At 39.4% G+C, this 66,790-nt stretch overlaps 2 pseudogenes; one reads left to right on the forward strand and one right to left on the reverse strand.

Annotated features, from left to right (window-relative positions):
- Window positions 1–10,984: 10,984 nt before the first annotated feature.
- On the forward strand, window positions 10,985–12,061 carry LOC120881649 (annotated as a pseudogene).
- A 22,378-nt stretch (window positions 12,062–34,439) lies between these two features.
- Window positions 34,440–58,888, reverse strand: LOC120881650 (annotated as a pseudogene).
- Between the last annotated feature and the right edge of the window lie 7,902 nt (window positions 58,889–66,790).

A 66,790-nucleotide genomic window follows, 5' to 3' on the forward strand; every position in this document is an offset into this window, starting at 1 on the left:
ATTTGGGAGTGAGGCAGAGCTCTAGCTCCAGAAACATCTCTCAGGCTAGAGGTCACACTCTTAGCTGCCTGGCTCAGGGGCCAGCGACCTGAAAGTGAGTCTTTGTTATGGTTTTATCTCTGATTTATGTGGAGAGAAGTGCTGCTGAATGACTATGAGATTTTTGAGGACACAGATCAGGAATTGCAGGATGTGGTTAGATTGCAATTACAATAGGCTTCTTCCTTTAATAGCACTAGCTCTTAATGGACTAGAGGAGGCTCTCTGGTAGATTTTGTCTCAACCCCTTAGATATTCTTTTCTGTGGAATATGTGGAAATGAACTGGAAGGATTGGCCCTAGTAGCTTGAGGGAAAAAGTCACTTTTTCCTCGCTGACCAACCCTCCATGACCTTTTTTGCTATACTGGTGTGGTGACACTCAGAAGGGACTTCTTGGTTGTTGTTCGTCCCTTTGTGACTCAGCATTTCTACTGTGGTTTGGGTTTCCCTGGTGGCTCAGCTGGTAAAAAAATCCACCTGCAATGTGGTAGACCTGGGTTCGATCCCTGGGTTGGGAAGATCCCCTGGAGAAGGGAAAGGCTACCCACTCCAGTGTTCTGGCCTAGAGAATTCCATGGACTGTATAGCCCATGGAGTCACAAATGGTTGAACACAACTGGGTAACTTTCACTTTCACTTTCAGGACTATACTCAGGAAAGTGCACAGGCACATGTAAGAGGGATGCTTCCCTGAGTAATCCTAGCTTGGGAAACATTCTGGGAAAGCTTCTGTGCTCCACCCCAAGTAATATCAGAGGAAAAGGGCAAATCAAAGAAAGGTCTTGTTGGCATGGAACTAAATCAATTTGAGATGCCATCAGGTCTACTCCTGGTGCATCTTCACCCCACCTCAGTGGTAGAACCAGGAGGGATGAGTAAGGCACCTGCATCAGTAAGGGACAGACTAAGCCCAACAAGGGAAGGAAAGCTTTGGTGGAAAGTCTGTCTACACTCCCATCTAGAGCAGGGAGGGATGACTCTGATGGAAAGAAGCCATGGCTGTGGATACTGCTTTTTTCTCTCTTACAGATAGGAGTTAACAGTTCCAGAACCACTCCTTTAAAATGTATTTTAAAAAACTGGGACATATTTGATATCCTAAATTTTAAAAAGACAAGCCTGATCTTCTGTGATACTGAATGGCCACGGTATCCTTTGGAAGACAGGGAACACTGGCTTGTTGAAGAGTCTCAATTATAATACTATTTTACAATTAGACAAGTTTTGTAGAAATAAGAGAAATGGGTAGAAGTGATATATGTCTTGCTCTTTATCTCTCTGCCAGGCATGCCAGACCTGTGTCCTAAGGATACAGATTTGGCTGTAAAGCTTTCAGCTCCCTCCTGTCCTCTTACTCTGCCTCTGCCATACAAGATGGAGAAGACGATGAGACAGAGGATGAGAAAGAGGATGAGGATGAGAAAAAGCAGGTTTCTCTAATTTATTCCCAGGGGCGTATATGAAAGGTAGCTAGAAGAGCTGAGGAATAGACACAAAACTTACCACCTCTTCAGGAGGCCCCCACTGGGAAAATTAACCAATCCATAAAAATCCATAAGCCCTTTTCTTACTCAGTGGTAAGAAAGAGAGATCTAGGAGGCTATTTAGAGGACAAAAAAGTACATAGAAACCTTTACAGGGCTAATTTTATGAGCTTACTTGAAGAGATGTAATACATGTCTTGGGACAGATGCTGACCCCTGACTCAAAAACTCGAGTTTTGGGGGAAGCTACTACTTTTGGAGATGAATGGCTTGAACATGAGACAAGAAGAGAGAGGGAACACGGAATAGCCCTTTCCTCCCTACTGTGGGCCAAACAGTTCCCAAAACACAGCCACTTTGCTGGATGTATTCTTGGACTCAAGTAAGCACATGCTGAGACCTAAGACTATGCTAAGTTGGCTGACATAGAACAGGGAGAGAAGGAAACTCCTGGCAAATTCTTAGATAGACTACAGGAGGCTCTCCGCAAGTTTATTGACATTGATCTCAAAATTACAAAGGGAGAAATGACCTTATAAGATAGATTTCTCACTCATTCAGCTCCAGATATCCACCATAAGTTACAAAAACAGCCATTTGGACCAAATAAGTCTTTAGAAAAACTGTTGCAGCTGGCTCAGATGGTATATTATGATAGAGAATATGAGGAGGAAAATAGGAGGAGAAAAAGAACTAGGAAAAAGACTGAAGCCCCAACAAAGGGTGTTAGATCCACTCTGAAACAGCCTGAGAAAAATTTCCAGAGGGACCCAGATGAAAATGAATGGACTTGTTATTAGTGTGAAAAGGAGAGGCATCTCAAGCAGAATTGCCCTCAGGCATCTAAGCTGCTCCTGGCTTCATGTCTGGTCTACAAAGGACCATACTGGAGAAGAGACTGTCTTCCAAGGTGTAGGCCCCAGGGGTCAGACTCTAGACAATTGGAACTGAAGGTGCCCAGGGATCCCCACACAATCTCCCATCCTAATAACACCTGAGGAACCTTGGATGTTAATAACTGTGGGGGAGTGAATCAGTCAGTTTTCTTTTGGACCCTGGGGCAACTTTCTCTGTGCTCACTAAAGCTCCTGGCCTGTTTTCTCCTTATCCACAACCATAATGGGACTGTCAGGACAAGCCAAACGCTATTATTTCAATCATTCTTTAAGATGCAACTGGGACTCTGTGCTATTTCGCATGAGTTTCTGATCATTCCAGAGTCTCCCTTACCTCTTCTGGAGAGGGATATACTGAACAAGGTCCATGCCTCTGTTTCCATGAATATGGAGCCTGTTTTTTCTCCCACATTAATTGAACAAAATGTAAATCCTAAAGTGTGGGCCGATGGAAAAACTGTGGGTCAAGCACAAAATGCCGTTCCTGTCATTATCAAACTCAAAGACCCTCATCTATTTCCACATCAAAAGCAGTACCCACTAAAACCCAAGTTTAAGGAATGGTTAAAACCCATTATTGAAAATTTAAAGGAACAGGGGCTATTAATTCCCTGTAATAGCCCATGCAACACTCCTATTTTGGGTGTTAAAAAAGTCAAATGATAAATGGAAACTTGTTCAAAACATACAAATAATAAGTGCCTAATCCTTATACTTTATTGTCTGAAATTCCTAAATGAGCCAAACATGACTTTAAGACAATTGAGAGAATTGTTGGACATTACAGGCTACTGCTACATTTGGATTCTGGGTTATGGGGAACTTGCCCACCCTTTATATAAACTTATAACTGAGACACAGAAGGCCCAAACTGACAAGCTAGTTTGGTCCCCAGAGACTTAAAAGGCTTTTAAGACTCTTCAAACTGCTCTCTTGCAGGCTCCTGCTTTGAGTTTGCCCACAGGATCAGAGTTTAGTTTGTTTGTTACTGAAAAAACAGGCTATGGGCATATAGGTTAAGTGTAATTGCTACTATTGTTTTGCTCATGCTTAAAGCTCATAAGTTTACTAATGGGCAAAATCTTACTGTACTGACTGATATAAGCAGGATCTTAAACACTAAAGTTCATAATGACAATGGTTCTGCCTTTAAAGCTACTGTAACTCAAGGGGTATCGAAAGCTCTAGGAATAGAATATCACTTACACTGTTCCTGGAGACCCAAATCCTCAGAAAGTTTAAAAGGCTAATGACATTAATAAGAGGCATCTGCATAAGCTATCTCAGGAAACATAAGACAGTTGGTTTAAAGTTTTACCCATAGCTTTAATGAGGGCTTGAACTGCCCCTAAAAAAAAGGGACTGTGTCTATGGCAGACCGGTTTTGTGCACAGACATCATAATAGATCCTGAAGACTTAGAATTAACTATGTGACTCAACTATCAGCTTCTCAACAAACATTAGGAGAACTCCAGGAGGTGATCCCTGACCCAGCCTCCATAATCTGTCTAATTGCTGCGTCCGCGGAGCACTCCCCTCTTCATCAGTTGAAGGCTTCCATGGTGGGTTTCTCCATTTCAAGGAAAAGACTTTCTTTAACTTTGTCAATATCTTCACCAACAATAATCACGTGTGATGTCTCTCTAATTTGATGACATCTAGCAATCATGCCACCATTCCTTGGACATGGGGTTGCTTCTCCCGGCCACTGCCCCTTGCTTCAGGTCGGGGGTAGCGCCTCTGGGCTGCCGCCCTTGGCATCGGCGTAGGGTAGCTCCTCTCGGCGACGTGGCTGCATGGGTGCAGGAAGGCCAAGAGAGCTATTCCATGTTCAAGATCATGAGGGGCGGCCGTGAGGTGATATCCCTCGTCCAAGGTAAGGAGCAGCAGCTGTGTTTTGCTGGAGCAGCTGTGGAGAGATACCCCACATCCAAGGTAAGAGAAACCCAAGTAAGATGGTAAGTGTTGCAAGAGGGCATCAGAGGGCAGACACTCAAATCATAATAACAGAAAACTAGTCAATCTAATCACACGGACCACAGCCTTGTGTAACTCCATGAAACTAAGCCATGCCCTGTGGGGCCAACAAAGACGGGTAGGTCATGGTGGAGAGGTCAGACAGAATGTGGTCCACTGGAGAAGGGAATGGCAAACCACTTCAGTATTCTAGCCTTGAGAACCCCATGAACAGTATAAAAAAGCAAAATGATAGGATACTAAAAAGATGAACTCCCTGGGTCAGTAGGTGCCCAATATGCTACTGGAGATCAGTGGAGAAATAACTCCAGAAAGAATGAAGGGATGGAGCCAAAGCAAAAACAATACCCAGTTGTGGATGTGACTGGTGATAGAATCAAGGTCCGATGTTGTAAAGAGCAATATTGTCTAGGAAGCTGGAATGTTAGGTCCATGAATCAAGGTAAATTGGAAGTGGTCAAACAGGAGATGGCAAGAGTGAACGTTGACATTCTAGGAATCAGTGAACTAAAATGGACTGGAATGGGTGAATTTAACTCAGATGACCATTATATCTACTACTGTGGGCAGGAATCCCTTAGAAGAAATGGAGTAGCCATCATGGTCAACAAAAGATTCCAAAATGCAGTTCAGTTCAGTTCAGTTGCTCAGTCGTGTCTGACTCTTTGCGACCACATGAATCGCAGCACGTCAGTCCTCCCTGTCCATCACCAACTCCCGGAATTCACTCAGACTGGCGTCCATCGAGTCAGTGATGCCATCCAGCCATCTCGTCCTCTGTCGTCCTCTTCTCCTCCTGCCCCCAATCCCTCCCAGCTTCAAAGTCTTTTCCAATGAGTCAACTCTTCGCATGAAGTGGCCAAAGTACTGGAGCTTCAGATTTAGCATCATTCCTTCCAAAGAAATCTGAGAGCTGATCTCCTTTAGAATGGACTGGTTGGATCTCCTTGCCATACAAGGGACTCTGAAGAGACTTCTCTGACACCGCAGTTCAAAAGCATCAATTCTTTGGCGCTCAGGCTTCTTCACAGTCCAACTATCACATCCATACATGACCACTGGAAAAACCATAGCCTTGACTAGATGGACCTTTCTTGGCGAAGTAATGTCTCTGCTTTTGAATATGCTATATAAGTTGGTCATAACTTTTCTTCCAATGAGCAGCGTCTTTTAATTTCTTGCCTGCAGTCACCATCTGCAGTGATTTTGGAGCCCCCCAAAATAAAGTCTGACACTGTTTCCACTGTTTCCCCATCTATTTCCCATGAAGTGATGGGACCAGATGCCATGATCTTCGTTTCCTGAATGTTGAGCTTTAAGCCAACTTTTTCACTTTCCTCTTTCACTTTTATCAAGAGGCTTTTTAGCTCCTCTTCACTTTCTGCAATAAGTGTGGTGTCATCTGCATATCTGAGGTTATTGATATTTCTCCCGGCAATCTTGATTCCAGCTTGTACTTCTTCCAGTCCAGCATTTCTCATGATGTGCCCTGCATAGAAGTTAAATAAGCAGGATGACAATATACAGCCTTGACGTATTCCTTTTCCTATTTGGAACCAGTCTGTTGTTCCATGTCCAGTTCTAACTGTTGCTTCCTGACCTGCATACAGATTTCTCAAGAGGCAGGTGAGGTGGTCTGGTATTCCCATCTCTCTCAGAATTTTCCACAGTTTGTTGTGATCCACAGAGTCAAAGGCTTTGGCATAGTCAATAAAGCAGAAATAGATGTTTTTCTGGAACTCTCTTGCTTTTTCCATGATCCAGCGGATGTTGGCAATTTGATCTCTGGTTCCTCTGCCTTTTCTAAAACCAGCTTGAACATCAGGTGGTTCACAGTTCACATATTGCTGAAGCCAGGCTTGGAGAATTTTGAGCATTACTTTACTAGCATGTGAGATGAGTGCAATTGTGTGGTAGTTTGAACATTCTTTGGCATTGCCTTTCTTTCGGATTGGGATGAAAACTGACCTTTTCCAGTCCCGTGGCCACTGCTGAGTTTTCTAAATTTGCTGGCATATTGAGTGCAACACTTTGACAGCATCATCTTTCAGGATTTGAAATAGCTCAACTGGAATGCCATCACCTGCACTAGCTTTGTTCATAGTGATGCTTTCTAAGGGCCACTTGACTTCACATTCCAGGATGTCTGACTCTAGATGAGTGATCACACCATCGTGATTATCTGGGTCGTGAAGATCTTTTTTGTACAGTTCTCCTGTGTATTCTTGCCACCTCTTCTTAATATCTTCTGCTTCTGTTAGGTCTATACCATGTCTGTCCTTTATTGAGCCCATCTTTGCATGAAATATTCCCTTGGTATCTCCAACTTTCTTGAAGAGATCTCCAGTCTTTCCCATTCTCTTCTTTTCCTCTATTTCTTTGCATTGATCACTGAAGAAGGCTTTCTTATCTCTTGCTATTCTTTGGAATTCTGCATTCAGATGCTTATATCTTTCCTTTTCTCCTTTGCTTTTCACTTCTCTTCTTTTCACAGCTATTTGTAATGCAATCTCAAAAACGACAGAATGATCTCTGTTCATTTCCAAGGCAAACAATTCAATATCACAGTAATCCAAGCCTATGCCCTAACCAGTAATGCTGAAGAAGCTGAAGTTGAATAGTTCTATGAAGACATACAAGACCTTTTAGAACTAACACCCAAAAAAGATGTCCTTTTCATTATAGGGGGCTGGAATGCAAAAGTAGGAAGTCAAGAAACACCAGGGGTAACAGGCAAATTTGGACTTGGAATATGGAATGAAGCAAGGCAAAAGCTAATAGAGCTTTGCCAAGAGAACACACTGGTCATAGCAAACACCCTCTTCCAAAAACACATGAGAAGACTGTACACATGAACATCAGCAGATGGACAACACAGAAATCAGATTGATTATACTCATTGTAGCCAAAGATAGAGGAGCTCTATACAGTCAGCAAAAATAAGACTGGGAGCTGACTGTGGCTCGGATCATGAACTCCTTATTGCCAAATTCAGCCTGCAATTAAAGAAAGTAGGGAAAACCGTTAGACAATTCAGGTATGACCTAAATCAAATCCCTTATGATTATACAGTGAAAGTGAGAAATAGACTTAAGGGAAAAGAAAGAAATAGATTTAAGGGACTAGATCTGCTAGATAGAGTGCCTGATGAGCTATGGACGGAAGTTCATGACATTGTACATGATACAGAGATCAAGACCATCCACATGGCAAAGAAATGCAAAAAAGCAAAATGTCTGTCTGGGGAGGCCATACAAATAGCTGAGAAAAAAAGAGAAGTAAAAAGCAAAGGAGAAAATGAAAGATATAAGCATCTGAATGCAGCATTCCAAAGAAAAGCAAGGAGATAAGAAAGACTTCCTCAGTGATCAATGCCAAGGGAATATTTCATGCAAAGATGAGCTTGATAAAGGACAGAAATGGTATGGACTTAACAGAAGCAGATGATATTAAGAAGAGGTGGCAAGAATACACAGAAGAACTGTACAAAAAAGATCTTCATGACACAGATAATCACGATGGTGTGGTCACTCACCTACAGCCAGACATCCTGAAATGGGAAGTTAAGTGGGCCTTAGAAAGCATCACTACAAACAAAGCTAGTGCAGGTGATGGCATTCCAGTTGAGCTATTTCAAATTCTAAAAGATGATGCTGTAAAAGTGCTATACTCAATATGCCAGCAAATTTAGAAAACTCAGCAGTGGCCACAGGACTGGAAAAGGTCAGTTTTCATCCCAATCAGAAAGAAAGGCAATGCCAAAGAATGTTCAAACTACCACACAATTGCACTCATCTCACATGCTAGTAAAGTAATGCTCAAAATTCTCCAAGCCTGGCTTCAGCAATACGTGAACTGTGAACCACCTGATGTTCAAGCTGGTTTTAGAAAAGACAGAGGAACCAGAGATCAAATTGCCAACATCCGCTGGATCATGGAAAAAGCAAGAGAGTTCCAGAAAAACATCTATTTCTGCTTTATTGACTATGCCAAAGCCTTTGACTGTGTGGATCACAATAAACTGTGGAAAATTCTGAGAGAGATGGGAATACCAGACCACCTCACCTGCCTCTTGAGAAACCTGTATGCAGAGCAGGAAGCAACAGTTAGAACTGGACATGGAAGAACAGACTGGTTCTAAATAGGAAAAGAAGTACATCAAGGCTGAATATTGTCACCCTGCTTATTTAACATAAATGCAGACTACTTCATGAGAAAAGCTGGGCTGGCAGAAGTGCAAGCTGGAATCAAGATTGCTGGGAGAAATATCAATAACCCCAGATGTGCAGATGACACCACCCTTATGGCAAAAAGTGAAGAGAAACTAAAGAGCCTCTTGATGAAAGTGAAAGAGGAGAGTGAAAAAGTTGGCTTAAAGCTCAACATTCAGAAACTAAGATCATGGCATCTGGTCCCATCACTTCATGTGGAAACAGTGGAAACAGTGTTAGACTTTATTTTGAGGGGCTCCCAAATCACTGCAGATGGTGATTGCAGCCATGAAATTAAAATACACTTACTCCTTGGAAGGAAAGTTATGACCAACCTAGATAGCATGTTGTAAAGCAGAGACATTACTTTGCCAACAAAGGTCCATCTAGTCAAGGCTATGGTTTTTCCAGTGGTCATGTATGGATGTGAGAGTTGGACTGTGAAGAAAGCTGAGTGCTGAAGAACTGATGCTTTTGAACTGTGGTGTTGGAGAAGACTCTTGAGAGTCCTTTGGCCTGCAAAGTGATCCAGCCAGTCCATACTAAAGGAGATCAGTCCTAGGTGTTCTTTGGAAGGACTGATGCTAAAGCTGAAACTCCAATACTTTGGCCACCTCATGCGAAGAGTTGGCTTATTGGAAAAGACTCTGATGCTGGGAGGGATTGGGAGCAGGAAGAGACGGGGACGACAGAGGATGAGATGCCTGGATGGCATCACTGACTCAATGCACATGAACTTGGGTGAACTCTGGGAGTTGGTGATGGACAGAGAGGCCTGGCGTGCTGCAATTCATGGGGTCACAAAGAGTCGGACACATCTCAGGGACAGAACTGAACTGAACTGAGCAATCCTAAGATGAATTGGTGTAACACTTTGTACCTTAACTATGGACATAATATGACATTTAATTCTGATTATGTTTTAACTTGGTGTAATGTCTATTTTCCTTATATCTGCAAGTATATAATGCAGTTTGTTTCTAACCTTCTGAAAGCTTTTTTTTTTTAAATAAATAAATTTATTTCTTTGGAGGCTAATTACTTTACAATATTGTATTGGTTTTGCCATAGATCAACACGAATCCACCTTATGACCCAGCAATCCCACTACTGGGCATACACACCGAGGAAACCAGAATTGAAAGAGACACGTGTACCCCAATGTTCATTGCAGCACTATTTATAATAGCCAGGACATGGAAGCAACCTAGATGTCCATCAGCAGATGAATGGATAAGAAAGCTGTGGTACATATACACAATGAAAGCTTTTAAGTTACAAATGGTTGTCTAGGCTCCTATGAGTGCCACAGCCTCCTCCAGTGTTTACTTGGGACTCCTGAATCATAGACCCTCAATATGAAGGTTAGAATAATACATTGCCTCAATAATTTAAGGACAATGCCTGTTAACAGCAGGAGGTAATTATGGAACGAAAATGACACCCCCTTTCTCCTGGCAATATAATTCTCCTAAAAGAAAAAAAGGGGGGGAGGCGGTGAGAGAGTCAATTTCTAGGTAGGTGCATAAGAAGTTTGGGGTTGCTGAGGAGGAGAAAGGGGTCTGGAGTTCTCAAGGAGGAAAGGACAAGTTTTGTTTTTGTTTTTGTTTTTTCCTCTCTCTCTCTCCCTGCCTTAGTAAGGATTATATAACAACAAGGTATCTTGCTTGAGGACAGTTTCTCCTTCTTGAAAACATTCTGACTAATCCTGTTATCTTAAAATGTATATTATGGGAGTGGGTCTGGTAAGATATTTCTATTGTCAGTTCTAATCCTATCCTCTTAAAATGTAAATTGTAGAAGTGGGTCTACAAAGGTCTTTACACCAGGGCTTCCCTGGTGGCTCAGAGGTTAAAACGTCTGCCTGCAATGCAGGAGATGTGGGTTTGATCCCTGGGTCAGGAAGATCCCCTGGAGAAGGAAATGGCATCCCACTCCAGTATTCTTGCCTGGAGAATCCCATGGACAGAGGAGCCTGGTGGGCTACAGTCCACAGGGTCGCAAAGATTTGGACACGACTGAGCGACTTCACTTTCCTTTCCTTATAACCTCGAGACATTCTTTTGATTTATTGTAATAACCAATTTAAAAAGTATATAGCTTCCTTGCTAAGACTAGTGAGGTGGTGGGGGGGACTCCTAACCCCCTTCTGATGTTTATGTCAGAAGCTTTCTCTGTCCCTTTTTATACTTTAATAAAACCCTGATACATAAAACCTCTTGAGTGATCAAGCCTGGTCCCTGGTCCCAAAGCTAAATCTTTGGAGATCACGAGTCTGACCCTGTTCCTGGTAAGCTATCAACAGAATATGATGATCCAACTTTCATAATTTAAAATAGCTGTCATTAAGAAATTTGATCATTCTACTTTTGGCATGGAGGGGATCCCCACAGTAGTTGCAGACAATGAGGGCGCTGCCATGGCTCAGGGAGTCACAGCCATGCTGCCTCTGCCTTCCATCTCCCCTCCTGCCCTCACCCTAGAGCCCAAAGTAGATGAGGAGGGCCTGCCGCTCCTGCCCAAGACAGGGGCTACAGGCTGCTCAGACTCCCAATTCCCTGCTTGAGCTGCAGCCTGGGTGCAGCCTGGGCTGCTGAGGGGATGCTTTAAGGATGACGATGAGGAATTGGAAGAGGATGAGGATCTCGAGGAGAAATAACAGGAGGAAGAGATGAATCACTCCTTGCTGAGGCTGAAGTGGGGCCAGCCAGACTCTCAGAAGGAGGAGCACCTGATTAATCTCTCTGAGCCAGCCCTGTACATCTTGTGTTCCATTTGCAAAGGTTACTTAATAAATGCAACTACCATTACAAAATGTCTTCATACATTTTGTAAAAACTGCATTGTAAGACACTTTTGCTATAGCAACAAATGTCCAAAATACAACATAGTAGTACATCAGACACTTTACCACATAAGGTTGGACCAAGGGTTATAAGACATAGTGTACAAATTAGTGATCAGTCTAATATAAAAAAGCAAATGCATGATTTCTATAAAGGGGCCTAGAAGCACCTAAAACTGCTGTTCCACAGCCAGCCCCTTCAAGCAAAAGAAAAACTTAAGAAGTCTTAAAATCAATGTGTCCTATTCCACCTGAACTTGATATGTCTTTATTACTAAAGTTTATTGGTGTTGATGAAGGCACAGGACATTTTAAGCCACTGGAAAAGAAGTTTGTCTGAATTTCACAAGAAGCAACTATTGGACATGTAGAAAAATTCCTCAGAAGAAAATGAAAAATGGGTCTTGATTCAGCTTGTCATGTAGATACCATCTGTGGTGATCACTTGTTAGAGCGTATCAAACTATAAAGGAAACATGACATATACTAGGTGATGCAGCAATGCAGGATGGTCTGCTTATCCTTCATTATGGACTTATGGTTTCTCTTTTGAAAATTACTTGGATGATTCTAATGATATCTAACAGTAGAAGGGAAACAAAATAAGACACTTCTGCAGGACTGCAGTCTCACCAAAGATTTTCATGAAACGTGTAATTGCTATCACCTTGTGCTGTTTGAGACATAACTGATCTATTTTCAGCAAAAAGAATCATGGGATTTATAAGTACAACTTGGAATGATAGAATGCATCTGTTTTACTACAGACTACATGTAAAAAGCTCCCATAGCTCACGGGGAAAATTTGTAAAGCATTGAATTTTTATGATTTCAGATACTTTGACATTGATTTTGTTTCCTAATCATTGAGGTAAGTCAGTTAGTTACTGTTTCTGTCTTCATGGAGCCACATCACTTTCAAGTTGGTTCAGATTCTGCTCTCTGCAATGGCGTCAGTTGTGCAGTCATCCTTTTGGAAAAATAAGTGTGCTTTTGAACTGAAAATTTAAAGCCAGGCTTTGTTAAATTACAGAATGTACCTCTTAAAAAACACCAAAATTTCTCTCCTTATGTCTGTTACTATTTGTTTCATGTATTTGGGTCTTCCTATATTAGGCACATATATATTAACAAGATATATAATATATATATTAACAGTAACTCAATACGCATGAGTTTAAGTAAACTCCAAGAGTTGGTGATAAACAGGGAGACCTGGCATGCTGCAGTCCATGGGGTTGCAAAGAGTCGGACATGACTGAGCAACTGAACTGACTGATCCTTCTTGTATGCATCCTTTTATTATTATATAGTGTCTTTTTTTAATCTTTCTCTTGATCTTTTAATTGGAAGTGGTTCCTCTGCTTCTCCATTTTACTTATATTCTCTTATTCTGTGACTTTAGGAGAAATAATTATCTATTGTGTTCTTGGAGGGTTATTTATATGTGGGGGCATCTTTGTGTAGGTTTAATATATTTGGTGTAAGGACTGTTCTTAGTATGGACGCTTGTCACCTCTTTTCTCAGTGTTAGTTGTTATCCTCTTGATAGGAGGTGTGCTGATATGGTAGCTGTTTCCTGGTCCTGAGGTTCTCAAAGGCAGGGGTGGTTCAGGCACAACCCTGAAGGTGGTTCCTGACCACTTCTGGAGACTGTGAGGGTGGTGATGGCATCTTGGGACCACTCTTGGTGTCTGAATGGGTAGTAGAGGGGTGGGTCACGAATACCCCTGGGCTCCAGGATGGATGCATCAGGGATTCACAAACACTCCAGGCATCTGGGTGGGTAGTGATGGCAGCTTGATACCCCCCCCACCCCACCCCCCCACCCCCGGAGCCTGTGCAGGCAGTGTCCGGTCCTCTGTGAGTTCACTCACTGGGAAAAGGGCTATATTCAAGAGTCCCTCCTGTCTCTCCATGCAAACTTCAAACAGTGGTGACTAGCCTGTAAGTAACCCAGGCTTCCTCTGTGTACACTCAGTTGTGGTCATAATGGATTCCAGCAACCCCCACATTGAGGCTGTTTCCACACAGCCAGCTCCAGTCCTCTTCACAGTTCTGATCTCCGAACTCTGAGTTCCAGCATCCAGCCCCTGCCCACAGTGGTGGTAGCGTATTTCAGGCTGGGGCGTGCAGAGCAGTGGCACTGATTGTTCTGTTCTTCCTCTGGTCTTGCTGCGACAAATCACCTGCTGCATTCTCCTCTCATGCTCTGAAGCTCCCCTTCTGTCCTGTCTGATCTCCCCACCAGTGAAGGGCCTTTCAGGATTCAGGAACCTTTATTCTCTCACAGCTCCTTCCTAGGGGCACAGGTTCTGTCCTGATTTTTTTCTTTTTTGCCTACCCAGTTACATGGAGATTTTCTTTCCCTTTCAGCAGTCTGAGATCTTCTGCCAGTGTTTAGTAGGTACCCCATGAGAACTGTTCTACACATAGATGTATTTTTCATGTATCTGGGGGAGAAGGTGAGCTTCACATCCTACTAGTCTGCTGTCTTGATTATTCTGATGGTATATTTAAATGGGCCTTGTATAAGATAGTTACCTCTCCTTTGCTTAATTATATTGTGTGACAGACATTATGTCTCCCTAGGGAATCTTTCTCCTGCCTGGTATTATAAGGCAGGGCATATAAATCTGCCCCTCAGGCAATAATAATTAAACATACACAAAGAAGCCAACAGGTTACCCAAACCCACACAGTATAAAATAAAAACTGGGAGCTAATATTCATAGGCTAATACAGTCAATAATGGAGATTTTATTTGCCCCTATGGTACATTGCACTGGGTTGAACTTGTAAACTCAGAGAGAGGGCGTGGTTGAATGCCTTGTGCAAACTTTTGAAGGCATGATAAATTAAACTTTAAAATTCTAGAACATAGAATTCTTGATTTCCATTTTAGTTGAATATCTCAGTGATACAAAAAGGTAAAGTAAACACAATGTAGGCAAATCAATCTTTGATATCCTTTTTGTAGATGATTAGTTTTGGAGGTATTTAAAACTAACTGTCTTTGTCTTGTATATATCTACAAGTTAGAAATATAAACATAGCCCAAAATGACCTGAGATTAAGCCTAATTAGCTCAATCAACTAGAACCTGAAACCAAAAAGAAAAACGGGGGATAAAGAAACTTTTTTAAAACTTCTGGAAAAGCTCCTTCATCTAAAATCTAATTCATAGCCTTCATAAGGATTTAAGGACAAACACAAATATCAAATCTTTCTGACTAATAGTAAAAAGCTTTAGTCATCTGAGCAAATAAATTGGTCTTATTACAATTATTATTTATAAATAAGAAAGCTCATATTATAACACCTAAGGCATGATTAAATTCTAAAATAAAGCTATGAGATCTCTAGTTATGTCTATTTATATGCCTACATATAAATTATACATCAAGCTTCCCAGGTAGCACAGTATGCATGAGATGTAGGTTCAATCCCTGGGTAGGGAAGATCCCCTGGAGTAGGAAATGGCAACCCACTCCAGTATTCTTGCCTGGAAAATTCTATGGATAGAGGAGCTGACTCAGTACAAACACACACACACACACACACTATACATATAATGTTTCTACCTTCAGATAGTATTAACAAAATTAAAATTTTAAAAGAGCTCTATTTAGAACTGCCTTATGACCCAGCAATCCCACGGAGGAAACCAGAATTGAAAGAGACACATGTACCCCAATGTTCATCACAGCACTGTTTATAATAGCCAGGACATGGAAACAACCTAGATGTCCATCAGCAGATGAATGGATAAGAAAGCTGTGGTACATATACACAATGGAGTATTACTCAGCCATTAAAAAGAATACATTTGAATCAGTTCTGATGAGATGGATGAAACTGGAGCCGATTATACAGAGTGAAGTAAGCCAGAAAGAAAAACACCAATACACTATACTGACACATATATATGGAATTTAGAAAGATGGCAATGATGACCTTGTATGCAGGACAGCAAAAAAGACACAGATGTCTTTTGGACTCAGTGGGAGAGGTAGAGGGTGAGATGATTTGGGAGAATGGCATTGAAACATGTATAATATCATGTAAGAATTGAATTGCCAGTCTATGTCCGATGCAGGATATGGCACGCTTGGGGCTGGTATGCGGGGATGACCCAGAGAGATGTTGTGGGGAGGGGGGTGGGAGGGGGGTTCATGTTTGGGAACGCATGTACACCCGTGGTGGATTCATGTCAATGTATGCCAAAACAAATACAGAATTGTAAAGTAAAAATAAAAAAAAAAATAAAAGAGCTCTATTTAATTGACCTTAAAGTAAGTGCTTACACATCAAAAATTATAAATATAATAGAAAACAATCCAAATGAAATGCAGGTTCACATCATCTGGGAAACAGTCAATATTAATGTTTGATATTGTTTTTTTTTTTTTTGGTTTAATGAATACAGATGTCTTACTTTTATTGCACTTAGGTTTACTAGAAGTAAAATAATGTCATATTATCTCTAAGAAAATTTGCTAAGAAGAAAAATACCTTGAAATGATGGCAGACTTTGCCAAATGTCTGATAAAATTTTCACAGGTAATAAAAAAATGATTGTTGGAAACAAGTTAAGTAGATTTAAATGGAATAAAAGCTTTTCAGTTCAGTTCAGTCACTCAGTCAGGTCTGACTCTTGGCGACCCCATGAACTGCAGTACACCAGGCCTCCCTGTCCATCAGCAACTCCTGGAGTCCACCTAAACCCATGTCCATCGAGTTAGTCATGCCATCCAATGATCTCATCCTCAGTCGTCCCCTTCTCCTGCCCTAAATCTTTCCTAGCATCACGGTCTTTTCCAATGAGTCATCTCTTCGCATGAGGTGGCCAAAGTATTGGAGTTTCAGCTTCAACATCAGTCCTTCCAATGAACACCCAAGACTGATTTCCTTTAGGGTGGACTGGCTAGATCTCCTTGAAGTCCAAGGGACTCTCAAGAGTCTTCTCCAACACCACAGTTCAAAAGCATCAATTATTCTGTTCTCAGCTTTCTTTATAGTCCAACTCTCACATCCATACATGACCACTGGGAAAACCATAGCCTTGACTAAATGGACCTTTGTTAGCAAAGTAATATCTCTGCTTTTTAATATGCCGTCTAGGTTGGTCATAACTTTGCTTCCAAGGAGTAAGCGTCTTTTAATTTCATGGCTGCAATCACCATCTGCAGTGATTTGGGAGCCCAGAAAAATAAAGCCAGCCACTGTTTCCACTGTTTCCCCATCTATTTCCCATGCAGTGATGGGACTGGATGCCATGATCTTAGTTTTCTGAATGCTGAGCTCTAAGCCAACTTTTTGACTCTCCTCTTGCACTTTCATCAAGAGACTCTTTAGTTCTTCTTCACTTTCTGCCATAAGGGTGGTTTTATCTGCATATCCGAGGTCATTGATATCTCTCCTGGCAATCTTGATTCCAGCTTGTGCTTCAACCAGCCCAGCGTTTCTCATAATGTACTCTGCATTTATGTTAAATAAACAGGGTGACAATATACAGCCTTGATGTAATCATTTTCCTATTTGGAATCAGTCTGTTGTTCCATGTCCAGTTCTAACTGTTGCTTCCTGACCTGCATACAGGTTTCTCAAGAGGCAGGTCAGGTGTTGTAGTATTCCCATCTCTTCCAAAATTTTCCACAGTTTATTGTGATCCACACAGTCAAAGGCTTTGGCATAGTCAATAAAGCAGAAATAGATGTTTTTCTGGAACTCTCTTGCTTTTTCCATGATCCAGCAGATGTTGGCAATTTGATCTCTGGTTCCTCTGCCCTTTCTAAAACCAGCTTGAACATCTGGAAGTTCACGGTTCACATGTTGCTGAGGCCTGGCTTGGGGAACTTAGAGCATTACTTTACTAGCATGTGAGATGAGTGCAATTGTGTGGTAGTTTGAACATTCTTTGGCATTGCCTTTCTTTGGGATTGGAATGAAACCTGACCTTTTCCAGTCCTGTGGCCACTGCTGAGTCTTCCAAATTTGCTGGCATATTGAGTGCAGCACTTTCACAATCTCATCTTTTAGAATTTGAAATAGCTCAACTAGAATTCCATCACCTCCACTAGGTTTGTTCGTAGTGATGCTTTCTAAGGCCCACTTGACTTCCCATTTCAGGATGTCTGGCTGTAGGTGAGTGATCACACCATCGGGATTATCTGGGTCGTGAAGATCGTTTTTGTACAGTTCTTCCGTGTATTCTTGCCACCTCCTCTTAATATCTTCTGCTTCTGTTAGGTCCCTACCATTTCTATCCTTTATTGAGCCTATCTTTGCATGAAATATTCCCTTGGTATCTCTAATTTTCTTGAAGAGATCTCTAGTCTTTCCCATTCTGTAGTTTTCCGCTATTTGCATTGATCGCTGAGGAAGGCTTTCTTCTCTCTCCTTGCTATTCTTTGGAACTCTGCATTCAGATGCTTATATCTTTCATTTTCTCCTTTGCTTTTTGCTTCCCTTCTTTTCACAACTATTTGTAAGGCCTCCTCAGATAGCCATTTTCCTTTTTTACATTTCTTTGCCATGGGTATTGTCTTGATCCCTGTATCCTGTACAGTGTCACGAACCTCCATCCATAGTTCATCAGGAACTCTATCAGATATAGTCCCTTAAATCTATTTCTCACTTCCACTGTATAATCATAAGGGATTTGATTTAGTTCATACCTGAATTGCCTAGTGGTTTTATCCACTTTCTTCAATTTCAGTCTGAATTTGGGAATAAGGAGTTCATGATCTGAGCTACAGGCAGCTCCTGGTTTTGTTTTTGCTGACTGTATAGAGCTTCTCTATCTTTGGCTGCAACGAATATGATCAATCTGATTTCAGTGTTGACCATCTGGCGATGTCCATGTGTAGAGTCTTCTCTTGTGTTGTTGAAAGAGGGTGTTCGCTATGACTGGTCTGTTCTCTTGGCAAAACTCTATTAGCCTTTGTCCTGCTTCATTCCGTACTCCAAGGCCAAATTTGCCTGTTACTCCAGGTGTTTCTTGACTTCCTACTTTTGTATTCCAGTCCCCTATAATGAAAAGGACATCCTTTTTTGGGTGTTAGTTCTAGAAGGTCTTGTACGTCTTCACTGAACTGTTCAAGTTCAGCTTCTTCAGCTTTACTGGTTGGGGCATAGACTTGGATTACTGTGATATTGTTTGGTTTGCCTTGGAAACGAACAGAGATCATTCTGCCTTTTTTGAGATTGCATTCAAGTATTGTATTTTGGACTCTTTTTTAAAGTATGATGGCTACTCCATTTCTTCTAAGGTATTCCTGCCGACAGTAGAATAGATATAATGGTCATCTGAGTTAGATTCACCCATTCCAGTCCATCTTAGTTCACTGATTCCTAGAATGTTGACTGTTCGATTTTGTCTCCTGTTTGACCACTTCCAATTTGCTTTGATTCATGGACCTAATATTCAATAACTATGCTTTATCTATGTCTACTTAAAAATAGTTTCTCTAGATTTTTGGTACCTTGAAACTTTAGAGTTTTGCAAAGTTAAATGATGGAAATTTATTAAATAGCTAGATCATTCCCAAATTAAATATGATACTGAAACATTAATTAATGAACAAAGTATTCCTTTTATAGATAAACTAAAAATACTTAAAACTAAGAATAAAAATTTGAGGAGTGACATTGAAAATTTTTCTATAAAAAGCATGCTTTTATAAATATAAATAATATTTATATGTTTGAAAATCTGTAGAAAATTAATGTAAAATCTCACAATTGCTTACTTCTCAATTTTCACTATAAATTAAAGTTTTCAAAGTTAAGATTTCTCTTGACATATATAACAAAACTACTATATTAATAAGGAAAAAGTCTTTATATAAAAGGAGAAAGGTATAAAGAATAGAATTGCATTTTGTTTAGTGAAAAGAAAGTAATTTTGTCCCAGAGAGAGAGAGAAAGAAAACGCAAAGAAAAAAATCTGAAAGCAAGAAGAAAATTATAGAAAGTTTGTGGGAAAAGAACCCTGAAAAAAGAGTTTCTTCGTGGTCATAACTAGCTAAGTTCAAGATAAAATTTAATTGAGTAAATAAATCTTAAGATTAAAAGTAAGCTGGTACAAAACTAGAATTTAATTAACTCTTTTTTGTTATGAGAACAAAGTTTTCTTGGAATATTGATCTGCTTTTGATAACATTGAAAGCTTTCTTTATGTTTTAAATAATGTTGTATCTTTCTTTGTCTTCAAAATATTTTATTGTCACTTTGGCTGAGTGAGTAAATAATACCTAACAGTGATATATGATCCTATTTGACCAAGTGTTTTAAAACATTTTGATATATTGACAACATTCCCCAAGTTAATTTCTAAATTAAGTTCTTTTGACCTCTAGCTAACTTTGGAATGCTTCAAAGGGCCCTGAAACATTCCAAAGTGAGATACTATAATGATTCTGTTTATTTGGCATCTTAAATTAAATATTGACAAGTAGTATTAGTAAATCTTCTTTGGTTATATTTCTTGGGTAAGTGTCATTAAAACATATTCCAAAAATTATATGGAATTTATAAAAATCAGGTATGTTCTGGTATAATGTCATAACTCTGTTATCTTAAAATGGTGTGTCTCACAGCAACTGGCAAGTTTCTTTGTCAATTTCACTCTAATCAGATTTTTAACCATGTCATTTTAGGTTTTTTGTCATTTACAGTCATTTAATTCTGAACACTTTACAGAATGAAGATCTTCATGAAGATCCATTAAGAGGATTTTCTGACAAATATATTTCTCATGACTCTTAGATCATATCACTGAATTGGGTACGAAATTACAAAGCTCTAAAGTAAAACCTAGTGGCTTCATCCAGATCAACAGGATTTAACATGGGACTGAAAGGGCTGATAAACATGATTTATAATTTTGTTACTTTTTGTTTAAAATGTTACTGTTTTTTTACATTTGTTTTCCAGAACCCCTTTCCTCTTATGCTAACTATGACCCACATGAAAAATAAGATTTCTGCCTTAAGTGATCAACTTCCTAGTCTTGGTGATCTTTGAGGGAGTTCGTTTGGTTCTAGAAACTGATGGCACAAACCCCCATTTATGATTTTATTAGTGTTTATAGCTGCATTACTTATACTCTATTTTATAAGATTGTCTCTTGCATTACCCAATGTGTAACCAATCTTCTAACAAAATAAATGATGGCTAAATATCTTAATACAATTCATCACATAAGTAGCTCTATATAAAATTAATTATAACAGTGTAACTCTAGATATAGGGAGAAGTAACAAGGAAAAAACATTTCCTGAATTGTAATAGACTAGTAAGACAGATGACCCAGAGAATTTGGTTATTAACATGGCCTAACCCAGATATGGGCTTCCCTCATGGCTCAGATGGTAAAGAATCTTCCAGCAATGGAGGAGATCATGGTTCAGTCCCTGGGTTGGGAAGATGACCTGAAGAAGGCAATGTCTACCCACTCTAGTATTCTTGCCTGGAGAATTCCATGAACACAAGAGCCTGGCCTGCTACAGTCCATGGGTTAGCAAAGAGTTGGACACAACTGACTGAATGAACTGAGCACAAAATAAACTGATTATAAGAGGATGTTATGAACAGCTGTATGCTAACAAATTGGACAACCTAGAAATGGACAAGTTCTTAGAATTATACAAACTGAATCATGAAGAAACCAAAACTGTGAATAAACCAAATACTAGTTAAGATATTAAAATAGTAATCAAATCCTCTCCCAAAACAAAAGCCCAGAACCAGACACCATCAGAGATGAATTCTTCTAAACATTCAAAGATTTAATACTTTTCATCCTGAAACTCCCAAAAACTTAGAAAGGAAAGAATGTTTCTTAACTCACTTTATGAGGCCCACATTTCATTAATATCAAAATCAAAGGCAGTAGTCAAAAAAAAAAAAAAAGAAGAAGAAAGAAAAGACAATTACAAGCCAATATCCCAGGTTAACATAGATGCAAAATTCTTTAAAAATATATTATCAAGTTAAATACAATATATCATAAGTATTATATACCGTAATCAAGTTAAATTTATTCCAGGGTTGTGAGAATGGTTTAAGGGAGCAAATCAATCAACATAATGCAAAGTTTTCACAAAATAAAGGACATAAAATATTTGATTATCTCTAGTAGAAAATGAAGTAAAAATACTATTTACAGTTGCAAAGAAAAGAATAAAATATGTAGGAATAAATTTAACCTAGGAGGTGAAAGACATACACTGAAAACTATAAGGCATTGTTGAATGGAACTGAAGGAGACACAACAACATAAAAAGATAAGAATTAACATTGTTTAAATGTCCATATTATGCAATATAATCTATAGATTCAATGAAATTACTATCAAAATTTAAAGGTTATTTTTCACAGAAAAAGAACCAAAAATTCTATTTTTTTATGAACCCCAAAAGACCCCAAACAGCCAAAGAAATCTGGAGAAAAAAAGAACACATCTGGAATTATCACCCTCACTGATCTCAAACTACATTACAAAGCTATAGTAATCAAATCAGTATGGTATTGGTAGATATGGAATAGAACAGAGCACAGAAATAAACCTACACATGTAATGGACAATTAAATTATGTTAAAAAGCAAAGAATATACAATAAAAAAAGCATAGTTTCTTCAATAAATGGTGCTAGGAAAACTGGATGGTCACATGCAAAAAAATGAAATTAGACTACTATCTCACATCATACATAAAAATTAATTCAAATTAATTAGACTTACAATAAGGCCTGAAATGACAAAAATCCTAGAAGAAAACATGCCATATAATCTTTTATATTGGTCGTAGCAATATCTTTCTGAATATGTCTCCTCAGGCAAAGGAAAATAAATAAATAGCATGACATCAAACTAAAAAGATTTTGCCAAGTGACAGAAAATATCAACAAAAGGAAAAGACTTCCTACTAAGGAGGAGAGAATATTTGTAAACAATTTATCCAAAAAGGGGTAAGTATTCAAATATACAAGTTCAGTTCAGTTGCTCAGTCGTGTCTGACTCTTTCCAACCCCATGGACCGCAGCATGCCAGATCTCCCTGCCCATCATCAACTCCCGGAGTTTACACAAACTCATGTCCATTGAGTGGATAATGCCATCCAACCATCTCATCCTCTGTCCCCTTCTCATCTCACCTTTAATCTTTCCCAGCATTAAGGTCTTTTCCAGTGAGTTAGTTCTTCACATCAGGTGACCAAAGTATTGGTGTTTCAGCTTCAGCATCAGTCCCTCCAATGAATATTCAGGACTGATTTCCTTTAGGATGGACTGGTTGGATATTCATGCTGTCCAAGGGACTCTCAAGAGTCTTCTCCAACACCACAGTTAAAAAGCATTGCTTCTTCAGTGCTCAGCTTTCTTGGTAGTCCAACTCTCACATCCATGCACGACTAATGGAAGAACCATAGCATTGACTAGATGGACCTTTGTTGGCAAAGTAATGTCTCTGCTTTTAGTATGCTGTCTAGGTTGGTCATAACTTCTCTTCCAAGGAGCACGTGTTTTTTTTTTTTTTTTTTTCCTTTAATTTCATGACTTCAGTCACCATCTGCAGGGATTTTGGAGCCAAAAAAGGTCTGTCACTGTTTTCATTGTTTCCCCATCTATTTGCCATAAAGTGATGTGGCCAGATGCCATGATCTTGTTTTCTGAATGTTGAGTTTTAAGCCAACTTTTTCACTCTCCTCTTTCACTTTCATCAAGGGGCTCTTTAGTTCTTCTTCACTTTTGGCCATAAGTGTGGTGTCATCTGCATGTCTAAGGTTATTGATATTTGTTGCAGCAACCTTGTGCTTCATCCAGCCCAGCATTTCACATGATGTAATCTTTATATAAGTTAAATAAGCAGAGTGAAAATATACAGCTTCAATATACTCCTTTCCTGATTTGGAACCAGGCTGTTGTTCCATGTCTAGTTCTAACTGTTGTTTCTTGACCTCCATATATATTTGTCAGGAGGCAGGTCAGGTGGTCCGGTATTCCCATCTCTTTAAGAATTTTCCACAGTTTGTTGTGATCCACATGTCAAAGTTTTTGGCATAGTCAATAAAGCAGAAATAGATGTTTTCCTGGACTTCTCTCACTTTTTCAATGATCCAACAGATGTTGGCAATTTGATCTCTGGTTCCTCTGCCTTTTTAAAATCCAGCTTGAACATCAGGAAGTTCATGGTTTATGTACTGTTGAAGCCTGCCTTGGAGAATTTTGAACATTACTTTACAAGCATGTGAGATGACTGTGATTGTGTGGTAGTTTTAGCATTCTTTGGCATTGCCTTTCTTTGGGATTGGAATGACAACTGATCTTTTCCAGTCCTGTGGCCATTGCTGAGTTTTCCAAATTTGCTGGCATATTGAGTGCAGCACTTTCACACCATCATCTTTCGGGATTTGAAATAGCTCAACTGGAATTCCATCACATCCACTAGCATTGTCATACTGATGCTTCCTAAGGCCCACTTGACTTCACATTCCAGCTAGATGAGTGATCATACCATCATGATTATCTGTGTTATGAAGATCTTTTTGCATAGTTCTTCTGTGTATTCTTGTCACCTCTTCTTAATATCTTCTGTTTCTGTTAGGTCCAAACCATTTCTGTCCTTTATTGTGCCCATCTTTGCATGAAACGTTCCCTTGTTATCCCTAATTTTTTTGAAGAGATCTCTAGCCTTTCCCATTCTATTGTTTTCTTCTATTTCCTTGCATTTATCACTGAGGAAGTCTTTCTTATCTCTCCTTGCTATTCTTTGAATCTCTGCCTTCAAATGGGTATATCTTTCCTTTTCTCCTTTGCCTTTTGGTTCTCTTCTTTTTACAGCTATGTGTAAGGCCTCCTCAGACAACCATTTTGCCTTTTTGCATTTATTTTTCTTGGGGATGGTCTTAATCACTGCCTCCTGTACAATGTCATGAACCTCCATCCATAGTTCTTCAGGCACTCTATCAGATCTAATCCCTTGAATCTACTTGTCACTCTCACTGTATAATTGTAAGGGATTTGATTTAGGTCATACCTGAATGGTCTAGTGGCTTTCCCTGCTTTCTTCAATTTAAGTCTGAAATTGGCAATAAGGAGTTCATGATCTGAGCTACAGTCAGCCCCCATTTTCATTTCTGACTGTATAGAGCTTCTCCATCTTTGGCTACAAATAATATAATCAGTCTGATTTCAGCATTGACCATCTGGTGATGTCCTTATGTAGAGTCTTCTCTTGTGTTGTTGGAAGAGGGTGCTTGTAATGACCAGTGCATTCTCTTGGCAAAACTCTATTAGCCTTTGCTCTGCTTCATTCTGTACTGCAAGGCCAAATTTGCCTGTTACTACAGGTATCTCTTCACTTACTCCTTTTGCATTCCAGTTCCCTGTAATGAAAATGACATCTTTTGGGGGTGGTAGTTCTATACACAAACACACACACACACACACATATATATATATATATTCCATATAAATAAACACCAAAAGAAAACAAAGAAAACCCAGACAAACCAATTTAAAAATTGGCAGGGCAACTGAATAAATAGGTATACAAAGAAGATATATAGGTGGTAAATAGGCACATGATAAGATGCTCAACACCAAGAAATGCAAATCATGATATATCACCTTATACTTCTCAAAATGTCTATCAACCTATCAACCAAAAGCCAACAAATAACTAATGATGGCAAGGTTGCAGGAAAAGGGAACTCTCGTGAACTACTGGTGGGAATGTAAATTGGTGCAACCATTAAGGAAAACATTATAGAGATTCCTCAATAAACTAAGAATAGAATTACTACTTATAGCTATCCCACCTATATGTTTTATCTAAAGAATATGAGAACACAATTTCTAAAAGATACATGCAACCTATGTTCATTGCAGTGTTATTTACAATAATGAAGATATGGAAACAACTTAAGTAAAATATAATGTTGTATACCTGAAACTCATGTAATGCTCTAAATCAGTGCTACTTCAATAAAAAATAAATTTAAAATAATATTGCCCGAATATCTAGGGTCATCAAGAAAATCACTTCAAATATAGTGAGTTAAAAGTAAAAGTATGGGAAAAAAATGATACCACATGGAAACAGTACTGAAAGGAAAGCAGGAATGTCTGTGTTTGATATCAGATGAAATAGACATAAGAGCAAAGAAAATATCAGAGGCAAAAAGGAAAATAATGTAGTTATAGCAAGACACAGCAACCTTAAGTATCAAAAATATCACTGCACCAAAAAATAGAGCTTATAAATATGTGGAGACTTCCCTGATGGTCTAGTGGTTAAGAATGTGCCTTACAATGCAGAGGACAAAGGTTCAGTCGGAGAAGGCAATGGCACCCCACTACAGTACTCTTGCCTGGAAAATCCCATGGATGGAGGAGCCTGGTAGGCTGCAGTCCATGGGGTCGCTAAGAGTCGGACATGACTGAGTGACTTCACTTTCACTTTTCACTCATGCATTGGAGAAGGAAATGGCAACCCACTCCAGTGTTCTTGCCTAGAGAATCCCAGGGAAGGGGAAGCCTGATGGGCTGCCGTCTATGGGGTCACACAGAGTCGAACACGACTGAAGTGACTTAGCAGCAGGTTCAGTCTCTGATCAGAGAACTAAGATTCCACATGTGGTGGAGCAACTAAGCCTGCACACCACAGCTACTGAAACCCAGGTGTTCTGGAACCCTTAAGTCACAACTAGAGAGTCTATGATTTGAAACAGAAGATCCTGCATGCCCCAACTAAGACCCAACACAGACAAATAAATCAAATAATTTTTTAAATTATTAGTTGGTGATGGACATGGATGCCTGGTGTGCTGCTGTCCATGAGGTCGCAGAGTTGGACATGACTGAGTGACTGAACTGAACTGAACAGAAATACGTGAAGGAAATACTAAGAGATCTGAAATGAGAAACAGACAAATCCACAATTACAGTTAAAAATTTCAACAATCCTCTTGCAACCAATGAGACAGAAAACAAGGATATAGAAGAATGTAAAAAAAAAAAAACTATCAACCAATAGGAATTAATTCACATGTACTTAGAACAGTATACTCAAAAACAGAAGACTGCACATTCTTTTGAGGTACCTACAAAACATGTCAAGGTAGACCATATCTTAGATCAAAGGCAAAATTCAAATTGTTTACAAGAACTGAAATAATATCAACTGTGTTTACCAATCACAATGAAATCAAACTAGAAAGCAATAACAGAAAGATAACAAAATACTATATAAACAGTTGAACATTAAGTGATAAACTTAACGTTCATGGACCAAAAATAAATCTCAAGGGAAATGAAAAATACATTGAACTGAATAAAAATAAATACATATTATTAAAACTAATGACACACAACTAACACAAGGTTGAGGGGAAATTTTATAGCACTGACTATATCCTTAGAAAAATAGAAATATAGAATTCTATTTGACAAAATTATAGCAATATTTTTTTTTAAATCTGTCTCCTAGGGCAAGGAAAATAAAAGCAAAAATAAATAAATGGGTCCTAATTAAAATTAAAAGCTTTTGCACAGCAAAGGAAAGTACAAACAAAACAATAAGACAATCTACTGAATTGGAGAAAATATTTGCAAACAACATGACTGATTGGGGCTTAATATTAAAAATATCCAAACAGCTAGTAAAACTCAATAGCAAAAAACAACCTGATTTAAAAATGGGCATAAGACCTAAATAGACATTTTTACAATAGGACATGCAGATAACCAACAGGCACATAAAATGCTGCTACTGCTGCTAAGTCGCTTCAGTCGTGTCCGACTCTGTGCGACCCAATAGATGGCAGCCCACCAGGCTCCCCCATCCCTGGGATTCTCCAGGCAAGAACACTGGAGTGGGTTGCCATTTCCTTCTCCAATGCATGAAAGTGAAAAGTGAAAGTGAAGTCGCTCAGTCATGTCTGACTCTTAGCAACCCCATGGACTGTAGCCTACCAGGCTCCTCCATCCATGGGATTTTCCAGGCAAGAGTATTGGAGTAGGGTGCCATAAAATGATGCTACACACCGCTAATCATCACGAATATGTGTGACTTATTCATGTCGATGTATAGCAAAAACCACCACAATATTGTAAAGTAATTAGCTTCCAATTAAATAAATTAGTTCAAAAACAATAAGCTATCATCTCACACTTCTCAGAAAGGTTACCATAAAAAAGAAGAAAAACAACAAATTTTGGTGAGGATATGAAGAAAATGGAACCTCAAACACCACTGGTGGATGTTTGAGTGGTGCAGCCACTGTGGAAATCACCATGGTGTTTTCTCAAAAAACTAAAAATCGAATCACCATATGACCCAGAAATTCAACTGGGTATGCAGTGTCAGAACAAAAAGCACTAATTTGAAAAGATACATGTCCCCCAGTGTTCATAGTATTATTTACAATGGCCAAGATACAGAAGAAACCTAAATGTTCATCAATACATTCTGGAATACTACTTAGCTCTTAAAAAAAAAAAAAAAAGAAGAAGAAAGAAAGAAAGAAAATTTTGCCGTTTGCAAAACCATTGATGGACTTGAAGAGTACTGTATGTTATCACATATATGTGGAGTCTGAAAAATCAGTGAATATAACAAAAAGAAGCAGAGTCACAGACAGAGAGAACAAACTGTTTACCAGGGGGAACAGAGAAGGGGAAGGGGTAAAACAGGGGTAAGGGATTAAGAGGTATAAACTATTATGTATAAAAAAATAAGCTAAAAGAATGTGTTGTACAAAACAAGGTATATAGCCAGTATTTTGTAGTAACAATTAAGGAATATAGCCTCTAAAAATTGTAAATTGCTGTGTTGAACAATATAACATATAATAGCCTGAGACTGTGGATTTTAGGGGCAACTATAGACTCTGAGAGCGAATGCAAGTTGCAGCAAAGCAAGATCTGAGTCTGAGCTGACCCCACAATGTCCACAACAGGTCCTGAGACCGTCCTAGATATACTGGATGACTTTCTGAATAGGCATATCGACTGTAGCTGAAAAAAAAAAAAGAGGACTCACTTGGACATTTCCCCTCACTACCACTCTACTTGATGTTAAGTTGATTCAGTCATGTTGGAATCTTTGCAACCCCATGGACTGCAGCACACCAGGCTTCCCTGTCCTTCAGTATCTCCTGGAGTTTACTGAAGCTCATCTCCACTGAGTCGGTGATGTAATCCAACCATCTCATCCTCTGTTATCCACTTCTCCTCCCACCTTCAATCTTTCCCAGCATCAGGGTATTTTCCATTGAGTCAGCTCTTTGCATCAGGAGGCCAAAGTATTAGAGCTTCAGCTACAGCATCAGTCCTTTCAATGAATATTCAGGACTGATTTCCTTTAGGATGGACTGGTTGGATCTCCTTGCAATCCAAGGGACTCTCAAGAGTCTTCTCTAACACCACAGTTCAAAAGCATCAATTCTTTGGCACTCAGCCTTCTTTATGGTCAAGTTCCCACATCCATACATGACTACTGGGAAAACCATAGCTTTGACTATATGGACTGTTGTTGCAATGTAATGTCCCTAATTTTTAATATGCTTCTAGGTATGTCATTGCTTTTCTTCCAAGTAGCAAGCATTTTCAATTTCATGCCTGAAGTCACCAACCACAATGATTTTGGAGCCCAATAAAGTCTAATTGTTTCCATTGTTTCCCCATAAATTAGCCATGAATTGATGGGACCAGATTCCATGATCTTAGTTTTTTGAATGTTCAGTTTTAAACCAGCCTTTTAACTCTCCTCTTTCAGCTTCATCAAGAGGTTCTTTAGATCCTCTTCACTTTCTGCCATAAAGTTGGCATCATATACATATCTGAGGTTATGGATATTTTTCCTGGAAAACTTGATTCATGCTTGTGCCTCATCAAGCTTGGCATTTGGCACGATGTACTCTGCATAGAAAACTAAGATCATGGCATCTGGTCTCATCATTTCATGGCAAATAGATGGGGAAACAATGGAGACAGTGACAGACTTAATTTTCTTTGGCTCGAAAATCACTGCAGCAGGTGACTGCAGCCATGAAATTAAAAGACACGTGTTCCTTGGAAGAAAATTTATGACCAACCTAGACAGCATATTAAAAGCAGAGACATTACTTTGTCAGCAAAAATCTGTCTAGTCAAAACTATGGTTTTTCCAGTAGTCATGTATGGATGTGAGAGTTGGACTATATAGAAAGCTGAGCACTGAAGAATTGATGCTTTTGAACTGTGGCACTGGAGAAGACTCTTCTTGGACAGCAAGGAGATCCAACTAGTCCATCCTAAAGGAAATCAGTCCTGAATATATTCATTGGAAGGACTGATGCTGAAGCTGAAATTCCAATACTTTGGCCACCTGATGTGAAGAACTGACTCATTGGAAATGACCTTGATGCTGGGAAAGATTGAAGGTGGGAGAAGGGGACGACAGAGGATGAGATGGTTGGATGGCATCACCGACTCAATGGACAAGAGTTTGAGCAAGCTCTGGGAGTTGGTTATGGAGAGGGAAGCCTGGCGTGGTGCAGTCCATGGGGTTGCAGAGTCGGACACGACTGAGCAACTGAACGGAACTGAACTCTGCATAGAAGTTAAATAAGCAGAGTAACAATATACAGCCTTGACATACACTTTTTCCAATTTTCAACCAGTCCATTGTTCCAAGTCTGGTTCTGTTGCTTCTTGACCTGCATACAGGCATCTCAGGAGGCAGGTAAGATTATCTGCCATTCTCATCTCTTTAAGAATTTTCCACAGTTTGTTGTGTTCTACACAGTCAAAGGTTTCAACATAGTAAATGAAGCAGATGTTTTCCTGGAATTCCCTTGATTTTCTATGAACCAACATATATTGGAACTTTGATTCCTGGTTCCTCTGCCTTTTCTAAATCCAGCTTGTACATCTGGAAATTCTCAGTTCAGATACTGTTGAAGCCTAGCTTGAAGGATTTTGAGCATTACCTTGTTAACATGTGAAATGTGTGCAACTGTGTCATAGTTTGAACATTTTTTGTCATTGCCCTTCTTTGGGATTGGAATGAAAACTGACATTTTTCAGTCCTATGGCCACTGCCAAGTATTACAATTTTGCTGGCATATTGAGTGCAGGTCTTTCATAGCATCATCTTTTAGGGTTTGAAATAGCTCAGCTAGAATTCCATCACCTCTACCTGCTGTGTTCATAGTGATGCTTCCTAAGTCCCACTTGACTTCACACTCCAGGATGTCTGACTCTAGGTGAATGATTACACCAGCATGGTTATCCATGTGATTAAGATATTTTTTGTACAGTTTTTCTGTGTATTCTTGCCACCTCTTCTTAATATCTTCTGCTTCTGTTCAGTTCAGTTCAGTCGCTCAGTCGTGTCTGACTCCTTGCGACCCCATGAATCACAGCACGCCAGGCCTCCCTGTCCATCACCAACTCCCAGAGTTCACTCAGACTCATGTCCATCGAGTCAGTGATGCCATCCAGCCATCTCATCCTCTGTCGTCCCCGTCTCCTCCTGCCCCCAATCCCTCCCAGCATCAGGGTCTTTTCCAATGAGTCAACTCTTCGCATGAGGTGGCCAAAGTACTAGAGTTTCAGCTTCAGTATCAGTCCTTCCGAAGAACATGCAGGACTGATCTCCTTTAGTATGGACTGGTTGGATCTCTTTGCAGTCCAAGGGACTCTCAAGAGTCTTCTCCAAAACCACAGTTCAAAAGCATCAGTTCTTAGGCGCTCAGCTTTCTTCACAGTCCAACTCTCACATCCATACATGACCACTGGAAAAACCATAGCCTTGACTAGACAGATCTTTGTTGGCAGAGTAATGTCTCTGCTTTGCAATATGCTATCTAGGTTGGTCATAACTTTCCTTCCAAGGAGTAAGCGTCTTTTAATTTTATGGCTGCAATCACCATCTGCAGTGATTTTGGAGCCCCCCAAAATAAAGTCTGACACTGTTTCCACTGTTTTCCTATCTATTTCCCATGAAGTGATGGGACCAGATGCCATGATCTTAGTTTTCTGAATGTTGAGCTTCTGCTTCTGTTAGGTCCATACTATTTCTAGACTTTATTGTGCCTATCTTTGTATGCAATGTTCCCTTGGTATCTTTAATTTTTTTTTAATTTAATTCTTTTATTTTTTAAAGAAAATATTAGATATTATGAACAAAATTTTACTGTTCACTATAGTTACACATTCTTACTTGCTTTATATGTTATAAGCATATTGAAGCAGATAAAATTCACTTAAGTAAATTAGACATATTCCAGAACTCTGACATTTACCTTTCTAAGTCAGCACAAAAGAAAGCTTATCTGATTTCCCTAAGAAATCAGCATCATACAGCAAACTAAACCAGTATATACTGAGAGTTCCTTGGACTGCAAGGAGATCCAACCAGTCCATCCTAAAGGAAATCAGTCCTGAATATTCATTCGAAGGACTGATGCTGAAACTGAAACTCCAATATTTTGGCCACCTGATGTGAAGAACTGACTCACTGGAAAAGACCCTGATGCTGGGAAAGATTGAAGGCGGGAGGAGAAGGGGACGACAGAGGATGAGATGGTTGGATGGCATCACCGATTCAGTGGACATGAGTTTGAGTAAACTACCGAAGTTGATGATGGACTAGGAGGCCTGGCGTGGTGCAGTCCATGAGGTCGCAGAGTTGGACCTGACTGAGTGACTGAACTGAACTGAACATCTGTTATTTTTCAGACTTTAACTTTAGGTTACAGCTAAAATAATTTTTATCTCAAGTTTTATGAAATAACAGAGGCTGCAACATATAAATCCTGTTCATAATCATATTGGCTATGTAAAAAAAAATACCTTTAATCAAGAAAATTATACTCACCTTGCTAGAAAAAAAGTTAGCAATAAGTTGTTTTACAATACTTTAATTACAGTTGAAATTTACAATAACTAGATTTCACTGTATTTTGTTTTATTGCTTAATGCTTCTCCTTTAATTTTAAAATAACAGATTACCTCCCCCCACCCCAGAAAAAATCCAGATCCAGCATTACAAAACAATTGGCCTTAAGAACACATTTTGTTTAGCAGCCAGAATGATTCTTAATCTTTGGAAGTGTTAATACCTTCATGCAGTACTTATCTGCTCAAGGAGACCACAATAGTTCCCCACACTGTTGCCTGCTGAGCACATAATATTGATATCCTGTTTTTATGTTATAAAACCCAGTTGTTGTTGTTTAGTTATTCACTCATGTCCAACTTGGTGACACCACAGACTATACAGCCCACCAGGTTCCTCTGTCCATGGAATTTTCCAGGCAAGATTACTAGAGTGTGTTGCCATTTCCTATTACAGGGGATCTTCCTGACCCAGGAATCAAACATGTGCCTCCGAATCTCCTGCATTTCAGGTCAATTCTTTACCACTGAGCCACTGTGGAAGCTCATAAAACTCAGTATTTACTTAGAAAAATTAACTGCATTCATGGAGAAAAAAATCAAACTTTACATAAACTTGATATAAAATGTTACTAGTTACTTCTTATTTGAGAAAAACAGATCAAATCAAAAAGGTCTCATTATCATAAAACCCCTTACATAACAAATTATCAAACACATTTGTACATATGGGTGTACTATCTTCTTAAAATATTTTTATAAATAACCTAAAGTCTGATTTGGCAAATCATTCAACTGAAAACTGATTTTATTATACAGTCTTGACTCAACAGTAGTTTTCAGGCTTATTAATATATATATAGCATAAAAATTCCCAAACATTTGAAATAAATATTCTCAAATATTTGAGGAAAGATGAAATTAATATGGCTAATAAAATAACAAGTAACAAAGGTTTTCCCTAATCCTAGAGAATGAAGCAAAAAGAGAGACCTTATAAGACAAATTGGAGAAGAAGTATTTGAAGTAAATTTGGCCTTGGGCCCTTTTACATTGCTACTCCTTCAATTTGCACAAGTTAAAGAATAAGAGAAGCTAATAACTATTTTTCAGTGGAAAAGGTTGCAAGGAAAGCAAAGTAGCTGAGTAGTGATGGAGAAAGTACAACAAAGAAGATAAAAATTTATAGTTAAGATAATCAAGATACGATGTCACAACTATTCTGAAGTTGAGAAATAGCAAGGAATAATCAACAAATTAGGAAAGCAATAATCTGCTGCATCTTTTTAAGTTATATACAAATAAAAGACTTATTTTTATTAAAGCAAGCGTCTTAGCTGCACTTTGATGGGGTTATACAAAAATGTCACAGCATCAACCTAAAGGGGTGGGATGGGGAGGGATGGAGGAGTTTCCAGAGTGAAGGGATATATGCATGAGTGAAGTGAGTGAAGGTCACTCAGTCATGTCGACTCTTTGCAACCCCATGGACTATACACTCCATGGAATTCTCCAGGCCAGAATACTGGAGCACATAACCTTTCCCTTCTCCAGGAGATCTTCCCAACCCAGGGATCAAACCCAGGTCTCCTGTATTGCAGGTGGATTCTTTACCAGCTAAGCCACAAGGGAAGGCCAGATATATGCATACCTATGGTTGATTCATGTTGTTATATGGCAGAAACCAACACAACATTTGTAAAGCAATTATCCTCCAATTAAAAATATTTTTTTTAAAAAAGTCACAGGATCGATTCCATCAACAGCCATGTTACTGCAGTCAAGTTATTGATAAACATTAATTAAATTTGCTATCACCACATTATTGTAATATCAAAGAGACTGGGTTATTTCACTTCTTCAAGAAAAATTACATTGATATGATTATTGAAAGCTTTCAGTAATAAGGAGAAAAAATTTTTTTTAACAATTTCAACACAGAATAGGATGTTCAGAATCTTATATTTAATAAAAATATCAACAATCAGGATACCATCTTTGTCTGTAAATGATATTCTCCCCAAAGAACTTGCAAGTGTTTTTAAAACACCATGAAGGGGACATCAGTTAAAGTTTCTCTCTAATGCATTTTTTAAAAACCTATTAGTAACCTTGCCATAAAACTGATTTAAGGTAGTTGTGTTTTTTCAGAAACACTGAGAATAATCCAATATTTAGTATTAATACTCAAAGCAGCACACTGAGATAATAGCAACATTTTATAGACTAGCTGCAATTTTCAGTAACTATGTTCACCAACTGTGTAACAGAATTGTAGTATTCTCCTAAGCCATATGCATGTTTCATATAAACAAGTATTAATAGGTCTTCTGGATATTCTTCACCAACAAAAATAGGAGGAGAATCTGCCTGTATTATCTCTACTGGTTTTCATAAAATGTGAGATAGGGCTCTTAGCTCAAGTTGACCGCCTCCCCCCCAACCCCCCCGCTGAAGCTGTGTTTACAATATCATCACAGTACTTTCCAAACTCGTCAGGAGTATACATAACTCCCATATTATGATTTGTTGAAAATGGCAGAAAGTCTTCCACATGGCTTTGCATATAGTTAGCAGTTTGACATCTTAAGGCAGCCACAGTCAGAATGCAGTTCTGTTCTTTCAGTTGATCTTCAATGTCTCTATACATACAGTGGCCATCAGATGGAATCTACTTAATTTCCAACTGTCGTAGAACTGGACATGGAACAACAGACTGGTTCCAAATAGGAAAAGGAGTACGTCAAGGCTGTATACTCTCACCCTGCATATTTAATTTATATGCAGAGTACATCATGAGAAACGCTGGGCTGGAAGAAACACAAGCTGGAATCAAGATTGTTGGGAGAAATATCAATAACCTCAGATATGCAGATGACACCACCCTTATGGCAGAAAGTGAAGAGGAACTAAAAAGCCTCTTGATGAAAGTGAAAGAGGAGAGTGAAAAAGTTGGCTTAAAGCTCAACATTCAGAAAACGAAGCTCATGGCATCTGGTCCCATCACTTCATGGGAAATAGATGGGGAAACAGTGGAAACAGTGTCAGACTTTTCTTTTTTTTTGTGGGGGGGGGGGGGCTCCCAAATCACTGGAGATGGTGACTGCAGCCATGAAATTAAAAGACGCTTACTCCTTGGAAGGAAAGTTATGACCAACCTAGATAGCATATTGAAAAGCAAAGAAATTACTTTGCCAACAAAGGTCCATCTAGTCAAGGCTATGGTTTTTCCAGTGGTCATGTATGGATGTGAGAGTTGGACTGTGAAGAAAGCTGAGCACCGAAGAATTGATGCTTTTGAACTGTGGTGTTGGAGAAGACTCTTGTGAGTCCTTTGGACTGCAAGGAGATCTAACCAGTCCATTCTAAAGAAGATCAGTCCTGGGTGTTCTTTGAAAGGAATGATGCTAAAGCTGAAACTCCAGTACTTTGGCCACCTCATGGAAGAGGTGACTCATTGGAAAAGACTCTAATGCTGGGAGGGATTGGGGCAGGAGAAGAAGGGAGCAACAAAGGATGACATGGCTGGATGGCATCACTGACTCGATGGACATGAGTTTGAGTGAACCCCAGGATTTGGTGATGGACAGGGAGGCCTGGCATGCTACAATTCATGGGGTCTCAAAACATCGGACACAACTGAGTGACTGAACTGAGCTGAATGAAAGTTATGTTTTTTTTTTTTTCTTTTGCTAGGTTAGGAATTATTTTTTCCCATACTGTAATCAAGAAAAAAAAAGAAACAGCTAGAAAAATTACTTGCCTATGTAAATAAAAATCAGGAATGTCAAAGAACTATTACTGCAATTCATGAGACTGGGACTATTATTGATTATTTAAAGGCTTGTCATAATCTAGAATCAGAAACTCAAAAGATGCAAATGCTAGCTGAAACAATTGCTACTGCCTTTAAAAAGAAAAATGAAGGATGCTTTACATGTGGATATAAAAACCATTTAAAAGGAGACTACCCTAAGAAGGCTAGTAAAAAACCTCCAAAGTTCGCCCTCACTGCCATAGAGGAATACATTGGACCAAAGATTTTAAATTTAAATTTTATATTGATGGAAAACCTATTCCAGGGAACTCCAAAGAGGGGACCCCCCAGGTACCCTAAAACAAAAACCAAGGGCAAATTCTATCTTTTCCCTCAAACCTTCAACATCCAGCAATGCTTTTGTTAATATACCAGCCCTAGATGATTTTTTTTCCTTTACCCTTAAGCAGTCTCTTCTAGAGTACCTACCAGACTTTTTGGACCCCTGCCCCCACAAACCTTCAGTCTTTTATTTGGCTGATCTAGTTTGGCTTCTAAAGGAATTACTGTTCACCCTGGAATAATTGATTCAAATTATAAAGGAGAGATTCAAATTATGATGTCATCTCAGATTCTATGACAATTCAAAAAGGGGGACAAAATTGCTCAATAACTTCTTTTGCCTTACATTTCTATTAACTCCTCTAGTAATGTATGGTGGAGAAGGCAATGGCACCCCACTCCAGTACTCTTGCCTGGAAAATCCCATGGATGGAGGAGCCTGGTAGGCTGCAGTCCATGGGGTCGCCAAGAGTCGGACACGACTGAGCGACTTCACTTTCACTTTTTACTTTCATGCATTGGAGAAGGAAATGGAAACCCACTCCAGTATTCTTGCCTGGAGAATCCCAGGGATGGTGGAGCCTGGTGGGCTGCCGTCTATGGGGTCACACAGAGTCGGACACGACTGAAGTGACTTAGCAGCAGTAATGTATGGACAGACAGATTCAACAGTACAGATCAAAAACAATCCTTGTGAACATCATTGGTATCTGAATATGCCCAACCAAATATAAATATCAAAATTAATAATAAAAGATTTTCTGGTCTCCTCAACACTGGATCTAGTGTTACTGTTATTTCCAAACACTTATGGCCCTAATCCTGGCCTATACAAAAGGTCTCTTGCCAAACTGCAAAAATTTCTCAAACCAAAGTACAAAAAATGTATCAAAATGTTTAGATCTACCCATATAAATGACCAAAAGGCCAACCTACAACATTAAGACCTTATGTGATAAATACACCCGTTAATCTAATAGAAAGAGACTTACTTATACAATGGCAAACTCAGATATACATCCCACATTTTTCCTAAGGGCCACTGCTCACTTAACAAACAAAACAATTATTAAAATAACTTGGAAAAATGACCAGCCTATTTGGACAGAGCAATGGCCCCTTACAAAAGATAAATTACAGGCTACTAAAAAGCTTATAGACACACAATTAAAATTAAAACAGATTGAGGAATCTTATTCTCCTTAGAACTTTCCAATTTTTATTATAAAAAAGAAATCTAGCAAATGGTATCTCTTAACAGACCTTTAAAAAGTTAATGCATCTATGAAACCTATAGATACAACTAGAGATCCCATCACCTATTACTATTCCTCAAAATTGACACATTATTATTACTGACTTACAAGATTTCCTTTTTAATATATCTTTACACCCTTTAGACCAGGAGAGATTCACTTTCTTTCTCCCTTATTCTAATCATATCGGGCCTCATAAAAGATTTCAATAGACTATATTACCTCAAAATATGCTTAACAATCCTAATATTTCTCAAAAATTTTGTAGCCAAGGCTTTACATCCAATGTGACAACAATTCCCTCATTCATATATCATTAATAATATACTGTAACTACAAAAAGGAGAAATGATATTTTTGACACTGAATGGCCATGATATTCTTTAGACTCCAGAAAAAAACTGATTAAAATTAAATCTTTTTTGAAATTACAAAACCGATTCTTACATGTACAGTTAAGAAAAGGTTAACTTGTTAAAATACTTTTTTGGAGCTCCAATTCTGCCTGGAAAACAAAACAGGCCTAAGAAAAAACCTAAAGTTAACTCTTATCATGTCCTTGAGATACACAACCCACTCTATCTTGGACTCCAGCCATAAACAAAATTGATGAAAAAAAATTTTTTTAATGGAAAAGATATTTCAAGTGAAAAACTATACCTATCTATCTATGTCTCAATGTATGTCCTTGTTTTTGGATAATATGAAGTTAATGAGCTCTATTTAAATTTAGGTTCATGTAAACTAAAAAATATTCAATATTAAATATAATGTTTAAATATAAATATAATTTAAATATAATTGTTTGCTAATCTAATTAAGACATGTCTTAAATCACCAACATTAAATAATACTTTTATTATGCCTAGGTTCAAGATAAACTAAATTTGTCAACAAAAAGGTAACTCTTTATATATATATATAAATGAGATGAAAACTTTTAATAAACTCTATTAAAATAATTATATTTTAATTAAGTTAACCTTAATATAAAATAATTATATTTTAATAGAGTAATCTATTATTATAATCTAAAATAATCTCTTAGGATTGGGGTAACAAGTTTCTGGAGGTATACTAAATAATAAAAGTTTATTAAATAGCTAGGTCATTTCCTAATGAAATAAGATTTTAAACATTAGTTTCTGAACATCAACTTCCTCTTACAAAAAGCTTTTCTTATAGAAAAACTAAAGAGATTTTAGAGTATTAATAAATATATATTATAACAAATAATATGATATAATAAATATATTCAACAATCTATAAAATACTAACCTACAAGACACTTCATAGTTGCTAAAGAAAAATAAGATGTATACTTTTAATAAAAAGATATAAGATATGGAAAATAAAATGATAAATACAAAAATATAAAAAAGGTTTATGACAAAAAAAAATTATGACAAATAGATTTAACTCATTACCCTGAACCTTCTTCCTCTTCCATCTTACATATCTTGATCAATTAAAATTCTTTTATATGGGTCACGCCTCTCCAAGGTAAAACTACACAACATGTTATAATCTACCTATCAACTTACCTTTCAATAATGAAAACACCTAATTCTATAAAAACAGACAATGGCCCTGCCTATATTTCTAAACAAATTCAAACAATTTTTACATTCATTCTCTATTAAACAGATTACAAAAATTCCTTATAATCCACAAACACAAGACATAATTAAACAAACACATTACACACTGTAACTACAAATAAAAAATTAAATAAAAAGATATATACAAAAACACTTTTATCTTCCTTTTCCAAAACAGACTTAACTAGATTCTAATACAATATAGTCTTTAAGCTGATAACTATAATTAATATAGCTTTATTTCTGTTTCCAATCTGTAAGATTCTTAAAACAAAATAACATCAACTTCAATGCCTGTTTCACAATATAAAACAAAAACAACATAAAAAAGGCACCGTTTGGAGAGGTGGTCCTAAGATGGCAGAGGAATAGGATGGGGAGACCACTTTCTCCCCTACAAATTCATCAAAGGAACATTTAAAAGCTGAGTAAATGCCACAAAACAACTTCTGAATGCTGGCAGAGGACATCAGGCGCCCAGAGAAGCAGCCCATTGTCTTCAAAAGGAGGTAGGAAAAAATATAAAAGACATAAAGAGACAAAAGAGGTAGGGATGGAGCTGCATTCTGGGAAGGGAGTCTTAAAAAGAGAGAAGTTTCCAAACACCAGGAAACACTCTCACTGCCAAGTCTGTGGTGAGCCTTGGAAGCACAGAGGGGAACATAACAGGGAGGAAAAGTAAATAAATAATTAAAACCCACAGATTCTGTGCCCAATGGTAATTCCCAGCGGAGAAGCAGTGCAGACATCTGCACCCACCACCAACAAGTGGGGGCTGGGCAGAGAGGCACAGGCTGCATTGCTTAGCATAAGGATCTGGCCTGAATGCCCCGAGCCCAATCTGAGCGAACTAACTTGGGCTAGCAAACCAGACTGTGGGATAACTACCACACGAAAAGCCAGCCCTAACCTAAGACACTGCCAGGCCTGCTCACACAACAAAGGATTGAACAGAGATAGCTGGCTGCAGACCATCCCCCTCTGGTGACAGGCAGCCAGAGCCAGAAGGGGGCAATTGCAGCCCCAGAGAGACATTATCCACAAAACTGTAAGCAGGCTTCTTTGCTAACTAAGACTTCTTGGGGTTCTGGACGGTCAACATCCACCTGAGAAGGTGCGCTGGTTTTACACCCAGAAAACCGAGCGGCAGGGACGAGAGAGGCAATAAGTCGCAGCGAACACGCTCACCAAACACCCCATCACCTGAACTGCTTGGACCTGAGAAGGGCACAAAACACAGACCCAACCGAGTCTGCACCGCTGAGGACTACCCGAGTGCCTGAACCTGAGCGGCTTAGACCTGCGAGGTGCATGCAGCCCAGGGCCAGCCTCAGATGGTTACCAACAGAGAAACCTAGAGCCTGAGCAGAGTGGGCAGGGAGGGTACACATGCCATGAGTGGAGGCAGGCCCAGTGTGGCTGAGGCACTGCAAGCACCTGCCAGTGCTATTTGTGTGCAGTGTCCCTCCCTCCCCACAGTGTGACTGAATAAGTGAGCCTAAAAAAAGTGTCCACCACCACCCCCATTGTGTCAGGGCAGAAATCAGACACTGAAGAGACGAGTAAAGAGAAGCTAAAACAGAGGGAACTGCCTTGGAAGTGACAGGTGCAATAGATTAAAACCCTCTTGTTAGTACCAACTACATAGGAAAGGGCCTATAGATCTTGAGAAATATAAGCCAGACCAAGGAACTATCCGAAAATGAACTGACCCCACAATACTCACAACACCAGAGAAAGTCCTAGATATATTTTTAATATTTTTATGATCATTCTTTTTTTAAAATTTTTTTAAAAATTTTAAGTCCTCTATTACACCTTTAATTTTCACTTTTATAACCTACTATTACTTTGCAAAAAAAGATCCTATTTTTAAAAGCAAACTTCATATGTATGTGTGTGTGTATATATATATATATATATATATTATAATTTCTGTGACTTTGCTTTTTTTTTCCTCTCCTTTTTTTCTTCTTTTCTTTCATATTGTACTTTTGAAATTCCAAACTCTAGATTTTTAATCTTTGCTTTTCAGTATTTGTTATCAACTTTGTACTTTTAGGAACCCAATTTTCAGTACCCATTTTTACTTGGGAGTGAGATTACTGGCTTGACTGCTCTCTCCCCCTTTGGAATCTCCTTTTTTTTCCACCAGGTCATCTGTGTCTCCTCACTAACCCCTCTCTTCTCTACCCAACTCTGTGAATTTCTGTGGGTTCCAACCAGTGGAGAACACTTAGGGAACTGATTACTGGCTGGATCTGTCTCTCCCCTTTTGATTCCCCCCTTTTATCCTCCTGGCCACCTCTGTCTCCTTCCTCCCTCTTCTCTTCTCTGTATAACTCCGTGAACATCTCTGAGTGGTCCAGTTGTAGAGTGCACATAAGGAAGTGATTACTGGCTAGCTTGCTCTCTCCTCTACTGATTCCACTTCATCTCATTCGGGTCACTTCTAACTCCCTCCTCTCTCTTCTCTTCTCCATGTAACTCTGTGAACCTCTCTGGGAGCTCCTCACTGTGGAGAAACTTTTCATCTTTAACCTAGGTGTTTTATCAACGGTGCTGTATAGAAGGAGAAGTTTTGAGACTACTGTAAAAATAAGACTAAAAACCAGAAGCAAGAAGCTTAAGTCCAAACCCTGAGAACACCAGAGAGCTCCTGACTCCAGGGAACATTAATTAACAGGAGTACATCAAACGCCTCCACACCTACACTGAAACCAAGCATCACACAAAGCCCAAGTTCCAGAGCAAGACATACCATGCAAATTCTCCAGCAACACAGGAACACAGCCCTGAGCTCCAATATACAGGCTGCCCAAAGTTACTAAAAAACCATAGACATCTCATAACTCATTACTGGACAGTTCATTGCACTCCAGAGAGAAGAAATCCAGCTCCACCCACAAGAACACCGACACAAGCTTCCCTAACCAGGAAACTTTGACAAGCCACCTGCACAACCCTACCCATGGTGAGGAAACTCCACAATAAAGAGAACTCCACAAACTGCCAAAATACAGAAAGGATACCCCAAACGCAGCTATATAAACAAGATGAAGAGACAGAGGAATACCCAGCAGGTACAGGAATAGGATAAATGTCCACCAAACCAAACAAAAGAGGAAGAGATAGGGAATCTACCTGAGAAAGAATTCCAAATAATGATAGTGAAAATGATCCAAAATCTTGAAATCAAAATGGAATCACAGATAAATAGTCTGGAGACAAGGATTGAGAAGATGTAAGAAAGGTTTAACAAGGACCTAAAAGAAATTAAAAAAAAAAAAGTCAATATATACAGAATAATGCAATAAATGAGATCAAAAACACTCTGGAGGCAACAAATAGTAGAATAATGGAGGCAGAAGATAGGATTAGTGAAATAGAAGATAGAATGGCAGAAATAAATGAATCAGAGAGGAAAAAAGAAAAACGAATTAAAAGAAATGAGGACAATCTCAGAGACCTCCAGGACAGTATTAAATGCACCAACATTCGAATCATAGGAGTCTCAGAAGAAGAAGACCAAAAGACAGACCGTGAGAAAATACTTGAGGAGATAATAGTTGAAAACTTCCCTAAAATGGGGAAGGAAATAATCACCCAAGTCCAAGAAATCCAGAGAGTCCCAAACAGGATAAACCCAAGGCAAAACACCCCAAGACACATATTAATCAAATTAACAAATTAACAAAGATCAAACACAAAGAACAAATATTAAAAACAGCAAGAGAAAAACAGCAAATAACACACAAGGGGATTCCCATAAGGATAACAGCTGATCTTTCAATAGAAACTCTTCAGGCCAGGAGGAACTGGCAAGACATACTTAAAGGGACAAACAAAATAACTTACAGCCCAGATGACTGTACCCAGCAAGGATCTCATTCAAATATGAAGGAGAAATCAAAAGATTTACAGACAAGCAAAAGCTGAGAGAATTCAGCACCAACAAACCAGCTCTCCAACAAATGTTAAAGGATATTCTCTCGACAGGAAACACTAAAAGGGTGTATAAACTCGAACCCAAAACAATAAAGTAAATGGCAACGGGATCATACTTATCAATAATTACCTTAAACATAAATGGGTTGAATGCCCCAACCAAAAGACAAAGACTGTTCGAATGGATACAAAAAACAAGACCTCTATATATGTTGTCTACAAGAGACCCACCTCTAAACAGGGGACACATACAGACTGAAAGTGAAGGGCTGGAAAAAGATATTCCATACAAATAGAGACCAAAAGAAAGCAGGAATAACAACACTCATATCAGATAAAATAGACTTTAAAACAAAGGCTGTGAAAAGAGACAGGAATACTACATAATGATCAAAGGATCAATCCAAGAAGAAGATACAACAATTATAAATATATATGCACCCAACATAGGAGCACCACAATATGTAAGACAAATGCTAACAAGTATGAAAGAGGAAATTAACAATAACACAATAATAGTGGGAGACTTTAACACCCACTCACACCTATGGATAGATCAACTAAACAGAAAATTAACAAGGAAATGCAAACTTTAAATGATACAATAGACCAGTTAGGCCTAATTGATATCTATAGGACATTTCACCCCAAAACAATGAATTTCACCTTTTTCTCAAGTGCACACGGAACCTTCTCCAGGATAGATCACATCCTGGGCCATAAATCTAGCCTTGATAAATTCAAAAAAAAAACTGAAATCATTCCAAGCATCTTTTCTGGCCACAATGCAGTAAGCTTAGATCTCAATTACAGGAGAAAAATTATTAAAAATTCCAAAATATGGAGGCTGAACAACACGTTGCTGAATAACCAACAAATCACAGAAGAAATCAAAAAAATAAATCAAAATATGCATACAAATGAATGTAAATGAAAACACAACCCAAAACCTATGGGACACTGTAAAAGCAGTGCTAAGGGGAAGTTTCATAGCAATACAGGCATACCTCAAGAAACAAGAAAAAAATCAAATAAATAACCTAACTCTACACCTAAAGCAACTAGAAAAGGAAGAAATGAAGAACCCCAAGGTTAGTAGAAGGAAAAAAATCTTAAAAATTAAGGCAGAAATACATGCAAAAGAAACAAAAGAGACCATAGCAAAAATCAACAAAGCCAAAAGCTGGTTTTTTGAAAGGACAAATAAAATTGACAAACCATTAGCCAGACTCATTAAGAAATAAAGGGAGAAAAATCAAATCAATAAAATTAGAAATGAAAATGGGGAGATCACAACAGATAACACAGAAATACAAAAGATCATAAGACGACTATCAGCAATTAAATGCCCATAAAATGCACAACATGGAAGAAATGGACAAATTCTTAGAAAAGTACAACTTTCCAAGAGACTACTATCAGCAATTATATGCCAATAAAATGCACAACGTAGAAGAAATGGACAAATTCTTAGAAAAGTACAACTTTCCAAAACTGAACCAGGAAGAAATAGAAAATCTTAACAAACCCATCACAAGCACAGAAATTGAAACTGTAATCAGAAATCTTCCAGCAAATGAAAGCCCAGGTCCAGATGGCTTCACAGCTGAATTCTACCAAAAATTTAAAGAAGAGCTAACACCTATCCTACTCAAACTCTTCCAGAAAATTGCAGAGGAAGGTCAACTTCCAAACTCATTCTATGAGGTGACCATCACCCTAATTCCAAAATCTGACAAAGATACCACAAAAAAAAGAAAACTACAGGACAATATCATTGATGAACATAGATGCAAAAATCAGAATCCAACAACGCATTAAAAACATCATACACGATGACCAAGTGGGCTTTATCCCACAGATGCAAGGATTCTTTAATATCGAAAAATCAATCAATGTAATACACCACATTAACAAATTGAAAAATAAAAGCCATATGATTATCTCAATAGATGCAGAGAAAGCCTTTGACAAAATTCAACATCCACTTATGATAAAAAAAAAAAAACTCTCCAGAAAGCAGGAATAGAAGGAACACACCTCAACATAATAAAAGCTATATATGACAAACCCACAGCAAACATTATCCTCAATGGTGAAAAATTGAAAGCATTTCCCCTAAAGCCAGGAACAAGACAAGGGTGCCCACTTTCACCACTACTATTCACCATAGTTCTGGAAGTTTCAGCCACAGCAATCAGAGCAGAAAAAGAAATAAAAGGAATCCAAATTGGAAAAGAAGAAGTAAAACTCTCACTGTTTGCAGATGACATGATCCTCTACATAGAAAACCCTAAAGACTCCACCAGAAAATTACTAGCGCTAATCAATGAATATAGTAAAGTGGCAGGATATAAAACCAACACATAGAAATCCCTTGCATTCCTATACACTAATAATGAGAAAATAGAAAGAGAAATTAAGGAAACAATTCCATTCAGCATTGCAACGAAAAGAATAAAATACTTAGGAATATATCTACCTAAAGAAACTAAAGACCAATATATGGGCTTCCCTGGTGGCTCAGAGGTTAAAACGTCTGCCCACAATGTGGGAGACCTGGGTTCGATCCCTGGGTCGGGAAGATCAACCCACTCCAGTATTAAAACTATAAAACACTGGTGAAAGAAATCAAAGAGGACACTAATAGATGGAGAAATACACGATGTTCATGGATCAGAAGAATCAATACAGTGAAAATGACTATACTACTCAAAGTAATCTATAGATTCAATGCAATCACTATCAAGCTACCAACAGTATCCTTCACAGAGCTAGAACATATAATTTCACAATGTGTATGGAAATACAAAAAAACCTCGAATAGCCAAAGCAATCTTGAGAAAGAAGAATGGAACTGGAGGAATCAACCTGCCTGACTTCAGGCTCTACTGCAAAGCTACAGTCATCAAGACAGTATGGTACTGGAACAAAGACAGAAATATAGATCAATGGAACAAAATAGAAAGCCCAGAGATAAATCCACGCACCTATGAACACCTTAGCTTTGACAAAGGAGGCAAGAATACACAATAGATTAAAGACAATCTCTTTAACAAGTGGTTATGGGAAAAATGGTCAATCACTTGTAAAAGAGTGAAACTAGAACACTTTCTAACACCATACACAAAAATAAACTCAAAATGGATTAAAGATCTAAACGTAAGACCAGAAACTATAAAACTCCTAGAAGAGAACAAAGGCAAAACACTCTCTAACATACACCACAGCAGGATCCTCTATGACCCACCTCCCAGAATATTGGAAATAAAAGCAAAAATAAACAAATAGGACCTAATTAAACTTAAAAACTTCTGCACAACAAAGGAAACTATAAGCAAGGTGAAAAGACAGCCTTCAGAGTGGGAGAAAATAATAGCAAATGAAGCAACTGACAAACAACTAATCCCAAAAATATATAAGCAACTTGTACAGCTCAATTCCAGAAAAATAAACGACCCAATCAAAAAATGGGCCAAAGAACTAAATAGACATTTCTCCAAAGAAGACATACAGATGGCTAACAAACACATGAAAAGCTGCTCAACATCACTCATTATCAGAGAAATGTAAATCAAATCCACAATGAGGTACCATTTCACACCAGTCAGAATGGCTGTGATCCAAAAGTCTACAAGCAATAAATGCTGGAGAGGGTGTGGAGAAAAGAGAACCCTCTTACACTGTTGGTGGGAATGCAAACTAGTACAGCCACTATGGAAAACAGTGTGGAGATTCCTTAAAAAACTGGAAATAGAACTGCCTTATGACCCACCAATCCCACTGCTGGGCATACAGACTGAGGAAACCAGAATTGAAAGAGACACGTGTACCCCAGTGTTCATCGCAGCACTGTTTACAATAGCCAGGACATGGAAGCAACCTAGATGTCCATCAACAGATGAATAGATAAGAAAACTATGATACATATACACAATGGAGTATTACTGAGCCATTAAAAAGAATACATTTGAATCAGTTCTAATGAGGTGGATGAAACTGGAGCCTATTATACAGAGTGAAGTAAGGCAGAAAGAAAAACACCAATATAGTATACTAATGCATTTATATGGAATTTAGAAAGATGGTAATGATGACCCTTTATGCGAGACAGCAAAAGAGACACAGATGTACAGAACAGTCTTTTGGACTCTGTGGGCAAGGGAGAGGGTGGGATGATTTGGGAGAATGGCATTGAAACATGTATAATATCATATATGAAACGAGTTGCCAGTCTCAGTTTAATGCATGATACTGGATGCTTGAGGCTGGTGTACTGAGACAACCCAGAGGGATGGTATGGGGAGGCAGGAGGGACAGGGGTTCAGAATGGTGAACACCTGTATACCTGTGGCAGATACATGTTGATGTATGGCAAAACCAATACAATATTGTAAAGTAATTAATCTCCAATTAAAATAAATAAATTTATATTAAAATAAGTTAATTTAAAAAAAAGGCACCATTTGCCAAATAAGTTATTTGTTCCTAAGAGTATCAAAAATACAAAATATTCACCTTTATTTCAGTTCTGTCTTAAAAATATAATCATCTTCCTTGACACACTAAACAGAAAAATTCAACAGCTACCAGGCTGCATTTGTTTTCCAAGGACAAGGTCAAATATATTCATATATGAAGAACGTTTCATTTAACAAGTTGTTTTGTACCAGCTTTTCAATAATTTCACCTAAAAATTTTTTTGAGTGTTTACTCCTAATCCTTTGCCCCAAATAACACAAACCACTTAAAACACAGTAAGATCCCATTTCTCTTTATATCAAAAAAATGTATATACTAAATTAAAAAATCAACCCATTAATTCAAAACTACAGCCAAATACCAATCCCAAACAGATTTCTAGATGATTTTTTTTTCTTTTAGACTAAAATGTTTCCTAAAAATATTTCATCATTGTCACTTTCTTTTCTTTCTATAACTATTGTTAATATAACTTTATTTATTTAAAATTTTTTAAACTTACCACAAAGAGATATTTTGACAAAAACAATAAAAATGTTTTAAAACATTAAAAGACACCTCCCTTCCTTTGCACATTTGATATCAAAACGGGTTAACTAATCTATACAAATCTAAAAAACTAATCACAGAGAAAGAGTTATGCTTCTATTTCTCCAGATAGATCCAACACAGTCATATAACTTCCTCTTCAAAAGATTCAACCTAAGGGGCTCCCCAACATCCAGACTAAAAATGATACAACAAAAAGCTCAGGAGAAAAGAATTCCAATACAAGCCATGGTGACTTTAAAATTTCCAAAAATCACTGCATTCAGTGTCATCGACCTTATGATCTCCCTACTTGGAGACAGATAGAAACCCTTACTAATCAAGGTGAAAATCTGATTTCTCAACAAGAAATGTCTCAGAATCCTGAAAATATTTTTCTTCACTATGCTTGCTTTGCTTGCTTTTGCTTCCCCCATTCAGGCTGACTTGATTGATAACACTTAATGAGCTTATGTACCTAATCCCCCTTTTTTATTATGGTTGTAAAATAGACAGATATAAGACCAATCGTATCCACTAATGACTCAACACATATGCCCCCTCCTTGGAACTTAGAGGGGCCCTCTCATCCTAAAGAAAAACAAAAACTAATTAATATCTCTCTAGGTTATAAAGTCCTTCCTTTGTTATGGGCCCAACAAAATTAAACATAAATGTTAGCTGACAAACTTGGGCTTTCATCCTGCCTCTAAAAGAAGACTTTTGGACACTGCTTAGATTATTTACTGCCCTTTCTTTGTCCATAAACCATGTTTAGAGAAAAAAGAAAAGAACAGAAAACACTATGCAAAGTGTTTACTAATAAAAACTTTAAATATATTTCTATTCATTGAGACAAATGTCAGGCCAAATCAGAAAAATTAATGTTAATGGCTAATCATACAATTGTTATTTGGAGACCCCATAATATATGGTTATCTAACTGCTCAAATGATATTAACAACAGTGTGTGTGATTTTGTTACTCAAATAACATAAAAGATTACTAATACTACAGCAGAATATTACCATGACAGAGGACTTCTTGGGTGACTTGATGGTGAAATGGCCCCCCATCATCCTCAAATCGTCCTTGATAAACAGATTGGGCCTAAACAATGAGACATCTAAAAACTTGCCACAAACACTGAAAAACTCAGGACTTAGACTGGACATTTCACAGAGACCAATCATAGTCATAAAAACTATTTCTTTCATTATAATCAATCATATTTTATACAAGCCTATAATACCAGACCACCTGACCTGCCTCTTGAGAAACCTATATGCAGGTCAGGAAGCAATAGTTAGAACTGGACATGGAACAACAGACTGGTTCCAAATAGGAAAAGGAGTACGTCAAGGCTGTATATTGTTACCCTGCTTATTTAATTTATATGCAGAGTACATCCTGAGAAATGCTGGGCTGGAAGAAGCACAAGCTGAAATCAAGATTGCCAGGAGAAATATCAATAACCTCAGATATGCAGATGACACCACCCTTATGGCAGAAAGAGAAGAGAAACTAAAAAGCCTCTTGATGAAAGGGGAAGAGGAGAGTGAAAAAGTTGGCTTAAAGCTCAACATTCAGAAAACGAAGATCATGGCATCTGGTCCTATCAATTCATGGGAAATAGATGGGGAAACAGTGGAAACAGGGTCAGACTTTATTTTTTGAGGGGGCTCCCAAATCACTGCAGATGGTGATTGCAGCCATGAAATTAAAAGGCACTTACTCCTTGGAAGAAAAGTTATGACCAACCTAGACAGCATATTGAAAAGCAAAGAAATTACTTTGCCAACAAACTCCATCTAGTCAAGGCTATGGTTTTTGCAGTAGTCATGTATGGATGTGAGAGTTGGACTGTGAAGAAAGCTGAGCGCTGAAGAATTGATGCTTTTGAACTGTAGTGTTGGAGAAGACTCTTGTGAGTCCCTTGGACTGCAAGGAGATCCAACCAGTCCATTCTAAAGGAGATCAGTCCTGGGTGTGCTCTGGAAGGACTGATGTTAAGCTGAAACTCCAATACTTTGGCCACCTCATGTGAAGAGTTGACTCATTAGAAAAGACTCTCATGCTAGAAGGGATTGGGGGCAGGAGGAGAAGGGGATGACAGAGGATGAGATGGCTAGATGGCATCACTGATTTGGTGGACATGAGTTGGAGTGAACTCTGGGAGTTGGTAATGGACAGGGAGGCCTGGCGTGCTGCAATTCATGGGATTTCAAAGAGTCGGACATGACTGAGCGAATGAACTGAACTGAACTGATGTTCCTCTTCCTTTTGTTATAGCTATAGGAAATTTACAATTCAATAAGACTTTACGTTCTATAACTTACATAAATTGTAAATTGTATACTTGTCTTAACTCCTCTATTTCCTTAAAAAAATGACTCCCTTTTGATTCTTCGATCTCGGCATAATCTTCGGTTACCAATAAGTCTCCAGTGGCCCTGGGAAAAAGGTCCTATGGCTGGAATTACTTCCCGGTTACTTACTAAATTGCTCCGGTGATCTAAACAATTCATTAGATGGCTGATTTTTGACATTTTGAAATTAATAGCTATTTACACCACTGCTGCTGTCACTGGTGTTGTTTTGGAAGCCTCAATTCAAACACATAATTTTATTCAAAATTAGACTAAAGATGCCCATACTATACAGGCCACTCAGACTCAGATAGATGAAGATATTCAAGATAAAATACAAAAACTAAAAACAGCCATCAAATGGGTTAGAAATCAGTTAATAGATGTACAAAAACAGACAGTGCTAAAATGTGATTAAAATTCTACTCAATTTTGTGTTACTCCTGTTCATTTCAACAATAATGCTTACAATTAGAAACAAATCAAATTTCATTTACAAAACATATAATAATGCCTCTCTAAATGTACAATTACTACAAAAAATATTTAAAATCTTTTCTAATAATCTGCCTTCTTCCACTAATTTAAAAACTTTAGCTGAACAACTAGCTGATCAATTATCTGGGCTAGACCCACACAGATGGTTTCAAAACATTACTCACAACATCAGGTCTAAAACTGTAATTTTGGTGATTGTCTTAACAATTATATTTGTCATCTACCATCGCCTTCATGCCAAGATTTTTAAAACTAAACAAACTCTAATGTTCAAAACTCTTTTTACAAATATTATAAATAAATAAGGGGGGATTATCAGGGAATGTTTAACAGGAGGATTCCTAAGTGCTGTTTCTCATAAGTCCTTTGTTTCTTTTTAAGCGGAACAGCAGGCTGCTCCCAGGAACTGAGGTCATTGTGTGAGACAGGCTTCAGTCTCCTTTAGTAAACATTCTCTTTACAACAAACTCAATCAATCAAGACCCTTTTACAAATATAATAAATAAGGGGGAATTGTCGGCGAACATTTAACAGGAGGATTCCTGCATGCTTTTTTTCTATTTCTCAAGGATTCTCTTTTCCTTATCAGTTCCTATTCCAAGAATGAGTAAAGCAGCATGCAGTTCTCAGGACTGAGGTCATGGGATGAGACATGCAGTGACTCTTTTCAGCGTCAGTGACCTTGTAGGTATTAGACTATCCATATTGTGGCTATTGATAAAATTTCATCCTGTGTAATAGCTGAGTAAACATCTTACTAAAGATATATAAGCCTGCATTTCTGCTAATAAAGCACCTTTGCTCCATGAGAGCTTGGGTCCCTGTCTCTCTCTCTCTCTCTCTCTCTCCCCCCTCCCCCCGCCCCCCCGGCTGATTCTTTGGAACACAGAGACCTGTCTTGTTCACTCTCCTGCCCGGGCTTCTAAACTCTCTCAAGAAGGCGCCCTATGCCTTCACCCACCTTGAGAGGGCACCCGGTGCCTTCGTGAGAGACACAAGTCCTGTGTCGAGGGCTTTATTGGTTTTCTGCATAAACCAGGGAGTATCAGCTTCTCTCTCTCTCTTTCACTTTCTTATCATTACTTCTGGACCGCCAGGTCTCGGTCCATTAAAAGACCCCAACACTCAACATTTTGAAATAACCAACAAGGGAAAATAATCTGAAAAAATATAGATATACAGGTATGTGTAACTGATTCACTTTGTTGTACACCTGAAACTCACACAAAAAAAAACAACTGTACAACTAATACTTCAATGAAAATTTTTAAAAAACAATGAGATATTGCCCCAAACCTGATACAATGGCTATTATAAAAAAGAAAATAGACAACCAGTGCTAATGAGGATGTGGAGAAAAGTGAATCCTAGTTCACTGTTGGTAGGAATATAAATTTATACAGCCACTATGAAAAACAGCATTCCTCAAAAAAACCAAGTTCCTCAAAAAATTAAAAATACAACTACCATATGACCCAGCAATTCCACTTCTGGGAATATATCAATAAGAAACGAAATGACTAATTGAAAAAGATATATGCATCCCAATGTTCATAGTAGCATTATTTACAACAGCCAAGGGAGGGAAATAACCTAAGTGTCCATCAACCAATGAATAAAGAAGCTGTAATATATACTGGATGGTGTTTTGCTTAATGAAGTAAGTCAGACAGACAAAGCCAAATACTGAATATTTTCACTTACATCTTGAATCTAAAAAAATAAAAAGAATGAAGATAATAAAACAGGTACAGATTCATAGATACATTGAATATTTAGACTAGTGTTTACTATTAAGGAGGGTGATGGGGGAGGGGCAAAATATAGAAGAAGATTAAGAGGTACAAAGTACTAGGTAAAAAATAAATAAGTTACAAGGATGTAATGTATAGCACAGGGAATATAGCTAATATTTTATAACTTTGAAAGTGAAAATCACTCAGTCATGTCCAACTCTTTGCAACCCCATGGACTATAAAGTCCATGGAATTCTCTAGGCCAGAATACTGGAGTGAGTAGCCTTTCCCTTCTTCAGGGGATCTTACCCAGGTATCCTGCATTGCAGGTTAATGGAATATAATCTATAAAAATATAGAATTACTATGTTGAAGCTAATATAGCATTGTAAATCAACTATAATTCAATTAAAAATAAATAAAATAAGATGGTTTGAATTTTTTTAAGGAAATGATTTGGGGACAGGTGAATATCCACATGTAAAAGAATGCAATTGGGCCCTTCTCTTATATCATATACAAAACCATGTATATGGATTAAGTAAAAAAATTAATCATAAAGTGAAAAGAATTAATCATAAAATGGATTAAAGAGTGAAACATAAAACCCAAAACTTTAAAATCCCTCAATAAAAATATAGGGGATTTGGGACGTTCAAGGTGGTGAAGGACTAACACAGGGAAATCACCTCCACCCCCCTGCCCCACAAATACATCAAAAATGCATCTGCATATAAAACAACTCTTACAGAACACCTTCTGGACACTGGCAGAAGACCGTAGACTTCCAAAACGACAAACCAATCTCCTCAGAATGAGGTGGAGTAAAACATAAAGATAAAAGAGACAAAAGATTTGGGGATGGGGATCTGGGCCCTGAGGAGGGAGTTGTGAAGGAAGAAAAGTCTCTGCACACTCTCAGAAACCCTTTCATGGATGGGAACAGGAAGGAGCTTCAGAACCTCAGAGGGGAGCACAGCAACAGGTGCTCAGAAGGCAAAGTGGAAAGAAATCACCACAGAGATCATTGAAAAACAGCATTTGCAAATAGAGAAGCAGCTTGCACACCTGCCATGGCTAGTGGGGGTGGGGTGCTAAGGCTCAGTCTTTGGGTGTCCTGGGCTTGACTGCCATGAAGATACTCTGAGGGGATGAGTATGATACAGCTGAAGGAGTCTAGGGAAAAGACTGGGCCTCCCAGAGAGGCAAGAGATCATTGTTACAGGAACCCTCTAACTCTGAGTGCTTGCAGACCACAGGAACCTTCCTTCAAGAATGTCAGAGGTGGGACTAGCAGTGGCTGCAAACTGCCCGACCCCAGAGATAAATATGCCTGGCCATCATCAGAGGTGGCATGAGTGCCAATGGTGAAAACAGATGTGACTGCAGTTTACAATCCAGGAGGGAGAAATGCAAGCTGACTTGGCACTGCCAAAGGGTGAGTACCTGAACCAGGGAACAAAACACCACTGCTGTGGCCCTGATGCCAGAGGTAGCAGCTGCCACCAAGCCATGAGCAGGCACAGGTTATTTTCCTCAGAGCATATGCAGCTTGGCTATGCTGAGGGAAACATGACTCCTGGCCACTCCCCCTGGGAGAGCACACTACTTGCATCAGAGTGTAGCAACTTCCTGCAGGTCTCAGCCACAGGGGCACTCCCCAAACACACCAATTATGGCTGCCATAACTCTCCTTTTCTGAAGCCCAACTGAACAAGTGAAGTGAAAGTCGTTCAGTCGTGTCTGACTCTTTGCAACACCATGGACTGTATTATAGAGTCCATGGAATTCTCTAGGCCAGAATACTGGAGTAGGTAGCCTTTCCCTTCTCCAGGGAATCTTCCCAACCCAGGGATCAAACCCAGGTCTCCCACATTGCAGGCGGATTCTTTACCAGCTGAGCCACAAAGGAAGCCCAAGAATACTGGAGTGGGTAGCCTGTCCCTTCTCCAGCAGATCTTTCCGACTCAGGAATTGAATCATGGTCTCCTGAATTGCTGGTAGATTCTTTACCAACTGAACAAGTGAGCCCTAATAAGCTGCTGGAGTCACCCGCACTGGTCTTGGTGGGGAACAGACACCAGAGGGCAGTTTACAAGAAGAGGTGGGCCCAAAACCAAAGCGGAGCACCAGGGGCTGTGTAAGCAAAGAATAGGAAGGGAATTGACACCTGTAGCCATACATGCAACAGATTAAATCGCCCCAATTAGCCGGAGAGTGTGGACTTCGGGGGCAACTGTGGATTTCAAAGCAAGTACAAGTTGAAGTAAGGCTAGATAGGGTAGCTGGCTACAAACTGCCTGACCCCAGAGATAAATATGCCTGGTGACCACCAAAGGCAGCATGAGCACCAGAGATGAAAACAGAGGCAACTGCAGTTTACAATCCAAGAGGGAGAAACGCAAGCTGACTTGGCACTGCCAAAGCCAAGTGTGAGCTGACCCTATAGCACCTATAGCATGTCCAGAGACATTCATAGAAATACTGGAGGACTTCCTGAATAGGCAGGTTAGCTGGTGCTCACTGTGTGAGAAGACAACAGAGGACTCAGGAGGACATTCTACTTACTATCACTCTCTGTGTATATATATACACATATGTTTCTCTTTATGTTATTTTCCTTCATATTGTTCTAATGTTGTTCTTTATTATTCCTTTAATTTTTTTCACTTTGTTGTTGTTGTTTAGTCACTAAATTGTGTCTAACTCTTTTGTGACCCCATAGACTGTAGCCTTTCAGGCTCCTCTGTCCATGGGATTTCCCAGGCAAGAATACTAGAGTGTGTTGCCATGTCTTTCTCCAGGGGATTTTCCCAACCCAGGGATTGAATCCAGATCTCTTGCATGGCAGGTAGACGCTTTACCACTGAGCCATCAGGGAATCTCAATATAACTTACTGATTTTTTTAATATATTAATTTTCTCCTATCTTTATAGTACCCTTTATTTATATTGTATACTTTCCATGCTTTTCATTTTGTACTTTCGCTAGTCTAGTCTTTAGTATTCATTTTCACCTATGGGTTGGTTAATTGTCTTGATTGTTTCTCTGGTAGCTCAGCTGGTAAAGAATCCACCTGCAATGCAGGAGACCCCAGTTTGATTCCTGGGTTGGGAAGATCTGCTGGAGGAGGGATAGGCTATCCATTCCAGTATTCTTGGGCTTCCCTAGTGGCTCAGCTGGTGAAGAATCTGCCTGCACTGTTGGAGACCTGGGTTTGATCCCTGGGTTGGGAAGATCCCCAGAGAAGGAAAGCCTACCCAGTCTAGTATTCTGGTCTGGAGAATTCCATGGACTGTATGGGGTCACAAAGACACTACTGAGTCACTTTCACTTTCACTTATTGGCTTGATTGCTCTCTTCTTTTTGATTCCTGTCTTTATTCTTATTTTCTCTTTATTCAACCCTTTTCATCAGTATGTGAGTTTCTTTGGGTGTTCTTGGCTGTTGAATATTGATTTCAGCATCTGTCTTGAGGTTTTGTCTTCTGTGCTGTGACTTGTGGAGTCTTGGTGCTACAGTAAGCCTGAATCTCTGAGGTGGGAGACCTGAGGCTAGGACTTTGGCTCACCAGAGAACTCCCGACCCAATGGAGCATTAATCAGTCAGAGCTCTCAAAGGCCTTCATCTCAACACTAAGGCCAGTCCCCACCCAAAAGCCAGTAGGCTTCAGTGCCAGATACCTCACGGCAAACTTTCAGTAAAATAGGAACACAACCCTGCCCATTAGTAGAGACAGACTGTCCAAAGCCAAACAAAGCCAATAGAAACCCCCAAAACTGTATTACTGAACACAGCATTGCCCTTCAGAGAGACAAGACCCAGCTTCATTTACCAGAACACAGACATAAGTCCCCCCAACCAGGAAACCTTCACAAGGCACTGGTCCAACCCCACCCACAGGGGGAAGATTCCACAATTAAGAGGAACTGTGACCTTCCAGTCTATATAAAGAAAACCCCAAACACAGTAAATTAAACAAAATGAAAAGATACATAAACATGCAGCAGATGAAGCAACATGGTAAAACTTCACAATACTAAACAAATGAAGAAGAAACAGGCAGTCCACCAGAAAAAGAATTCAGAGTAATGATAGTAAAAATGATCCAAAATCTAGAAAATAAAATGGAGGCACAGATAAATAGAATGGAGGCATGGATTAAGAAGAAATGTTTAACATAGAACTAGAAATGTTAACAAAGAAATGTTAACAAAGATACAAGAAACGTTTAACAAAGAACTAGAAGAAATAAACAGTCAGCAATAAACAACACAATAACTGAGATTAGAAATATACTAAAGGAACCAATAGCAGACACCTGAGGCAGAATGATGGGTGGTAAGTGAGCTGGAAGATGGAATGGTGGAAATAATTGAAGTGGAACAGAATAAAGGGGAAAAAATAGAAAAGAAATAAAAACAGTCTCAGGGAGTGCTGGGACAACGTTAAGCACATCAACATTCAAATTCTCCACAAGAAGAGAAAGAAAGGGTATGAGAAAATATTTGAAGAGATTATAGTCAAAAATCTCCCTAATATGGAAAAGGTAATAGCCACTCAAGTCCAGGAAGTTCAGAGCATCCCATACATGATAAATCCAAAGAGAAATACACCAAGACACATATTAATCAAACTAATGAAAATTAAACACAAACAAAAAAATAATAACAGCTGCAAGGGAAAAGCAACGAATAACATACAAGAGGATCCCCATAAGGCTAACAGCTGATCTTTCAACAGAAACTCTGCAAGCCAGAAGGGAGTGGCAGCATATACTTAAAGTGATAAAAGGAAAACACCTACAACCATGTTTACTCTACCCAACAAGGATTGAGAGGGTAACAGGCAGGAAGGGCAAGGGTCCCCAAATGGAGGAAAAAGGCTGAAAGTTTCAGACATTTTTTTTCTCTCTCTTAAGTGGCAGGAGGAAACAAACTACTGTTCTATTTTTCCCCTTCTCTATATAAATTTAAAATGAGGTTTCTCTTAAAATTCTGCGTTGCCATAATGACACCTGGTTCACCTGAATTTAACTTTTCTCAAACCTTGAGCTAACCAATGCATTTTTTCTTATGGAAATGTTTGTCTTAAGCTAAGTTAATGTAATATGTATTTATATGGAAATCTGCTTTTCTTCAAGATTCATGTCAATCATTTTATGGCCCAGGATGACTCACCTGGTGCCAATGTTATCTCAAAATGCATGTTGTGGGTGAGGGGCCTGGTGCCATTCTCTGAGTTTTGAGATATTTCCTTTCTTTAATTAGCAGACTGCTAGTAGCTATATAACATCTGGCTAAAGACTAGCAGGGGGCATTCTCTCCTTCCCTTTCTAATGTCTATGTCAAAAGCTTTCTCTATCTATTTTACACTTTAATAAAATTTTATTACACAAAAGTTCTGAGCGATCAAACCTCGTCACTGGCCCTGGATTGAATTCTTCTCCTCCAGAGGCCAAGAATTCAATCATCTTTCGTGGTTTAGCAATAAACTTTCATCTTGGGATCTCATCTGGGATTCTTCAGGACAAGATAAGGATGCTTGGAGCTCTAGTTCTTTGTTCTACCAAACAGATTTTCTGCTGTACTTTACTAACTCTAAAGTATACTTGTGTGAATGAATGACATGCCCTGTGAAAAGCAAGTGAGGAGCCCTGCTCTGCAGTTCTGCGGTGACCTCACATGGCTTATGGCAGAAACCTGTCAGGGGATTATACCAACCTGCCAATGCCATGAGGCACCCAAAGTCTCCTTCAGGGAGCAGCCAGAAAAGGGCAAAGCATGGACCGAACTCTCCTTTCTCGGTCAAACTTTCTGATCTCTTTGACCATTACATAAATTCCCAGGAATTAGAACTACTAGCCTAATCTGTCACATCATAGACTTTCAAGGGACTTGTGATCTATGCTGTTACTGTGTACTGTTACTTACATCCTAAACTTGGATTGGTAGTCAGGAAGTGCCTAGCCTCGCTAGGAGTCAGAAGTTCAGAAGCCAGATGAAGCTCTAGTTCCAAGAGCATCTCCGAGGTTAAAGGTTACTCAGATTGGAAGTGCAATGGGCTTCTTCCTTTGGTAATGCTAGCTCTTAATGGATCAGAGGAGGCTTTCCAGTGGCTTTTGTCCAAACTCCTTAGACATTCTTTCTGTGTAATCTGTAGGAATGAAAGGAAGGACTGGTCCTAATAACTCAAGGAAAAAAATCACTTTTTCCTCACTGGCCAGCCATTCACCATCTCTTTTGCTACTGCTTATTCTGGTGTGGTGAAGCTCAGAAGGAACATCTTGGTTTTATATTTATGTCAGTCTTATTGTGGTCAGGAATATACTCAGGGTCAGGCACAGGCACTCAGGTGACAAATGTTTCTCCCAGTGGTCTTAGCTTGGGAGGTATTCTGGAAGGTTACTCTGACTGTACCCCGAGTGGCATCAGAGGCAAGCAAGGTTTTCATGGTGAGGAACTGGACATCAGTCTGGGATGCCATCAAGTCTACCCCTGGTGCTTCTCCATCCCACCCCAGTGGTAGAACCAGGAGGGATGAATATGGCACCTATGTCAGTAAGGGACAGACTAAGTCCAGCCAGGGAAGGAAAGCTTTGGTGTAAAGTCTGTTTACACCCCCATCTAGAGCAGGGAGGGACCCCTCCAGTAGAAAGATGGTGCTGGTCACTTTTTTTCTCTCTTACAGATGAGAGCTAACAATTCCAGCCTCACTCCTTTGAACTGTATCCTGAAAAATGGATAGATTTGATCCCCAGAGCTTAAAGAAGACACACCTGATCTTCTTGTGTGATACTGCATGGCCATGGTATCCATTGGAGGATGGTGAATGGTGGCCAGTTGGAGGGTCTCTTAATTATAATTCTCTTTTACAATTAGACTGGTTCTGTAGAAAACAAGGGAAATAGGTAGAAGTTGCATACATATGTTGCCCTTTTTCTCTCTGTGAGATATGCCAGGCTTATGTCCTAAGGGTATAGATTTGGGTATAAAACCTTGAGCTCCCTCCTGTCCTACTTTGCCCCTGTACCTGGGGCCCCAAAAAGAGCAAACTGAAAGTCTTCCTCCCTCCCAGGAAGAGTGGCCTTGGTCTCAGTAAAAACCCAAACTGAGATTCAAACTGCCCACATAGAGGTCCAAACAACCCATGTTTCAGTACAAACTCAGACTACTCTGGTTTCAATAGAAACTCAGATAATCAAAGTAAGAGAAGCTCAGACTGCAAAAACTAAGGGTGAAATGAAGGGTGAGATGGAGGACAGGAGACAAAGAGATAAAGAAAAGCAGGTTTCTCCAATCTTCCCTGGGATGATATGCAAAGGGCAGCCAGAGAGGCTGAGGAACATCCACACAAGCTGTTGCCTCTTCATGAAGCACCCACCAGGAGAAATAATCAGTCTATGAGTGTTAATAACCCCTGTTCTTATTAAGAAATTTAAAGAATTAAGGAGGATCTGGGAGACTATTTAGAGGACCCAGAAAAATATATTAGAGCTTTTAAAGGTGTTACTCTGCTTTATGACCTTACTTGGAAGAATGTGATGTATATCTTGGGACAAACACTGACTCCCAACTTAAAAACTTGAGTTTTGAGGAAAGCAGTTGCCTATGGAAGATGAATGGCTTGGTAATGAATCAGTAGTGAAGAGGAAGGACGAGATAGCCACCATCCCCATTGGGAATCAGGTGATCCCAACTGTAGAACCAGACTGGGACTATAACACAGCTAAAGGAAAAACATCTATTTCTGCTTTATTGACTGTGCCAAAGCCTTTGACTGTGTGGATCACAATCAACTATGGAAAACTCTGACAGAGATGGGAATACCAGACCACCTGACCTGCCTCTTGAGAAACCTATATGCAGGTCAGAATACAACAGTTAGAAATGGACATGGAACAACAGACGGGTTCCAAATAGGAAAAAGAGTATGTCAAGGCTGTATATTGTCACCCTGCTTATTTAACTTATATGCAGAGTACATCATGAGAAACTCTGGGCTGGAAGAAGCACAAGCTGAAATCAAGATTGCCAGGAGAAATATCAGTAACCTCAGATATGCAGATGACACCACCCTTATGGCAGAAAGTGAAGAGGAACTAAAAAGCCTCTTGATGAAAGTGAAAGAGGAGAGTGAAAAAGTTGGCTTAAAGCTCAACATTCAGAAAACAAAGATCATGGCATCCAGTCCCATCACGTCATGGGCAATAGATGGGAAAACAGTGAAAACAGTATCAGACTTTATTTTGGGGGGCTCCCAAATCACTGCAGATGGTGATTGCAGCCATAAAATTAAAAGACGCTTATTCCTTGGAAGGAAAGTTATGACCAACCTAGACAGGATATTGGAAAGCAGAGACATTACTTTGCCAACAAAGGTCCGTCTAGTCAAGGCTATGGTTTTTCCTGTGGTCATGTATGGATGTGAGAGTTGGACTGTGAAGAAGGCTGAGCACCAAAGAATTGATGCTTCTGAACTGTGGTGTTGGAGAAGACTCTTGAAAGTCCCTTGGATTGCAAGGAGATCCAACCAGTCCATTCTAAAGGAAATCCTAGGTGTTCATTGAAAGCACTGATGCTAAAGCTGAAACTCCAATACTTTGGCCACCTCATGCAAAGGGTTGACTCATTGGAAAAGACTGATGCTGGGAGGGATTGGGGGCAGGACGAGAAGGGGACAACAGAGGATGAGATGGCTGGATGGCATCGCTGACTTGATGGACATGAGTTTGAGTGAACTCGGGGAGTTGGTGATGGACAGGGAGGCCTGGCATGCTGTGATTCATGAGGTCACAAAGAGTCAGACATGACTGGGCAACTGAACTGAACTGAAAGGAAGATGGGATCAGAGTCATTTTGTCAGATGTATTCTTGAAGGACTCAGGCAAGCACATGCTAAGACTTTGAACTATGCCAAATTGGCAAACATAGAACAGGAGAAGGAAGCTCCTGGTAAATTCCTCGATAGGCTGAGAGAAGCCCTTCGCAGATTCCGTGAGATTGATCCTGAAAGTGAAGAGGGAAGAGTGATCTTAAAAGATAGATTTCTCACTCAGTCAGCTCCAGATATGTGTCATAAACTATTAAAACAGGGGTATGGGCCAAATCAGTCTTTACATAATCTGTTGCAACTGGCTCAGACAGTCTATTATGGTAGGGAATATGAAGAAAAGAAAGAAAGGCAGAAAAAGACAAGGGAACAGGTGGAAGCCCTTGTAATGGCTGTCAGAACTATTCTTCAACAGCCTGACAAAAATGCCCAGAGGGACCCAGGTGAAAAGGTGTGCATTACTGTGGAAAGGACGGGCATTCTCTCTGCCCCCTTCTGATGTCTATGTCAGAAGCTTTCTCTATCTCATTTATACTTTAATAAAACTGTATTACACAAAAGCTCTGAGTGATCAAGCCTCATCACTGGCTCCAGTTGAATTCTTCTTCTCCAGAGGCCAAGAATCCCAGCATCTTTCATGGTTCAGCAACAACATTTAAGAATCTCATTCAGATTCAAAGAAAAAAACAAAAATTTTTATACATAAACAAAAGATAAGAGAATTCAGTACCACCAAACCAGCTTTAAAACAAATGCTAAAGGAACTTCTCTAGACAGGAAAAATATGAGAAAGAAAAGGCCTACAGAAACAAACCCAAAACAACAAAATAAATGATAATAGGATCATGTATACATGCTCAGTCACTAAGTCATGTCAGACTCCTTGCAACTCCATGGATTGCAGCACACCAGGCTCCCCTGTCCATGGGATTTTCCAGGCAAAAATACTGGAGTGGTTTGCCAGGGGATCTTCCTGATCCAGGGATCAAACTGACATCTCCTGCATCTCCTGCATTAGCAAGCCGGTTCTTTATCTCATACATATCAATAATTGCCTTAAATGTAAATGGATTAAGCTCCAACCAAAAGACACAGATTGGCTGAATGGCTACAAAAAACAGTTCAGTTCAGTTCAGTTCAGTTCAGTCGCTCAGTCGTGTCTCACTCTTTGTGACCCCATGAATTGCAGCACGCCAGGCCTCCCTGTCCATCACCAACTCCCGGAGTTCATTCAGACTCATGTCCATCGAGTCAGTGATGCCATCCAGCCAGCTCATCCTCTGTCGTCCACTTCTCCTCCTGCCCCCAATCCCTCCCAACATCAGAGTCTTTTCCAATGAGTCAACTCTTCACATGAGGTGGCCAAAGTACTGGAGTTTCAGCTTTAGCATCATTCCTTCCAAAGAAATCCCAGGGCTGATCTCCTTCAGAATGGATTGGTTGGATCTCCTTGCAATCCAAGGGACTCTCAAGAGTCTTCTCCAACACCACAGTTCAAAAGCATCAATTCTTCGGCACTCAGCCTTCTTCACAGTCCAACTCTCACATCCATACATGACCACAGGAAAAAACATAGCCTTGACTAGACGGACCTTAGTCAATGAAGTAATGTCTCTGCTTTTGAATATGCTATCTAGGTTGGTCATAACTTTTCTTCCAAGGAGTAAGCGTCTTTTAATTTCATGGCTGCAATCACCATCTGCAGTGATTTTGGATCCCCCAAAAATAAAGTCTGACACTGTTTCCACTGTTTTCCCATCTATTTCCCATGAAGTGATGGGACTGGATGCCATGATCTTCGTTTTCTGAATGTTGAGCTTTAAGCCAACTTTTTCACTCTCTTCTTTCCCTTTCATCAAGAGGCTTTTTAGTTCCTCTTCACTTTCTGCCATAAGGGTGGTGTCATCTGCATGTCCGAGGTTATCGATATTTCTCCTGACAATCTTGATTCCAGCTTGTGTTTCTTCCAGTCCAGCGTTTCTCATGATGTACTCTGCATAGAAGTTAAATAAGCAGAGTGGCAGTATACAGCCTTGACGCACTCCTTTTCCTATTTGCAATCAGTCTGTTGTTCCATGTCCAGTTCTAACTGTTGCTTCCTGACCTGCATACAGATTTCTCAAGAGGCAGATTAGGTGGTCTGGTATTCCCATCTCTGTCAGAGTTTTCCACAGTTGGTTGTGATCCACACAGTCAAAGGCTTTGGCATAGTCAATAAAGCAGAAATAGATTTTTTTCTGGAACTCTCTTGCTTTTTTGATGATCCAGCAGATGTTGGCAATTTGATCTCTGGTTCCTCTGCCTTTTCTAAAACCAGCTTGAACATTAGGAAGTTATACAAAAACAAGACCCCTATAAGTATTGTGTACAAGAGACCCACTTCTGATGTAGGGACACATACAGAGAGAAAGTAAGGGGCTGGAAAAGATATTCAATAAATGGAAATCAAAAGAAAACAGGACTGCTGCTGCTGCTGCTGCTAAGTCGCATCAGTCGTGTCCAATTCTGTGCGACCCCATAGACGGCAGCCTACCAGGCTCCCCCGTCCCTGGGATTCTCCAGGCAAGAACACTGGAGTGGGTTGCCATTTCCTTCTCCAATGCATGAAAGTGAAAAGTGAAAGTGAAGTCGCTCAGTCGTGTCCGACTCTTAGCGACCCCATGGACTGCAGCCTACCAGGCTCCTCTGTCCACGGGATTCTCCAGGCAAGAGTCTTGGAGTGGGGTGCCATTGCCTTCTCCAAAACAGGACTAGCAAAACTCATATCAGATAATATACATTTTAAAATAAAGACCATTACAAGAGACAAGGAAGAACACTACATAATTATCAAGGGATCAATCCAAGGAGAAGATATAATAATTATAAATGTATATGCACCCAATATTGGGCCGACTCAATACATAAGGCAAACAGTAACTACTATTAAATGGGAAATCAACCATAATGCAATAATAGTGGGGTATGTTAATACCCCACTCACACCAATGGACAGATCATCCAAACAAAAAATTAACAAGGAAACAGAAGTTTTAAATGAGACACCAGACCAGATGGATCTAATTGATATTTAAGGATTGGGGGCAGGAGGAGAAGGGGACGACAGAGGATGAGATGGCTGGATAGCATCACTGACTCAATGGACGTGAATCTGAATGAAATCCGGGAGTTGGTGATGGACAGGGAGGCCTGGCGTGCTGCAATTCATGGGGTCACAAAGAGTCGGACACAACTGAGTGACTGAACTGAACTGAACTGGACATTTCATAGAAAAAAAAATAGATTTCACATTTTTCTCAAGTACACTTAGAACATTCTCCAGGATATATAACATTATGGGTCACAAATTAAGCTTTGGTAAATTTTAAAATATTGAATTCAGAGAGGACAAGATGGCAGAGGAGTACGTGGCTGTTGAGTCCATCTCTCTTCAAATATGCATCAGGAATACACCTTCAGACACAGAAGATTTCGCATAACACTAGCTGAGAGTGGGCAGGAGTCTCTGACCACCAGAAAGGAATATATTAATCCATGGAAAACCCAGTAGGATGAAGGAATAAAAGGAAAAAGAGGACAGTGAGCAAGACTGGACCTGCACATGGGAGTTTGGGGAACTGAGGCATGAGTCAGATGCCCACATCAAGGCAATTGTTTGGAACAGTGGAGAAGCATTTGAAGCTGTTGGAGAGTGCAGCAGCTGATCTGTGACAGTCTGAATGGAATGAGAACCACACAGACAAACTTTGCCACACCCCTATGTACCCTGGACAGGGATGCAAGTCCCCTGGAATGTGCAGTGGCTGGGAACTGGAGTGTAGAGTTTGGACAGCAATCCCAGGGCAAGATCTGCTGCTGACTACAGGGAGAGAGCCTGAGGGGATGTGATGGAGAAGATCCTGGTAGGAAATGCTTTTGGAGGGAAGTAGAGGCCAGGGAGGCAAGGAGATAATGCTGAGTCATATGCAGGGGGTGGAGCCATCACTGTAACCTCTCTCTCCCCACACACAATCACCAGCAGTTGATCAATAATGACCCCAGAGAGGGTGGACATTTAAGTGCCTGACATGCTGAGCAATAGAGAAGGACCACAGCCAGGGGGGCCTTTTAAGAGCTTTACACACCAAGTAACAGAGAAGAACCAGTCAAAGAGGCCCTTTGATGTCATCCAGAGGCTAGATAAAGACTAATACTGCTACAGCCCCTGTGGCTGAGATGGCCAGTGTCCATACAGACTTGGCACCACCAGGGCCCCTGTGATCCAAGCAGCTGTACCACCCCCATGTTCAATTCTCACTGGGTCAGGGCTGCTAGACACTATAAAAAGCCCTAATAGTGCCATATCTCCTGTGCCAAAGGCTGCTGGCTTCCCTGCATACTTGGCATTGCTAGGGTCCCTGTGACCTAAGCAGCTGCAACACCTCCACGCTTGAACCTCACCAGGGCAGAGCTGCCAGAGACTAAGGCAAAAATGCTAACAGCATTATATCTCCTGCTTCCCTGGCTGCAGGCTCCCCTGCATACCTGGCACTGCCTGTGTTCCTGTGACCCAAGCAGCTGTGCCACCTCCATACCCGGTCCTCACAAGGGCAGGCCCAAATCCTCCAGGGAAGCCTCAGAAGCAAACTCCTGTGGATGACCCACATGTAGAAGTGAGGAAAAAACACAGATGAACCCCAAGAGCTGTCTGGCTAAGGAGGATTAAAAGCCTTCCCACCAGCTGTACAAGCTGCAGATTAAGTCCACATGATTAACTAGGCAGACTCTGTGTCTATGGAATATGTAAAAAGACAGTGAGAGTTCCCATAAAAGAAAACACACTAGCTCTGGCAGCTGTGGACTTTAGAGTCAAGAACGTGCAGGAGTAGGACCAGATTAGAGTCTGAGCTGTCCCCAAAACAAGTCCAGAGACCAGCTGAGTATTGGAGGGCATCCTAGGGAGGGGTAAATGGGCTGTGACTCAGTGAGGGAAAGGACACTTACAGCTGGGATCTGAGGAAAAAAAGTTATTATTATTATTATATTTTGATTTGTTCTATAGTTGGTTCTGGATCTTTTTATTCTGTTTTTCCCCTTCAGTTGCAGAAGTTGTTG

The sequence above is a fragment of the Oryx dammah genome, unplaced genomic scaffold, assembly GCF_014754425.2.
Source record: "Oryx dammah isolate SB20612 unplaced genomic scaffold, SCBI_Odam_1.1 HiC_scaffold_23, whole genome shotgun sequence".
In the NCBI taxonomy this organism is placed as follows: Eukaryota; Metazoa; Chordata; class Mammalia; order Artiodactyla; family Bovidae; genus Oryx; species Oryx dammah.